The sequence below is a fragment of the Scomber scombrus genome, chromosome 11 (genome assembly GCF_963691925.1).
Source record: "Scomber scombrus chromosome 11, fScoSco1.1, whole genome shotgun sequence".
In the NCBI taxonomy this organism is placed as follows: domain Eukaryota; kingdom Metazoa; phylum Chordata; class Actinopteri; order Scombriformes; family Scombridae; genus Scomber; species Scomber scombrus.
In genome coordinates, this window is record NC_084980.1 from 9,220,843 (window position 1) to 9,278,913 (window position 58,071).

General features: G+C 40.9%; 6 protein-coding genes across 7 annotated transcripts; 3 read left to right on the forward strand and 3 right to left on the reverse strand.

Moving 5' to 3' along the window:
• Positions 1-3,241: 3,241 nt before the first annotated feature.
• Positions 3,242-13,297, forward strand: LOC133991000 (protein zyg-11 homolog). Of its 2 annotated transcripts, none has more exons than XM_062429446.1 (14): positions 3,242-3,413; positions 4,431-4,599; positions 4,957-5,756; positions 5,910-6,050; positions 7,163-7,339; positions 7,608-7,672; positions 7,958-8,057; positions 8,308-8,358; positions 8,812-8,973; positions 9,089-9,136; positions 9,514-9,714; positions 9,813-9,865; positions 10,269-10,366; positions 10,661-13,297. In XM_062429446.1, the coding sequence occupies exons 1-14, from the start codon at positions 3,411-3,413 to the stop codon at positions 10,819-10,821; spliced, it is 2,229 nt and encodes a 742-aa protein (XP_062285430.1). In that variant the 5' UTR covers positions 3,242-3,410; the 3' UTR covers positions 10,822-13,297. The 2 variants fall into 2 exon arrangements, with proteins under 2 accessions (XP_062285430.1, XP_062285431.1); XM_062429447.1 differs by having other exon boundaries at positions 8,815-8,973.
• Positions 13,298-13,434: 137 nt separating this feature from the next.
• On the reverse strand, positions 13,435-26,562 carry LOC133991001 (leucine-rich repeat-containing protein 52-like). Its single transcript, XM_062429448.1, has 2 exons — positions 24,871-26,562; positions 13,435-19,497 (listed from the first exon to the last, which is right to left on the reverse strand). The coding sequence occupies exons 1-2, from the start codon at positions 25,517-25,519 to the stop codon at positions 19,169-19,171; spliced, it is 978 nt and encodes a 325-aa protein (XP_062285432.1). The 5' UTR covers positions 25,520-26,562; the 3' UTR covers positions 13,435-19,168.
• Positions 26,563-29,460: 2,898 nt separating this feature from the next.
• mgst3a (microsomal glutathione S-transferase 3a) lies at positions 29,461-31,991 on the forward strand. The gene is made up of 6 exons (XM_062429450.1): positions 29,461-29,690; positions 30,086-30,212; positions 30,582-30,655; positions 30,789-30,846; positions 31,074-31,146; positions 31,242-31,991. The coding sequence occupies exons 2-6, from the start codon at positions 30,096-30,098 to the stop codon at positions 31,418-31,420; spliced, it is 501 nt and encodes a 166-aa protein (XP_062285434.1). The 5' UTR covers positions 29,461-29,690; positions 30,086-30,095; the 3' UTR covers positions 31,421-31,991.
• A 904-nt stretch (positions 31,992-32,895) lies between these two features.
• On the reverse strand, positions 32,896-36,272 carry LOC133990763 (mucin-2-like). The gene is made up of 4 exons (XM_062429168.1): positions 35,945-36,272; positions 34,094-34,396; positions 33,764-33,930; positions 32,896-33,583 (listed from the first exon to the last, which is right to left on the reverse strand). The coding sequence occupies exons 1-4, from the start codon at positions 36,270-36,272 to the stop codon at positions 33,539-33,541; spliced, it is 843 nt and encodes a 280-aa protein (XP_062285152.1). The 3' UTR covers positions 32,896-33,538.
• Positions 36,273-38,044: 1,772 nt separating this feature from the next.
• On the forward strand, positions 38,045-46,344 carry LOC133991003 (importin-13-like). Its single transcript, XM_062429451.1, has 21 exons — positions 38,045-38,113; positions 38,674-38,799; positions 38,941-39,581; positions 39,668-39,808; positions 39,914-40,055; positions 40,193-40,359; positions 40,509-40,629; positions 40,842-40,989; positions 41,315-41,496; positions 41,596-41,622; positions 41,736-41,870; positions 42,853-42,999; positions 43,400-43,480; positions 43,673-43,810; positions 43,929-44,025; positions 44,115-44,167; positions 44,256-44,322; positions 44,633-44,691; positions 44,804-44,893; positions 45,153-45,334; positions 46,244-46,344. The coding sequence occupies exons 1-21, from the start codon at positions 38,045-38,047 to the stop codon at positions 46,335-46,337; spliced, it is 2,907 nt and encodes a 968-aa protein (XP_062285435.1). The 3' UTR covers positions 46,338-46,344.
• A 5-nt stretch (positions 46,345-46,349) lies between these two features.
• On the reverse strand, positions 46,350-52,130 carry fzr1b (fizzy/cell division cycle 20 related 1b). Its single transcript, XM_062429452.1, has 14 exons — positions 51,947-52,130; positions 51,423-51,602; positions 51,064-51,165; positions 50,833-50,896; positions 50,576-50,703; positions 50,371-50,453; positions 50,079-50,262; positions 49,893-49,958; positions 49,677-49,779; positions 49,234-49,415; positions 48,855-49,088; positions 47,996-48,100; positions 47,722-47,814; positions 46,350-47,282 (listed from the first exon to the last, which is right to left on the reverse strand). The coding sequence occupies exons 2-14, from the start codon at positions 51,498-51,500 to the stop codon at positions 47,241-47,243; spliced, it is 1,464 nt and encodes a 487-aa protein (XP_062285436.1). The 5' UTR covers positions 51,501-51,602; positions 51,947-52,130; the 3' UTR covers positions 46,350-47,240.
• Between the last annotated feature and the right edge of the window lie 5,941 nt (positions 52,131-58,071).

Here is a 58,071-nt window from a genome sequence, read left to right on the forward strand (position 1 = left end):
TCTAAATGTGTGCTGCTAAGCTTCTCAAATAAAAGATTTTCTTTTACCTTCATGTGGGATGGAGAATACCGCAAAACATTCCCCTAATTAATTCCCCCAATTTCATTCCAACTTTATTTCAACATGCAGCATACATATATATTGCAAATAAGAAAATCCCATTTTCCAGCTTAACTTTGTTGTGGCTTTAACTCCAGGGCCAGGAGATTTTAAGACTGTGCCAATTAGCCCACAAGTTATTGTGATGGTGCCACTGATTAGATCTGTCTGCTGAGGGGATAACATGATGCATGAACTGTGTACATGGTGAATATGATCAGGGGGGCTTATGTCTGTTATGCATATGGATTTTTACAAACAATACAACTTAATATACTTTAAATAAAGTGTTTTGACAGTCATTCAGATATGTTTGAACAGGCATGAATGTCTAATGGACCTTCCCTAATCCAAAATCTCAATCTAACTTCATTGTTCTATATTTCCTTAACTTTTGTCAGAAAATACCAATTTTATCATTTACAGAGTTGATTGGGAACATTTAAGGAATTTTTTGCTTTTTGAATACATTTCCAGAGAGGATAAAACAACATACAAATGCCATATTGATTTTATAAATTAGCATAAATTAAAAAATGTAAATCTTACCTTTGTCAGTGAGTTTAGTCAGTGGTCCAGGAAGTGCAGGTAGCAGCCAGGTCTCAGTTGTCTTTCCTATGAAGTTTCATGCTCTCCATTCTCCTCACCTCAGTCTCCCTCTGTCTTTGCTCTCATTGAGAATGAAGGCCTGCATACAGCCAAGGCACAAGCAAACACTGTCCACTAGGAGAACAGTAGAGGGTGGTCCATATACGGAAAGAGGGAGGCTGATGGTGTGATTTTCTCTGTAGTTTGAGGAGAGGAAGGCTTGGCCCTGCCTTCCTCCTCTGATGTCACCTAAAGTTTAAGTAGAAAAGAAAGACTCCTCCTAATATAAAGTTTCGCCACAACTGAAAAAGTAAGTGATGAACCAGATTGGCTGGGAGTCAACAAGTGCTGCGGACTCTCGCAATCAAAATCAGTCTTGCTGTCATCATTTAATTCTCACAGGGTTGTGTTTACAAAGCTACTTTTTTCTCCCACACATGAAAATGTGTCTGTCAGGGTTGTGGAAATTTGACAAGCTCATAAACCCTCTTGTTCTTTCTCTGTCACGCACAAAGGAACACATGCACTCTTCTGTCCGCTTCATTCATATAACCACTATTTCTCATAGTCTATCTACTCCTCCGCACAAAGCTGTTTCCTATCAGCTCTAATCTAATGACTGAGTGATTCTGGCAATCCGGTAGCTTTAGGATTACAATGGGAGGTCTGTTTTGAATGTGAGGGTTCCTCTTTTGTTTTCTCTGTATATGGGATGTGTGCGCGTGCGTGTGCGTGTGTATGTGCGTGCGTGTATGTGTGCGTGTGTGTGTGTGTGTTTTATGGCAATTCAACAGCAATTGGCAGCTGTGTTTATATGGTTATAAGGACAATATGCAGAGGGCTTATGCAATATGCAGACAAAAGAACGCCCCTGAGCTAAATGTTTTGAAATGAGGAGGAAGCACAAGCTTTGATACATGGGGATTCTCTGCGTGGGGAAACATACTTCACCATGTGGGAGGACAGTTTTGCTTATGAGCGACTGAGACAGGACATTCATATTGTAGAAATGTGTATGCACATTGAAGTGGACACTTGTGTGTGACCTATACATGAATAAGAATATGTTTATCTTTGTGTGATTGAGTGTGTATGTCATTCAATTTAAATAAATTGTGTATAGAAGAACATATGTTTGTGGGAATAGAAAAACCTTTAAAAAACAACAACATTTTGTGGTAATTCAAGCCATGCATGGAAAAACATAGTCTATTCTGTGTCTGTTCTGCATAAAAAAGTCCCACTGTTGTGTCTTGTGTAGTTTAAATCAGTAGTTCCCAATTTTAGGTCAGATAAATTAATCAAGATGATGAAAGGGATAAAAAAGAAAACATACACTTCTATTACATATGCGCTTAATTTCCTTTATCTATTTTTTTCTTGTTTTAATTACTAATCTATGCAATACTTTCACTTACTCAACTATCTAGAAGGAAAAATAACTCTTTGGCTTAACTGCTCATAATTCATGTTCATACTAAGGCTGCAGCCTGCAATAAGAGTATATGTACAGGTGTAGTCGATAAATTCCCCAGACATTTTTGGTTCTGAGTGCTGATTTTAAAAAAAAAAACCTTGGTTGAAGCAAAACTCATCTGTGTCTTAATGGAACCTTTCCCTGCTCCATTTGTACCCTAGTCACACAAGACCCATCCCCCCACCCCCTCCCCCCCATGTGAGTATGTTCATGGAGGGGGCCGTTTTCACATTTTTGCCCCTGCACATAGAAAATCTTTGAATGCCACTGATAAAAATATTCTTTACGTTCATGCAAACCAGAGGGCTGAGTCTTTGTATTAAGAGATTTATTACCCAGTTTTGAAAATTCACTTTTCACTTAAACATCAGTCACACTTATTAAAATCCAGCTCTCTCTCTCTGTGAGCCCCTCCTTGTGGCTAAACCAGTTTACTACCCTCTCCACTTCACTGATGCAAATCCATTCCTGTAATTTTATTAGGCTACCTGTACGAGTAGTCATATGGTAGATAGATAGATAGATAGATAGATAGATAGATAGATAGATAGATAGATAGATAGATAGATAGATAGATAGAGAGAGAGAGAGAGATAGATAGATAGATAGATAGATAGATAGATAGATAGATAGATAGATAGATAGATAGATAGATAGATAACAATGCTGTAATATGAGTGTTTTTTAAAAAAATCTAATTTTTAGTAACTTTATTGACAACAAATTCAAAAAGCAGTATATAAACGAGTATGTAGAAGTGCCAGGGAATTCAATTATGACATAATTAAAAAATAGTAAGGGGATTAGGCAAGGAGCTTTTTACATTCAATAAAAAAAAAATAAAATAAAAATAAAATAAAAAAAATAAATAAAAATAAAAATAAAAATAAGCAATGTACAAAAAAAGATCAGTCATTCCAGTTCACAGTTTGTGAAATTGCAACAACATGGTTTACAGTCATGTGAAGGCATAATAGGGGTCAGGGGTCCCGCAAACTGCCCTCAAACCAGCTTTCGGTGACGTCACGCCAGCTGACCAATGGGAGCGGTCAGCCTGTGACAGTTGACTCTCGACAATCAGCGACAGCGGGTGAAACCAACACAGAGGAATAACTGTATTTTTCATAACTTTTCTCAGCTTTATAAGTCTCTTAGTCTAAAATTCTGCAGAATTTAAGTGATTTTGCAAGTCCACCTGCTAACAGTGTTTGTTTTTATTTCCCTGTCGACTGTTTACTTTTGAAACATGGTGAGTTTGACCCCCCTCCCTCCTGTTAAATGTTGCCAATGTTTTATTTACCGTTACGTGCACTTCGTGTAATGTCAGTCGCTTGTAAAGGTTAGGAGACGTTCCTGAAGGACCAAATGCTTTTGTCCACTTCGCCCTGCAGAGCACGGATGGATTATGTGATTTAAATGGGCTTTACTTGTGCTGTGCTTCATCTGCTGTGGATAAAATTAGCCTCCTGAAGCGTTAGAGATCCTGTGTCACTGTGGCTCTGTTGAGTCCTGAGGAAGAAGAGATAACAGACTGTGTGTTTACACACATGTCTTTCATGCATAAATAAACAACCTCTAAGTCACGTTACTGCACAGATGTATGATGTATACTGTGTAATGAGTATGCCCCATATACTATATTATTCTCTCATGTCCCAAGGTTAGGGTACTTTTAAAATGGTTGGTTTAGATATAATTTTCCAGTACTGTTTGAACACTACAAATAAAATATCATTCACCTCTGTTGTGTTGAGGTGGAGTCCAAATGTCAGTGGCAGCCTTTCAAAATCTGGACATTTTTAAAGATCCCCTCCAGACACGTTTTAAGACATACAAATTACATTGATTCCCTCTCGTACTGAAAAACCAGTGAACATTTTTAATTTCAAACGTTTCATTGCTGGACACTTTTTCTTCTTCACTCTAAAGTCAGATTTCAAGTTTCCACATCATACTTGTGTCAAGTTTCATGTTGAGATGATTGGATTCTTAACTAGTTTATCTTGTACAAAGCTAGGTGTCTTCAACTGAGATTTAAGATGAGCGCAGCACAGTGAAGCTCAAACATCCAAGTGAAGTAATAACAAACAAAACACATAATGGAGGGGGACTTCAAACAAAACGATGTGCCAGACAAGATATTAGAACCAAATGAGAAAATATGAAAAATATTGTGAATTAAGTTCACTGCTCTTGTGCTCATACCTCCACTATGATGTGTGAATATCCAGTAGTGTGACTATTGACCACAGGTGATGTGTTGCAGGATGCAGAGGAGGGCCCCCAGGCCCTGTGTGACCTCTGTTTGACTCAGGTGTGCCGCAGCCTGGACGCTCTGTGCAGCAAGCGAGCAGACGGCTCCCTTTGCCTCAGCTGGGCCCCACTCTTCCCACAGGAGATGGCTGACCAGCTACTGCAGAAGATGGCAACTAAAGGTCAGTCAGAAGCCCTGAAAAAGCTCCAAAAACATCATGGACAACTGAGGGCAAATGGGGCTATCAAGTAGTTGTAGTTCTGTGAAAAGTTGTAGAAATGGGACAAACAAACTGACTACATGAAAAAAATGACTTACCTCTGACCATGATCATTCCTCAGGCACACAACATCCTCTAGAAAACAAAATTAATCACAGTATATCGCCAGTATATTTACCCTATCATCATATGAGTTATTAGTTCACTGTGTACTATGCCAGGCTGAAAAAGTGGGAAAATTCTATTCCACAAATATATGTGTGGCTAAACTGATGCTATTTTTCCTACCACATTGCTCTGTTTGTTTCTCCCTACAAGGGATACTGAATGACATGACTGTTGGGATTTTCCGAAACTGCAAAGAGCTCCGCTTGCGCCGAGCCACCATCCGCCGCTGTCCAGTGTCTGCAGAAGCCTTCCGCCTGGCCCTCTGCCCTCATCGACTCCAGGAACTAGATGCTTCCTGGGTCTCTGGGGATCTCACTGGTGCTAATATGGTCTCAGGCCTTGCCTCCAACCTGGAGTGTAGATCCAGCCTGCAGAAGTTGTCCCTGAATGGGCTACATCTGGACTGTCAGTCTCTAAGTGAGGAGGAAGGGGTCCGAGTTGGCTTCAGCTCTTTGAGGGGCCTGAGGACGCTCAACCTTGCCAACACAGACCTGACTGATGCTGTTCTTGAAGATATCTGCACCCTCCCTCGGCTGGAAAGCCTGGATATCTCCTGCACCAGCGTCACAAAGCTCACAGCACTCGCCGAGTGCAAGAACACGCTGAGATCTTTGATCGCCCACAGGCTCAGGCTGCTGGATATGTCGTCTGCCAGGTTGCTCTTTGTCCTCAACCAACTTCACGCTCTCAGGCATATGGACTTTTCGGATGACCACTTTTCACTGGAAGATAGTGACGGGAGTGATGGAGATGAGACAGTGAGGCAGCTCCTGGAGGGGAGTCCTCAGGTCCTCCCTTCCCTTATATCTCTAGATGTGTCTGGTCGTAAGAAAATCACAGAAGCAGCCGTCAGGGCGTTTGTGGAGGCCAGGAGTGGACTGGTCTTCTTGGGCCTGGTAGCAACCGGGGTTAGCTCCTGTGATGTCCTTTCTTCACAGAAAGACCTGAAAGTAAGGATCCAGTGCTAGCATAGACACATGAGCTTGACTCTTGCATAAGTTTCTCATTTGTCTCTGACTTGAGGCTCTATACTGTTAACTTACCGAATATTCCCACTGCATTTCCTGTCTCTCTGACAGTGCTGATCTGCTGTGTATGTTCAGGTAACCGGAGAGGCTAATGAGAACCAGGTGTGTGAGGCCCTGAGGAGGTACAGAGACAGGGAGTGTTTCATACGAGAGGCCCTCGTCCATCTGTACAATCTAACCACTGATACTGACAAACCACGACCAGATACGCTAAAGGTGCTGTAGTCTGGTTCATTCTATTCTCTTCCCAATTAAGTTTGAACGTGGGGGTTTATTTGTGTATTACCGCAAATTCAAAACATTTGTGATTCACAATTTCTATCAATTATAACATAGTGCTTCCTGTGATTGATGAGATTGCTAAGAAGTCAACAGGGCAAAGAACTCAAGCTGTACAATGATTAGATGGACTGTAAACAAGCCAATAGTTTATCTAAGATACTTTAATTGAAGGAAAAACTTAAGGTGAAATGTTGCTAATAAATTTGTATTGCAAAGGAAAAAAATCTTCACAAAAAATTGATCCAGGAAATCAGTCTGTAAACTGCCCCTTCTTTTTATCATTGTCACACCAATCCCAGTTATTTGCTTGCTGAGTACAGTTTATTTTGTTACTGATAGAGAACTACAGAAAGACTTAAAATTGTTATAATATATATGCTATAGTTTGAATAATTTAGTTAGTTAATAGTTTATATAAACAGCATGTCTAATAAAGATGAACCTCTCTTTTTTAAGAGAGACCTGAGCACAATAAAACAAATAAATAAGTATAGACAACACACATATTTCATAATCATTCATTCGTATTATCGAGCTAAAATCAGTGAAGGAAACAATTTCTTGTGGCATGTTTTGTGTAAGGTTTTGTAAAGAGAATAGTATTTTAAAACGGCTTTTGCAAGCTCAGTTTGAACATATTGTACAGCTAAATTAAAATGTCCTGTGACCTGACATCCTAATTACTGTACTTAGATGTGATCGGAGAGAGGAGGTAATGAGACAGTTTCCTGCAGAGCCTTACAGTTAAGTAACAGTTCAACTCCACAGCTGGCTTGGTGTACAGTTTTAGGAGATGGTAGTGTTACACATTAATGCACACATACAGTATCAGGGAGATGCCCAGTCTCATCACTGTCTTATACTGCTAGAGTTTCAGTAAAGCAGCTAATTAGTAAGTAAAGACACCCAAATGGTTGTTGGAGAGGGAAAGAAGAGACTCCATGATACCCCTTTCCCTCAGATCCAGCCCTCTGTAGACAGTTCCCATTGTGACAATACAATTATTAGTGAGTCTGATTAGGACTTGGACTTCCTGTTTCCTGCAGCTGGTTCTGAGTGCGATGCAGAGCCACCCTGCCTCCCCGCACGTCCACCTGGTGGCCACAGCGTGCGTGTTCAACCTGACCACTCAGGACATGGCAGAGGCTATGCCTGTCAGCCTGCTCAGCTTCACTGTCACCCAGCTGCTGAATGCCATGAAGACTTTCCCTAAACATCAGCAGGTTTGAAGATATGTTCAGTCTTTCAGATTACACATCCATGTCAGTTTAATACAGTTACACAACAGCAAAATGTAACAAACTGTGGCACAGAATGGTTCTATTGCCACCAGCTGGCTTGTCATTCAAGCATGCTGCTCTAAATGTTGCATTTGGTTGCAGCTGCCATGTGGCCACTATTTGTATTTGCTGCATATTAAACCATTTGCACACATTCTGTATTTAAATATACCACACCTGTGTGAGTCTTCAACTCTTTCTATCTCTCCAGGTGCAGAAGAACTGCCTGCTGGCACTCTGCAGTGACTACATCCTTCAGGATGTCCCCTTTGACAAGTTAGTTTATTTTCACTCAGTTATAATATGACATATGTGACTGTGGTGATGCAGCAGCCAAGATAATCATTGCAGTCATAGAGTGGCACTGTAGTGTTTTTCCAACAAATTGTAATCCAGCTAAAATATATTTTGTCTTGAAATGTAATTGCCAAAAGAAATACTTCTCCCAGATGTATGAATGCAGGAAACTATGTCTCAGATTCTCCCAAGGCTTGTCTGTACGTTTTTGGTGTATTTTTGTAATACTGTGTTCCTTGTATCCATGCTGTGATCATGGTTCAGGTATTTAGCAGCCACGCTGGTGATTAACTGGCTGAGCAGCCACGAGGATCCTACCCTTCAGAGGATGGCTGTGGCTATCATCTCCTTTCTGGTGGCCAAGGTCAAGACACCGCTCACTTACTGTGCATTAGTCTGCTGCAGGAAAATAGTATGGCACCTGTTAGTCCCACTTGTTGAGAGAGCCTGTACCTCTGTGACACTGGTTTTAGCAGCCAGCTTTGTGCTTTAATTTAGTCCAGTTAAATGGTGCCATTTCCCTGTGGCTTATAAGAAATGTTTGCTCTAGTTTGACATTTAGGAAAATGGCTTGAACTCAAAGAAGCGCTGATCTCTCTGTTTTTTTTTTACAGTTGTCCACAGAGGAGACTGCAAAGCTCAGCAAGGATGCCTTTATTATGAAGGTACAAATACACTTTCAGGGTATTTAGTTTCAAACTTACACAATGTTCCCGACTTAGCACTAGATAAGCACAAGTGTATTTCTAGTTCTCTATCCCCCTCTGTCTGTCTCACATGCTATATTTTCCATTACCTACTGTATATACTCATTTACTCAATATCACTGTCACTCCATTGCCCACTGCATTCGTCCCTCTCAGTTTACTGTTAATCCATTATTCAGTCACCTCTCTGTTTCTCTCTCTGTGTATGCAATCAAGCTTTGCTTTCCGCTCCAGTTATTTTTATTTATTGTTTATCTGCTGCCATGCAAATATGTAATCATTTCATCCCACATATGCAAGTTGTATTCAATACTGCACACTCCACTGACTTCACTGAGGTTGTTTCCTGTATTTCTACCAATGTATTCCCTGCTTGTCTCATGTTTTCTCTTCTCCTTGGCTCTGTAACAGCAGCTGCTGGCTATCGTGCAGCAGAAGGCCATGGTTGGAGTGGTGGACACTACTTTGAAGTTTGCCTTGAGTGCTCTGTGGAACTTGACAGATGAGATGCCCACAGCAGCCCGAAACTTTATCGAGTGCCACGGCCTGGAGCTATACGAGGAGGTCCTGGAGGTAGAGGAGCCACCTAAAAAAAACACAGATGTGCATTCTAATACACAAATGAATCCTCACAAAGGGTCACATGGTACATTGTGCCTCTCATGCTGTCAACTTTTTTGCATTGCAGTCCTACTACAGTGAATCTTCGGTACAACAGAAAGTTCTTGGCCTCCTGGTGGGTTCAGTGTGTGTGTGTTGTGTTTATACCGAAGAATATTGAATATGATTTCATAGTTTTCATTATGTGCCACATCTGCCACAGTACTGAATGTTCTTGTTTTCATAGCTTGTTTAAACTGAAATCTACATCTTATTCTCATTTCCTTTGTGTAATCATTCCCACATGCCGTGACAATAGGCAGCATCTGAATTAAGGCTTCCTTTCAAATATTTTTCGTTTTATTCCCAAATAATTGAAATGAATTGACCAGTGGGGGAAAAAATCATTCTGTTGGCAATCTGGCAATAAAAAGTTCCTGGATCCCTTCTGTTCCGCCTGTCTGCCAAGTTACATCTATCATCACCACTATCATTCGTCACACTGTGTTACAGAACAACATAGCAGAGGTGGAGGAGTTGCAGGCAGACTTGATGGAGGAGGACTTATTGGAGCACATCCTCAGTCTGCTGCAGGACTCCCATATGGAGGTGGGGGTCCGCTACTTCGCCGGAGGGATCCTGGCACAGCTGACCTCTAGACCAGAGGCCTGGACCTTGGATAATGAGCTCCGCACAACCATACTGAACCAGCTGGTGTGTGTAAAAGGCAAAAGTTTAGGATGCTGGTTTTCATTTGATGGACAGTGAAAATGCCTATTTGCTCTTTTCAAAGTGTCGTTCTTACCTTGCAGCATGCTTCCATAGTAACATGGACCCAACTCGAGAGAGAAATGGTCTCTTACAGGTGAGATAAAGCAACACATCTGTTCACATCTGCACATCATTTCTATTTTGCTCATTGTTGCTGGTTTGATGTAAGTAATGTATGCATATTTTGTATCTATTTGTGCATTTAACACAATTGAATTAATTAATTTGGATATACACATAACATAACACTGAGTACCAGAGATAGCCGAGACACTCACAAGAAAGCAATTAAAAACCTTTCTTTCATTCTAAATGATGTTAAAATATGTGAATGGCACATCAGATTATATATTCATTGGGTTGCACCGATGCAGAAGACAAACATCTGGTGCTTACAGCACAAAACAAAGAAAAAAATGCTTAGGATAATTAAAATATGCGCTTCTTTTCTCACTTTTTTAATTTGCTTGTTCTGTCTCATCGTGTCCAAATTGTAGGTCATTCCGTCCATTTTGCCCTCTGCTTCAAACTTGTCAGCCCTCAGGAGTGCAGATGTGGGCAGTCTGGGCCATACATCTGGTTTGCAGTCAAAACAGTAAGACACACAAACAGACTACTGTGGGGATCTTGGGGGAAGTTTTACTGTAGGGAACACATGGGTGGATTTCTAGGGTTCAGCATATTTATGTATGTATATCAATTTACCGTGCAGTACTGTATGTGTATCAGTGTACATTTTTATTATTGATAGTTTCACATTTGTGCCAAGATACTACACCCTATGTGATGTTAAATACTGGTAGATTCATATGGACTTGTCTGGTGTATTAATATTCGAGTTATGTTTTATGTCCTTATCTCTTCCTCTCTCTCTCTCATCATCCTCTAGCTTCAAATTACAGCAGCATGCTGGAGCAGGAAGGTGTGACTGAACTTCTGAAGGCTTTAACTGCACATCCCGACACACACAGTGACGTTAAAGGACTATCAGACAGCATCTTGAGTATGGTAGAGTGCTGTCAGAATCAATTGGGGCCTCAAAGCTCTTGACAAAAGTGCTTAGATATTTATTTCATGTGATTTTATGTCAATGAGCTGTGCCTAAAATGTGCAGGCTGCAGATGTAGTATATAGTGGAGCTGAAATAAAGAAGGTTCATGTCAGTCTCTTTGGATGTAATATTTAATTAAAGGACTAGTGTGTAGGATTTAGTGGCATCTAGCGGTGAGGTTGCATATTGCAACTGAATATCTCTCTCCCTCCCCTTCCAAGTGTTTAGGGAAATCTACAGTGGCTGCAAAAGTCGTGACAAAACTAAAAAACTAGAGCCAGTGTTTGGTTTGTCTGTTCTGGGCTACCGTAGAAACATTGTGGGCTCCGGGAAGAGGAACCACTCACTCCCTATGTAGAGCTCATTCCAAGAAAACGAAAACACAACACTTCCTATTTTCAGGTGATTATACACAAATTAAACTTTCAATATTATATTCCATTTCTGCCAAATCTGTTCTGTTAGATGTCACTAAATTATACAGGCTGCACCTTTAAGTCCAATAGGATTGGTTTTAATTAAATATTCAAAAAACTTAATATTTAATAGAGAAGAGTAGATTATATATTTTGTGTAGTCATTTTGACTCCTGAGCTAAACTATTAATTTCATTGTAAATGCTTAGAAAACAAAACAAATGTGAATTTTTAATAATATTTGCACTGTTTTTATGTCAAACTAACATTAAGCTGGAAAAAGTCTGATCTTAAGGAAGAGTTCCAAATAAACAACAAAAAAAATCATGTATGAAGCTAAATCCCATCACTAGAGGGTGCTTTAGTACTGTAGCTTCAGGGATATTTTACTCTTAAGCTGTGTTTTTGTGTAAAGTACTCACTCATTAGATGTATAGATTCAGTATGATACATGATATGTGGTAAGATATCATCCTAAATCTGCTGTGTTTGTCTGTGTATCTGTACAGGGGGCCTTCATTATAAACCAGTCATGCTCAAAAATAAGTGTTCTCTCCTCTCCTCTAATGCTCCCTGTCTCTCCTGCCTGGTAGATGCTGAATTCATTATATTTTACGTAACACAGCTGGAAGACAGAACTGCTTGTAGGCATCTACAGAGCCTATTCTAAGTTAGCCTATTAATAATTCTTTTTGGAAAGTGGATTAACAAGCTCACATGAAAATTTGAGTTGTAGCACTGTGTTCAACTTTTAAGTGTCAAACTCCCCTTGATTCACATTTTATAAATCCCCACAAGGAATTCAAAGGGATCTGCTAAATAGAATATGGCTTTGTATGCTTGTGATTCAGCCTAATTAGTCATTTCCTTGACAGTGGTAGGGTAAGGCAGTATTTTAGAGAAGAGCTACTGTATGTAAAAAGATCCAGGGATAGCTTTAACAGCAGCTTCAACCCTTTAAACATTAAACTCACAGTCAGCCTTGTGGGATCAGAGGTCAAGTGTCCTACAGTGTGAATGGTGTGATGTTACCACAAGAAGTTCAAGTCATGAAAGTGTGGTAAAACAGTGCTACTTTCCAGCAGCTGTCAGTTATTCTATGCTGTGCATGGTGACTTTGCTCTGGTGTCTATTGTGCACGTGGAAAACCTAGCATGTGAGGAGGTAATGTAAAAGGAGGAGCCAAAGAGTAATAGTGGCGTGCTTTACATAAACAGATCTTAAATTACTGTGTTTCAAAGAACCTATCAATAATCAAGTGACACATGAGACAGAGAAGGCCACGGGACATTGTTTCCCCTAGGATTTTTTTCAGCAGTGGAGCTGTTGTGTGTGCAACACCAGGATTTACAACAACACCTGTATTTACACTGGTAGTGGACTAACTTAAAAGAACAGTCACAGATGTATTAAAGCTAGGGCACTGTCGCTCCCTCTTGCAGCCAATTTTTCCAAGTGGTCACATAATTACCATGCGGCCCAAAAAGCATAGACATCTGTAAAGCTGTTTACAGGACACCTTCAACTGCAAACAAGGCCAATTATGATTCTTTCTATTATCATTTTTTTACCCATGGAGGATTTCTATTTGCAAAGAGAGATTTAAAAAAGAAAATAATAATGTCATCACAATGTAAAGTCTGAGCAGGAGAAACACTACTATGTATATTCAGTGGGCCACATACCCCGTGACCTAGAAATGTTTTGTGTATGCGCCAGGCAATTAATTCTAACTGGACTGAGCAGGTGCCTTTTTTTGGTAACCTGCCAAGTCTGTTCTGCTAGATGCCACTAAATTCTATAAATATTTAATATGTATAATATCGACACATCATTTTGGACCATTATCATTACATTATTATGTAAAACAACACAGATTATAGTTTTTCATAGTTCACTCAGACATTATTTGCTAGACTGGAGACTTCAGGAGGTCACTGCACCCAGCCAAGGAATGGTCCATCACTTAACTCCCAATAAACACATATGTGTTTATAATGTAATTTTTACACCTTGTTTTGTGTATAGATTAAACACACAAAATATAACATGTTAAACAGTGAGTTTAAGAGGTACTGGTAGTGAGATTTTTTCAGGTTCAGATCATATAGACCCCTGCTATCTGTTCCTCCTGTTCCCCCTGCTTTCAACTAAGTGGCTGCTGGCAGCAGCTTCATATTTACCACACAGACTAGAGTGGTATCAATCTTAACATCTAACTGTCGACAGGGAAGTACATAATCCTATTTCCCAAAATGTTGAAGTATTCCTTTAAGAGGAGAGTAGAAAGTAAGGCGAATAGCAAAAAGGCAGAAACAGAGATGCCTATAGGGAAACAGGTACAAGAATAGGACTTATGCCCAAAAATATCCCTAGAAAAGATAAACAAAGCAAGGGAGGGATAAAGAGAGACATGCTGGAGATAAGAGGAATAAAATGAGTCAAAGGAAATTAAAAGACCGTTTCATGCTCTGTGATTGTTAGTGCAAAAATACCACCGACCAATTTGCAGATTCCCTGTCTCAGTTTGAAATAGCATTGTGCTGCTTTTGAGTTGCAGCTTAGTGTAACAAAGCGTTTCGTTATCTCACTTGTGCAGACAGCTCAGTTGGATTAACATAACTGTGAATCGGTCTGGGCACTGAGCACATACTGATGTACAATACGACACATCTGTATCGCTATTACTTTGTATGCATATGTTTGCCAGTCCTTGTGTGTATGTGTTTGCAGGTATGTCTGTGAGCTAACATGGCCCCAGTGAAGACCAAAAGGTCGAACACAGGTTTTGACGTTGATGCTCATTAAACACAGGCTAACCTAAATACCCAGAGAGCAAAATAGCAGAAAAAATACATTCAAAGAACAGGAAGAGAGGTCGAACAACAAGACAAAGCAAAAAAACAACTCTCCAGGCAGAACTATGACACACAAAAGGACACACCATCTCCTCTCAAATGACCTTTTATTGCTGGGGAAGGATACAGAGTTGGCAGGCCCCTGAGCCTGTGTGCAGATATGTAACAGCAGTAGGACCATCCTCCTCTTTGCCAAGCGGAGGCAGGGGCTCACTTTCCTCGAGAGGGGCTTAGCAGAGCTTGTCAATATCAAGTCCAATAGAAAACATACAGTATGCAACATAAAATCAAACACATTAATTTCATTAATTTGAAATAAATCCCAACTGACAAATTGTGATTTATGATGTTCTGTGATAGTTATAGAGAAAGTTGGGGAAACAAAACTAGAGAAAACTATGGAAAGTCATTTTTGGCTTGTATCGAGAGTCAGGCGTTGTGCTTCTTGGGCCTCAGTGTGGTCAAAATATCAAGCTGAGTGACGAATCATTAAAGCAAAAGAAAGTGCAAAATAGGAGCACTCATTAATACGCTTTTTGACTGTTTACAATTGAAAAAAATATTGCATAAGAAATATTTTTAACTTAATATAAGTTGCAGCAGTTCCTTTATGTTGCAGCTCCAGAGTACGTTAAGATCCAGCTTAGCACAGCAGTATGGGTGCTTGGATTCGGCTGGTGGTAATTTGGGGCTGTCATCCATACGTGGCAGTGATTAATGAAGACATTTTCTTGAAATGACTGAAACAGAGGAACCCAATTTCCAAGCACGACTCCAAGCACTGGAAGTATTTCCCTAATTTCTAAATTTAGTGGAAGTCACTCCAATGCTCCGCAACTAAAGGATTTTCTTACTGCTTTGTGTGTATGTGTTTGTGTGTGTGTGTGTGAGAGAGAGTCTGTTTGTATGTAGATGTGTCAGAGGGCTATTACGGTCGATTAGAGCCACTCTTACTTGATGTCATATCTACCATCTGTGGGCGTTTCACAGTGCCCAGTTTGCCCTCAGCTCAGTAGATGCACATAAAAGTCCAAAAACATGAGTTACAACCACAGGCAGGAAACAGGACCACAGGAGCTTCTGCCTCTGATAGCTTTCAGTGCACTGCCTCACGGTCACAGCTGTGCTACTGATGTGACCGTAGCCAGCTGAGTGCATCTCTGTCCTGAAGCTCTATCCTGACCACTACTTCTGTCTGGCTGGTGAATTATGGTAAACAGAAATGCAAACAAATATCCATTCTCAAGTTTTAAAATAACATTTCAAGTGTTTTCTTTCTCCAAAATGTTGAACTATTCCTTTAAATTTCATATTTATAACATTTATTGATGGTTCTTATTAGTGTCAGCGATGTCATGTGCTTCTAAAAATTTACAGTGTTTTATACCCAGAGGTGATTTGTGTTGGAGTCTGTTATGGAGGCAGAACTGACACATTTGCCTGTGTGCTCATACAGTGCATTGCCTAAAAATGGTATGAGTACAGTGTGCATGGGGGGCGTAAAATGTGCACAATGTTGAAGTTCAGCTCAGTCTTTTAGTACTGAAATTCAGCATATTGAGCAGCTTCGCTGTACTTCCAGGTGCCCATGTAGAGCAAAAACTGTTAATGCTGACAGAGTGTTCACAGCCAGTTGTTCGCCTTGTATGAGAACATCAGTGTGCTTATTAAGAAAGGGAGACGTAGGTATTCCTTGTCATTCCATCTGTGTCACTGTGCTGACATGAATTAGGGCACCCGGCTATCCTATTTCCAGGCCACACCCTCACGCTAGCCTATGGCATCACATGGTCGTATCTGTGTGCTTAGCAGAATGTAATACGCCCTCACTGTCGAGACTATCTGGTATATGCATGAATCATATATATATATATATAGATGAGAGTGTAGTACATAGATCTCAAAAGACATGCGTATTATGCAATGCATTTTGTATATACTGAAAGGCCCCATGCAAATATTACACCCAAAGCCATGAGAGCAACCAGTGGTTGAAAAGTTCGTAGGAATCTCAGCATACTGCTTTAGTAGGCAACTTACAGGTACAGTACATGGGTCACTATCTTGGATGGACTCTTTTGGCATCCAGTTACGTATGCCATGCCAGTGAGTACGTTTAGGCTGGTACATGCATAGTTATGCATACTGCTATGAGTCAAGTCACTCATTTATATGAAGAGAGAGAGCAAGCAAATGCACACGCACACATTCGCACACAGTATGCATTCCTGAGTGTCTTCTATTAGTGGTGTAATGGAGAAAATATTATACTTGTACCAAATAATTACTTCCCTTTACACTAAAAGCAACAGTAAAAACTTAACAATAGACATTTCAAGTCATAGCTGGAAAAGTGCAGGTGTAATTAACAGCATTAATGATGACTCCATTCCATTAAGTGTCTGGGTAAGCCATGTGACTGAGCCACTATGCATGATATAACGGTGCTGAAACTAGAGTACCAAAATAGTATAAAGACACCATGTATGTGAACTATCCCTGTGTATCTCCTGCCATCATGTTTGCCTTGAAAAAGGTCTATAATGGTCAAGCAAATAAGGAGAACACACTACTACTCCACCATCTATGAACTTCATATTTATGCTGTATACTATACTATTATTATACTTTTGCTTCATTATATACCCCAATAACTTCAGTTTGGACAAACTTCAACAACAAGCACATGTGAGTGTGTGTTTCAGATCATTTTACCACATTTTCCAATCATTTTAACAGGATGTTCTCCTTCTCAGGTTCTTTAAAAGTTACATTTTGTTCTTAAATCAAGTAAATAATTCAACTGATTTAACAGATACACACGAATAACAGCATAGTAGAGCAGCCAGTTTTAGCCTATTGATTTTCCTCATCCAACAAGGACTTTGTTCCTTGCTGCTCCTTCCTAAGTTTGTAACAGTCAGTGTCAGGGTCAGTGGAGCAGTGCAGCTTTCTAACCAGAAGCAAAAATATGGAGGTGGTGAATTTGTGATCTTGGACGTTGCACAATAAGGAATTTCAAACATCAAATAAAACAGAAGTTGATATTTAACATTTCCAGCTGAAATGATTCTCTTCCCTGTTTTTTTCCTGATAGTATTAACTGTCTTATTGCTGTTAAATGGTTACAACTGTATATCCATTGAACATACCCACCAGGGTTGAAGTGAATTCCTCGTAAATTCACTCGAATCAAAGAGTCAAATACAATGTGCCATTCACTTACTAAGAAATAGAGCATAGAATTTTTTTGAGTCTCAAATTATTACATGTATGATCCTTCGTATGTTGCAGTAAATTCTGTTTCCTTCTTTATTTATCAGTTTTCCCTCAAAACATATACACACCTCATAAGGCTTCTTGATGCATCAACAGTGCATGCAGAAACAGAGAGGACACTGCACTCAAACCAGTTACCCGACAAATATGGGATAGAGTAGAAATCAATTATCACATTTGCCTGTTTACTTGCCATCCAGCAGGGCCCACTGCCAAAACAGACCTCAGCAGTTGGCACATGTTGGCTCACCACCTCACAAATACTGTGGATCTTCAACACAAATATCTTGACAGCAGTTTGTTTCTGGGCTGGTAGATGAGGGCACGTAAACTAGCAAAAACACATCGGTGCACAGATAGAAAAACTCACATCATACACACCAATTTACACCGACGCTTTGTTTGAATGCATTTTATCCTTTACTTTCATACTGATGATGAATAGACTTTCACTTTCATGTAGAGGCTGTGAAACTTTGTCATAATTCTCCTACAGTGCTTGTTGCCAACATGGAGGTCCATTAGAGAATTGTATGTGTGCAAACAATGCTAAGCAGGGTCTCCAATGTGATTGTCAAATCCAATTAGTAGCATGTGTAGATCCCGTTCATATCATCATGAAAGCAGCCACATTTTATACAGCACTAGCAACTTTGAATCAGAATTTGGCTTTAAAAAAAGTTTCTAATAGTGGATCTCTTACAGAGTTAGTAATAATCCTGAAATTATATACGCCATAAAGCAAATTATGTCAATCTGATTTTTTTTGGTTGTACAATGTCTTCTGAAAAGAAACATCCTACACCATTGGGTAAAGCTGGCTGATGTTCCCAGCTGGACTTTGATTAGCACTTCTGCTCCTTTATATGCTGTCGCTTGCACAGAAGTAGTTTGATGCTGGTTAAAGGAATAGTTCAGCATTTTGGGTAATTTACTTGCAGGAAGTTTGACCACTCTCATATTTTTCCATTCAATGTGAAGCAGGAGTGAGGAGATGCTTAGCTTAGCTTAGCATAAGGACTGAAAACAGAGTGAAAACAGCTATCCTGGCTCTGTCCAAAGGTAACCAAATTTACACATCTAAAACTCGCTAATTGACAAATTATCTTGTTTGTTTAATCTGTAAAACTGAGGGGTAAAAACAAGCTGCTGGGCTGTTTCTTGACATAGACTCGTGACTTTCGGGAGTCTTTTGTCACCGTGAGGTTGCCAGATAATCAATAAAGACTCCAGGACATCCCTGCTCTGAGGCAATGTAATTCAACACATAACTTCCATAAACCCCTTCTTTATGCTATGCTAAGCTAATATGACAGTGGCATCAATATTCTTTTTTGACAAAAAAAATGTTGAAACTATTCCTTTAAATGTGTCCTTGATAAATGATACATGTCCTTGGAATAGGCCTATCTATTATTATTGATTACCAGCCAAAACTGTCTCTTATGGTCAGATAATCAGCTGGTTGATGCAGCCTTTTTTTTCACCCTGGATGACCACTTCCCAGTCAAATATTACAAATAAATAAACCAGAAAGCAAAGTAATACAGGGGTCAAGGGTCAAGGGCACAGGACCTTCACTATGGTAGCCAGAGTGTGTCACATCATCTTAAAGCCCGCTAATAGAGAATGACATTCCTCTTCTCTGATGAATCCGCTCTGTTAGTCTTTCAGAGCTGAGCCTGTTAAACAGACTCCATTTCACTGGAGTTACATTAGACTTCACAGACAGTCCTGGAAGTGGACAGGAGGCACTGTGGGAATCCATGGAGGGCAAGGTGGGGGGTAATATTTTAAACAGTATGTGAGTTTTTTAAATTCCCGTTGCCATGGTTACTCCTGGCCCGCGAGGGACGTCCTGTCTCTGTGTTCTCCTCCTCATCCTCAGGCTCCTGCTGCTCGTCTTTCTTCTTGATATAACGCTCGTAGAGCACCATGATGACACCCATGACCCAGGCTGACACGGTGCCGGCAGCAAAGATAACAAAGCCGATGATGATAAAGAAAAGGTAGTCCCAGGAGCCCAAAGTCTGGTGGCATAACGTCCGTAGCTGGATCCCCACCTCACCGAGACGACGGCCCTGCATGTCAGCTGGTGAGCCACACACCGTCTGACCCTCATCTGTCACACAGACACAGACACACACACATACACACATAACAATGTATGATGAATAATGGTGGAAGAATTAGTCAGATCTTTTACTTAGGTAAAAGTACCAATACAGCAATGTAAAAACACTAAATTACAAGTAAAAGTCCTTCATGAAAAATCCCACCTATGTAAAAGTAGTCTAAATATTTATTAGCAGCTTGATGTAGTTAAAGTATAAAAATATAAGTATTGGCAAATATATTATTATATATGATATCACTAGATTATTAATACTGAAACATCAGTGTGTCAGCAGGATGTCACCGTTGTAGCTGCTGGATGTGCAGCTAGTTTCAACTACTTTATATACAATTAGCTAGTTTAGTCCAGTGACTCCAACATAGGGGTCGGGCCCCTCCACTGGGTCAGCAGACAAATCTGAGGGGTCATGAGATGATTAATGGTTCTGATACACAATTTTGTTTTCAGTTTTTGCACCTTTTCTATGATACAGATTTTTAGTGATATACTGGACAATTTGAACACTTATTGAAATCAAAACCATGTGAGAAGTTTAGAGGAAAAAAGACTCAAGTGCAGTTTTTTCCTGTCTTATGTCAAACCTCCAGGCTGGTGGTGTTATAACCTATGACGTACATTTAACAGGTCAGCTGACCTGGAGTGGCATCATTCAGACTATTGAGTCATCTTGCTCCAGACTGAAGGTGCAGGGTTTGCATTTGTTCGTGACATCAACTCAAGACAGTGATAGACATAATTGTCTACAATATATTGCTTTTGCATCAATAACCAGATGCATACATAGTTAATTTTATAGCTATTTAAAGGTTGTTTTTAAATATATCTAAACATCTTTCTCATTAATGTTAATGTCTAAATAAGCAACATTCGATCAACAAACTTTAACTCGACAAACTTTAACAAGTTAAAGTTTGGAAAGTTACACTTGAATGACACTGCAGGCAATCCAAGCACACAACTGTCATCACAGTTTAATTCAAATATTTCTGAACTCTGATTAGTGAAAGTAAGTAGCTATGGGACATCTTTTTTTCTAAGTTAGTCACGCAAACCTCAAAGCAGTAAAAAAAGCCAGGACAAAAACACAAACAGAAATACACACAACTGTTTTCTTATAAGACCCCAAACTGAAACTGGACCTTTAAAATGTATTGAGTTCCAATTACAGCTTCACATATACAGTAATAAGCATATGATTTAAAGTTTCCTTTGATGTTGTGAGGGCTGTCACAAAATGTAAAAGTTACTTAGCAAGGGAAATATTATACATATGTAATTCAACTCAGCAGCCTTTTAAATAATTCAAACATTTTACTCTGTGTCGTTTTGCATAAGATTTGTAAATGCTACAGCAGACTGAGCTGAAGATATCCATAACATATTCAGCTTCACACAGCTAGAAGACCAAAATGCAGAAATCTGCACTGGCATAACAATGTTGCCTTCTTTATCAGAAGACTAACATGGCATGAGCTTCCTGTGTACTAGAGTCTTGAGTTGATGCAGCATTAAATTACAAAAAAAATTGTCGATGAATTATTCAAACTCCTTTCTGCCCTACAGGATTAGAGAAAGACTTGGGCCTTTGTGCCTGCCTGAAACCACAGATAATAAGGTTTCTCATCATCAGGCACTGGGTATGACTATGACTAAGACCTTGCTGAAATCCACCAAATCCAAATAGAAATGTTGAGTTCCTTCTTTTTCAGAAAACTACAGTAGATACTGTATATATTTCAAAGGCACATCAGTCAGTATTAAAAACGCCACATGATGGATATTGAGCTCCCCAGCAGGCGACGAAAAAAGCATTTTTCAGAAAATAATCCTGAGGCTTGGCTTCAAGTCTTTTCTTACAGTGAGCAGAAACTGTGTGCAACACAACAGAGCCAGTATGGCCACAGTTTTTTAATTGGTTACTGTTTTTTTCCAAAGCTTTTGTGCTTGGGGGAAATCCCACTGGGAAAGATCAAAAGACTTGGAAGTTTCTGCGGAGGGAACGGTTTCCCGTAACCCTATTTCTACAGCAGCTGCCATAAACCTCTTGTTTTTGCTCTGAGTAAAGTGGCACACGTGTAGGTGAACGTTAAATCTGCACGTGCTGCTTCGACAGATGTCTTGGGAAAATGAGGAATGTCACAAAATAACAGTCACCGAGCGCTCAAGTGTGTCTTAATAATTCATCAATATTCTACTGCTGTTATGGATGTGTCAGTGTTTGATGTAAAATTGAAGGTGTTTTGGTGTAGAGTTGTATTCAATGACTGCAGAGGCACACACAAACACACACTTTTTGTAATTTATCACGCCTCTACCCGACCCATCTCTGAAGTTTAATAAGCCCTCGCTGATCTGTCATCACTTTTGACAGGGGGAGAGGTATCTTACTGTAGATTCAATCAAATTGCTTGATGACTTCATTTCATAGGATGATTGAAATATTTTATACATTCTGCCTGCATAAATCTCCATTCTTATCCTCACAGAAGCTCTTCTGTGCCTCACGCAGCTGAGGAACATGAGGACAGTCTGCTTCTCTAAGCTCTATCTACCACAGAGAATTCAAAGCCTACTCTGATCCTTTCAACGGCTGCCTCTGTGCACCGTTCAGACAATTTGCTGTCAGACTATATCACACACACACACACACACACACACACACACACACACACACACACACACACACACACACACACACACACACACAAACACACACACACACACACACACACACACACACACACACACACACACACACACACCCACACACATGCTTTTAACATACATGCAGTCAAACCCACTCCACGAGGCTTAACTTTCACATCTTCTATCTCTGTCCTTGCAGAGCCTGCCAGTGTGTGTCTGCACGTGTCTCTGTATGTGTGTGTGTGTGTGTGTGTGTGTCTGAAAGCTAGAAGGAAACCCTTCTGGCTTCACCCACCCTAGCCCACCCCCTACCCTAAAGGGATGGCATCAAAGGGGAGGGCTTTCCCTCTCTCCTTCCCCCATCCACACTCTGCTCTATTTCTAGGCGCTCTCCTTATATAACCGTTGAGAGAGTGCTAATCTAGCCAGCAAGGCAAGACGGAGGAGAATCTGTTGGTTCCTTCCTGAAGCTTTATTTTCTCATTCTGTCTCTCTCTCTCTGGCTGGCTATTGATGCGTTCCCTAAACTGAGGAGACAAGCGAGCCATGTTGCATGAAAGGTGAAACCCAGGTGAAACCCAGACGAGAGATAACAAGGCTTCAGGAGACAGAGCTCGGAAACCAAAAAATAAACATCTCCAAAGTGTTACACCCACAACCCACAAGCACCAAAAGTGTCTTTATAAAGTGTGTGCGATTGCCAGTATGTATGCATGTGTGCACGCGTGACCATTTATTTGTGTCTGTGCCACATGTCTGAGGAGACGAGTGCTCAGCGGTCTGCTTGAAAGAGCCGTATAACAGCGGTGGAGAATGTGTGTGTGAATCCCATGTGTCCACATTCTCACTTGCTGGCAGCTGTCACTGGAAGAGGCTCCATTCCAAATTAAGTTAGACAAAAGGCAATAAGCAGCAGGAAAATAGGACAGCTCTTGAAGGACTCGTTTTGGACTAAGCTGCATGGGGACTGTGTGTGTATGTGTGTGTGTGTGTGGGAGAGAGAAGCAGGGGATGCCTTTTCAGTAAGCGTGGCGTTTGTGTTTTACAGCCGTGGTGTTAGAATTTTGACTGGCTTCTTCCTCACTATAAATAGCAGCTGCCCTTTTGCATATTGGCACATCCACACCAAAGCACAGGCATAATAATTCAGAGTAAGAAAGATTGTGTAACATGAGACGCAATCTATCAGCTCCACCGCAATAATACAAAGAAGGGGATCAATATTAATATCTGATGCTGCGGCTATGATCCATTAAAGATAGAAGAGATAAAATACTCTCTTATTTTCCTCCCAAATTCCAGAAAGCTTGCAGGGCTGAGTAAATGAACACAGTTGCCAGAAGAGAAATCAAATGGCTCCCTGCCTCCGATCTTCTTTCACCCTCTTTGTTATTTGATAGTCTGAATGCTGTCACGCTCTGCTGCCGTCACCTGCGTCTCATCCCATTGAAAGCTGAGAAACAGGTGAACTTTGCACACTTCACTATGGTACAGTTGTTGTTTGTGTAAACTCTACATTGTACACATTAAGCAATATGTTTTTCATGATGTGTGGAACGGCGAAGAAGCTGTGGGTGACGATGGCATCATATTATCTGTTGTGTGTGCAGCTGCAGACGTGATGGGGAGGTTTTTTGTGATGTGTCATGGTGTGAGGGAATTCCAGAGTCTTTCCTTCCTTACAAAAGGGGTCGGGGGTGGGGGGGGGCTTTTACTGATTTACTTTTGTTACAAAACACTCATTTTTAAAATTCTTCTCTTCTTGATTGCATATGAGCGTGCGTGTCATTTTTCATCTGCTGTTTAAATTCTTTATGAGCAGATGGATGGTGCTGCTTTCTAATGAGACACCCTTTATAAAGAATTCAGTAGTTGTAGCTAATAGCTTTGTTAATAAATATGCAGACATAAATATTTTTCCTAATGCAATATAAATCAATTAGAAGCCCTTAATTAGAACCACCTTTGGGTTGTCCGGTTGTGGCTGGTGTTATCCTCCTCCAGTATGCTCCAGCTTTGACTTTTTAGCTCTTAATCTCAGCGGGAAAACTGTCCAATGAACAGTTTGACCTTTGACCTTCTGCAAACGTTTACTACAAACTTTGATTACAGGAAAAAAATCATTGAATAATGATTTATACATTATTTTTCAACATTAATAAAAACATAACTTACTTCTTTATTAATTATTTATGACTATTAACGACTCAACAAACTGTCTACTCAAAATGTGTAGCAACTTATTAATGGCTTGTAACTAATTTATAAAGCAGTAGTAAATGATTTACTATTCATTAATAAAGCCATTACTTACTGCTTATAAACTTTATAGAGGATGCTTTAATAGGAAGTGGTACAGAATTATTGTTTAGTTTTTTAAAACTATGAGATAAACAAATGTTAGGCCTAGTAATGCAATCTTGAATATTTAGCAGTGGCCAGTTACTGTTTGCTCTACGGCATCAGACATGACAGTGTTCCCAGCTTCCCATCATATAGGCTACAGGCCGTTTATTTGCCTTTCATGAAGACAGCCACCAACAAAACGCCAACAGTTTACATAACCATGCATAATCTAATCATTCATACATACATAGAGCACACAGTTCTTATCTGAATGGCCCACTTGATGTATAGCAACAGTGATTGGTCACGTTGCGGTTGTCACCGTGTATGACATTTGAATAAAGTAGTATAGAAGACTGATTAAACCTTGAAATTTGAAGCCCTCCAGGTGCACCCATAGGCAGAGGTCCTCGTTGTCGCACTCGCAGCTCCAGGGGTTCCCGCTGAGCCCGACGGAGCGCAGGGTGGGAAGCGCAATCAGGGAGGTGATATTGAGGACTGTCAAGTTGTTGCGGCTCACATCCAACACTTGAAGGGCCGCGTTTTCTGCAAAGGCGTCCGGGTGAATCTCCGAGAGCCTCGGGTTGTCTGTCATCCTCAGCATCACCAAGCTCGCCAAGGGGCCAAACGTCCGGTCCTCGATCCGGGCCAAGGTGTTGAAGGAGAGGTCCAGGTAGGCCAGCTTCCTTAGATTCCCAAACGTGGACTCGGATATCTCCGTCAGTGAATTGTTGCTGCAATCCAGATACACCAGATCTGAAAGGTAGTTGAGCGCGAGCGGCGGCAGCTCCACGATACGGTTGTTGGAGATGATGAGCTGCCGCGTGGCCAGTGGCAAGTTGACCGGGAAGGTGGTCAGGTGCTGCCCAGCGCATTGAACCACCAGCTGGTCATCACACACGCACCTGTCCGGGCAGCCCGAGGAGAGCACCGGGGATGTGGTCACCCCCGTGGTGAGGATGAGCAGAACTATCAGCCGCAAGGGTTGCGCACTTGGCTGCGGAGCAAGACGCATGACACCGCCGAGGGCTTCATCAACCCCGTTTGGAGACAGTCATACGCAGTCACATTCTTCATTGATATATGCTCAGCGAGTTGTTTGTCCCAGAATGATTATTATTATTTCCCACAAAGGTCAAAAACTGACGCTTGCCCGCGGCTACCTCTTGCGCGTAATGTCTCAGTTCATCCTGTCTGCTGGATCCGGCGCGCAGCCACTGTGCATAACTTGACAGCCAGAAACCTTCGTGTTGTTTCAGATTTCACTGAATCATCTGGATCCTTCTATCACAACACAGCTATTCACACATTGTAAAACCTCACAATGCGTCCTCGTGTTGTGCTGCTCCCGGTGATCACGGTCAGCTGTTCCACTACATGCTTGCCATCCTCTTGCTTTCCGTAACTGAATTCAAATGAGGAGGGGGGCACTTAACTGCGCGGCGTGGGTGGGGGTGGGGGGGAGCGCGTTGTGGAGTGATCTCATGCTTTGGAGTGAGCTGGAGCGAGAGTGGAAGCTATGGACAGCAACGGTAATGGAAGAAAAACATGAAATATTGAGTGAAGCAAAGTGTAAACCATGCATAGTTGTAAAACCTATAATAACTGTGACCTCTTGCCACAGCTTTGGGCCATTCACACATGCCTCAGGTGTGTGTGTATGTGTGTGTGTGTGTCTGTGTGTGTCTGTGCACGTGTGCGTGCATGCGTGTGTGAAAGCTGCTCCTATATAAGATAAAATATTAAAAATGAATGTTTCTAGGTATGTATGCGTGCGTGTGCGGAGGTGGAACAAGCAGCAGGTGCAGTTTAACCCCATGGAGCATATGGCTTTTTAGGGCGATGGGGGGTGGAGGAGGGGGTGTCAATGATAATGATTGACATTTCAGTCAGCTACTCCCCAAAATTCAGATTCTACCCAGCACACTGGCAGCAGATGATGGCATGAGATGAGATGGGACAGGGTGGTCTCAGGCAGCAGTTGTTTTTCCTCCTCTCTCCAGTCTCAGTATGAGTCCTGAATCTATTCTTGGTTGTCTGTGTAGGTGTTGAAGTGCTGAATCAGACTCAGCATGATGGAGGAGGAGGAGGACAGATGTGCAGCTGACAGTCCGCGAAAGAAACTACCCCTAGCTGACAGTCAACAACACACCACACACTGACCACGCTCGCTGTTTTTCCCGCTCACTCACACATCGACAGAAAAAGTTAATCCTTTTTCATGTATCCCCCCCCCCAATGTCAAACAAAATTAGAACAGGAGGCCTTTAGGCATGTATAATCCAATGCTTTTTCATACTTGCCATCCTGTGGACTGAACTAATCCACACAGCTGTTTTGTGTCAAGAATATTCACTGACGCTACATTATTCACTATTTTACCTTATTTTTATTTTCTATTCTCGTAGCTCTTAAATAACTCCTTCTAATTGTATTTGAATGTCGGCTTCTTTTACATTTTTTCTTTGTGCCTTTTATGTTTTATGTAAAGCACTTTGAATTGCCTTGCTGTTGAAGTGTGCTATATAATTAAACTTGCCTTGCCTTGCCTATGAGGACATCTAGTGATGAATACTTGGTAATGTTTCATGAAGTGAGCAGCTACTGCAAGCATGCAACACTCACTGCTCGGAGTTTGGTAACACACAGGCACTGTATTGATCTATGCAAACTCATTATTTTTGATGCAATTTTATCATTTAATGAATGTACAAAGCCTGAAAAACCTCAGCCAGTATTCTTTAAAATAAAGTAACTAAGTAACCAAATCAGATCTTTTCAAATCTCGTCTTCTTCTGCTTACATTTCTTTCCTGGAATTTCCCACCTGAATAATTGTGCAGTTGTAACAGGTATAGTTATAGTTTAATTCATCTCAAACATGTTTTGCGCCATTACTACATCACCTGTGTATTGTGAAATGTAAAATAAAGAGCTTACAGTATACTCTCTAACAAGAATGTAAATGTTTGTTTATGTAACTCTATGGTGCGTTAGTCGAGCATGTCAGGCATGACAGGTGCAACTTGCAAGGACTTGCCTCCATTTATGTCTGTGGTTAATCTGCATTCACGAAACCTTCGTCAAAACAATGTGGGTTTATGTTTATCCAGTGAGCAGTGATACGTTTTGGTGTGTCATAGGTCATACAAAGCAAATAAAAACGACATCACTAGAACAGGTGATGTTCTATTGACATGGCAAAATGATGTCCATTAATCACAGTTAATGCCATTTTTATGAAATTACATTGGCTTCCAGCTATGATTAGACTAATGAGATGTCTAAAATGATTAGCCTGTGTCTGAATTCAGTCTCGTCTCAGTGGTTCATGCAGTGATGAGCCCGCAGAACAAATGACAACAGCAACAGTGTCTTGCACACCTCAAACTGACCTGATATGTGCTACAAGTATAATTCAGGTTAGTCACCCCAACAGAGGGCAGATTTTTGGCTCCCTTTCCTTTAGGTTCATTGACTTTGAGTCCCTGCAGTATTGTGGATGTTGGTTCACTGCAACAGCTTACACTTGAGTAACTGAATGTAGCTGTAAGGGAAAAGACAATAGACAGTGTAGTTAAAAAAATACAATATTTATTGAGTAGCTTCTAAATAAATGAATAAAAGGGCAGAAACAAAGCCAAACACTAAAACACTCAGATTCTTATACTTGTGCAGGGAAACACTCCAAAACTACATCAAATACAACCATTAAAGTCTGTACCTGCACACGAAAGGAGACAAGTGAATGACTGATTCTAGTGTGTGTGTTACTGGGTAAGTAACTGCAGACTAGAAGTCACACCCAAGCACACCTGTATACCATCAGGCCATAAGCATGCACACATGAGAAAACCACTCCCAAAGGGCACACATTAGGTACACTAAGCAATAACAGTGATGATCACTGCACTCGATATCAGGCTGATACAGGTCTAGCCTGTTACATAGCCGTCATTCATTTCATTAGTTGCACTTGTGCTTAATCTAAAGAAGTCTGCTAACTTTACTGTAATCACAACACTGTCAGATAAGGCTGGTCACATATAGTATAAAACAAATCAAGTGTTTCTGATAAGAGTGTTTGACTCATCAGTTACAATATGCAATATCTGATAATAATTTGGTGAGAAAACTCCTTTTTAGCATCAATTCAAGCAGTTTTAAATGTACCTCAGGCTCTAGAGGAAACCAGAGAAGTTGAGGAGGTGACCATTGTTGAAGAAAATCACTCGTCCTTGTTCACAGTTTGCTGTAATTGTGGTGGTTTTATTAGTAATGTGGAATAGGATGAGGTAACTGACACAGATCGAATCTGAAACAGCAGATTGACCCAGAGCAGAGGGCAGAGGGACAGTTACACAGTGGGGTGAGAGGCAGTGATCAGACTGCATGCAAATCCAGTTAGGATTATTGTGTAAAGGCATTGTGATCAGATCAAAGGGAAGAAGGGAGGTATGTGCATTCAGATGTTGGAGTGTCACACAGATAAGATCAAAGTAGCAGACTCCGAGATTGAATGAATTAGGGGAGTGAGGGTATTGTAAGGAGCAAAATGTAGGGAGGGAGGTGGGGGTTCTCAAGGGGAAATCTCTGCTTCTCTTTGGCAGAGAAACTGTAGCTACTTCAGATAATTGGTCTGGTTCTCAACATTTTTGGCTTATGATCCCTGAAAAATCACAAATCTGTGAGTTGAGTTTTGCCTCTAAACATCTCAGAATGTATCATTAGAATAAGCACTCAAAACCTAAAGAAGTAAAGAAATAAAAAAAACAGAAAAGAAATGGTAACCCCCCCCCCCCCGAAAAAAACCCCCTTCATATTCATTCTCATTGGTAACGTCTCACTGGTATAATTAGCAGTTTAGCTTGCCTGCAGTCTACTGCGCATGTCAGATGATGAAGATGATTATTTGAGGAAATACAGCTGTGGAGAACTGCGCTACATTACGTACATTCAAGTGCACCCCTGGATGTTAACTTCATACTTGCACTTTAGCTATTTAAACACTATGGAGTGAATCAGCTTCTAATGACAGACCGTCAGTAGGAGGAAACAATCTGCCACCATACCCCCGCTTTCTTACGCAACATTACGCACACAGATACTTAAGCAGGAAACTTCAGTGTACTCGGGTTAGTCGCTGAGTGTTATAACCGTCGACGTCGTTCATCCCATCTCTGTAAGGTAAGATGTGTTATTGAATGCTGAGAGTTTCACCTGTTCGCTGTTACACTTGTAGGTCATTATCATGGCGCCGCTGGTATCCTTATTTGACCTTTCGTTTTGATCGCGTCCTTGCTCTGCGCCGTTCATTTTCCAGCCTCAAATGGCTCCTCTTTGATATATTTATAAAGCATGAGTTTGATAGAGTTCAGATGCAGACAAGCACCAGGCTATTGTATATTTATATGCAGTAAAACAGCAACTTTTTGTATCTTTATGTGCCTGGAAATGAACTATTCCCTTTTCCTACCTTTCACAGTTAGTCAAAAGCTATAATGATAAAAACAGTATAATAACTGTGCTTTCTATTAGGAATAACCTAAACTAACTGGATTGTGATATGTTTCCTCTTTCAGGGTACTCAAGATGGTTGTGCTTTCAAAAGAGTATGGATTGGTGGCCTTAACCGGTGTTGCCAGCATTGTGATGATTGGACACCTGGCCATCAAAGTAGGCAAGGCCCGCAAGAAGTACAACGTGCCGGTGAGTTGGATTGTTAGCTGATTATAGTCCACTCTCTCTCAGTCATTCTGTTAATTATCTGCACAAACCCATTAGTTGACATGGTTTTATGCCTGGTGATCAATCAATCCAACTTTATATTGTACCTTTCATACAGGTTAATGTAGTTCAAAGTGCTTCACAGTTGATTGACAAGCTGATAATAAGACCAAGGACAACAAAAAGAAAGGGAGTGAAAAACGATGAAGAAAAATTAACAACAATTTGAGACCAATGCACACAAGAGAAATTTAAGACAGATAAAAATGTGGTTTATGTAAAACACCTTTGAATGGCCTTGTTGTTGGAAAGTAGCCAGCCTATTCAAATGAACTTTTCTTTGGTTTCCAGTTACCTCAGATGTACAGTGATGACACAGAAAATGGAAACATTTTCAACTGTATCCAGCGTGCACACCAAAACACGTAAGTATGAGCTGAAATGCAACTTGGACCACCCTGTTCTTACTGATGGATTGCATGAAGCTCTGATGATTCACAGTACTGGCAAAATGGAAAAGGAGGTTAAAGTTAACATGCCGTTATCATCTCTCACTAGGCTGGAGATCTACCCCGCCTTTCTTTTCTGTCTGGCTGTTGGTGGTTTACATCATCCTGTAAGTTTATTTTTGCATTGTCATGCTCTACTCTACTGTTGTGCCAACATGACACGTTCCAAATCAGGCTGTTAAATACATTATTCTAATGCAATTATTGCACAAAATGAAAGTAATAGACAGTTAGTAAACAATGTAACCTTCATGTAGAGAAATTCTTGAGAGAAATGTGTAGTTTGTTCAATCCTGTGTTGCCTTTGCTTATATTTTGTGTCTGGCTGTTTCAGCGTCTCGTCAGTGGACTGGGATTTGTATGGATTGTAAGCAGAGAAGTGTACGCACATGGGTACTCAACAGGAGGTAAGATCACGTTGAACGCCTCCTTTTCCCCCCTGCTTTTTCAATGTAAACTGATTTTAGCATTTTAAGGTGTTATTATCATGATTCCCAATTAGATCCTAAGAAAAGAATGAGGGGAGCGTTTGGGAACGTCGCTTTGCTCGGGATGATGCTGTCCACCGCCTGCTGCGGATGTCACATGTTGGGCTGGGCAGGACCACGGATGAGGCCCTTCGGTCGCCTGTCGCGTGGCCTGCCACAGAGCCTGCCGCAGAGCCTGCCACAAAGCCTGTGAGGAGGACTTGATCATTGTATCATGATTGTTATCGTGGCCACATCACATGCACCATGTACCATGCAGAATGTGTGTTAACCTTTTGACTAGTTTAACATTTGAAAGCAGGTAAAATTCATGTTGTCAAGTGACCTGACTGGTTCTTCAGGAATGGAAATGCTTCATTTGGAGTAGGTAACAGATGTGGTGTAATCACCTGTTGGCACCTGTCAGTATGACTAGAGTTAATTTTCATCTGCACCCTGGCTTTGAAGTCATTGAATGAATTGACCACGTGACTTCTCATATCATATGTAATTTTATGCCAAGGAAGACTGTGGAGAAAAGAGACATTTTAGAGGGAAATTAGCTTTTGATGTTTGATGGCCTTTACTTTTTGATAGAATATTACTTCACTTTTTGCATTTCCTAAGCTGTAAAAGTCAGATTTTGTACCACCATGAATAACTGGGAATGTTTAGTATTGCTGTTATAGGGCAAAGTCTTATATTAGAAATCCATTCCAAATCATAAAACAATGTAGATTGCTCTTACTGACAATAAAGGTTGACTGATCATACTACTTATTAAATGTTGGTCATAAATGATCCTCTGCTTTATTTTCATTGGGAGTTGAATGATTGATTATACAGTCATAACTTTGGTGAGTGTAAAGGGAGCGGCTTTCTTTTTCTTTAAAAAAAAAAGTGGAGTAGTTGTTCAAAGTCCACATTACTTGTCTGGGCAGGTACATTTATAACTCTGTTGGATTTAATACCAACGACAAGAACTATTAACAAAAGAGAGTGCCCTTCATACAGCATAATGACACAATGAGCATAATGCTTAAAACTCAATAATGAAACATCATGCCCTGCCAGCAATATAGTGGTTTCTATTTTATTATCAAACAGGAAAAACTTTTTTATCAATAAGTTCTTATAATCCACTATTCAATGGCATATAATCATACATCACGGTTGGCACTTAACAGTAAGGTAACTCAGAAATGACAACCAGGTGAAAACTGATACAACAGCTCCGCTCAAGCACATTTTCATGATGCTCCGGCCAGCACAGATACACAGAGTAATGACAACTGGAAAACTTCCCCGATGCTGCGTCTCATTACCTCAACCTAAAGCATTAGAAGGACAACCTGTGCTGAAACATATACATCCTTTTATAAATATGAATTTTACAACACATTTAACAATACGAGTGCATTTTACCTTTTACAATTTACTCAGGTTAAAGTGTTTGTTTCGTGTCACTTTTCATTGTGCACTGCGGAATTAAACATTCATCATCAACAACAGGGTAACCAAATTCAAGTAACATCTATAAGTACACATTAAAGGCTGAAACATGATATAGTTCTCATGTATCTTTTTAAGAAAACTTTAACTTATACAATTGAATGAGTGGTCTCTGAGAGAACTGGCATGTCTATTCTTTTCCAAAAATATGGCTTCTGACTTTTTAAAAGCTTTTGATTTTTGTGTTTTGTGACCCAAGATGTCATTTTTAAGACAACCTGTGCAACCTGGCAATTTGGTTTCAAAGTGCACTTCTCTAATATTTGGTCAGCTAAGGGATCATAAATGATAGTACGTCATGGTTTCGGGTAACTTTCCAATGTGTCCTGAAGCACTTAATTTCCTCTCTCTGTTTCTCACTATGGTATTCCTCAGGTTGTCTCTTAGTTACAGTGGAGGACTTCATGCAACCTTGATCCACATTACCTCAGATGTCCCCTAGAGGGCATTGTGACTTCATGCCACATTAAAGTGCTGTGCATACTTAAGGAGTCAGTCAGGGATTGTGAGGTACTACTGTATTTACTCGCCCCAGGACAGGAAGAAAACAAAAAGGTTCCCATCACACTGAACATCTCTGGAAGTTTAAAGGGAATGTGGAAAAAAGTTATGCTGAAATCTCCCATTTATGAACCCTTCTCATGGAACCGCAGATACATTTTTTTTTAATCACTGACCCAAAACTCAGTGAAAGGGGAAAACTCATCTGCAGAGATGCAGCTGCATCCAAGCAGAGGCTTTGCTCAGATCCATGCTGGTCTTCCTTTGGTGTCTGTTTTGCTTCTGTTCTCTGAGTAGTGGAAGTGACAGAGCGACTCCATCAATAGGTGTATCTGGAGAGTGGCGTGTCCTCCATCAAATCATCCTGGAGAAGATGGAGACAATAAGATGAGTCTGCCTATAGAGTAGTGATAATAACTTAAGAGCTTCTCTTTATGAGGTCAAATAGCTACAAGTGCTTATATTAAATTAAATATAATGTACAGTAGCTAACTTTAAAAAAGTAAAATAACCAAGCTCAAGTAAACATATCAGTCAATCTTACCATGGGTAGGTCCTGCAGTCGGTGGAACTCTGGGTGGTTGGTCCGCTGGCGGAACTTGAGGAAGAGGATGACGAAGACGATAGCAGTGGTGACAATAAAGACTGAAAGCAGACCAGCTAGCAGGGGGTCTAGAGGAGAGTTTGAATGGTAGCGGGACCCTTTGAAGTCTACATGACATAGAAACGAACACAAAAAATAAAAGATTTTTGCATGTTTTTAAGATAAAATGAGGGAAAGAAGCTTTTATATTTTTGAACACAAACCAACATAATTTAATCTAATAGTGACTACAGTTTAAAACCACACTCACACACCTGCCCATCCCCTTACCTTCATCTCCAACATTAAGTTCAGATGGGACCTCCTGGTGTGTTGGCCCAATAGGGCCCTGGCCTGGAGCCGAGGTCAGAGGGCGTCCTGTGGTTGCTGTTGACTGTGTGGTGACTGTTGCGAGTGATTCAGACTGTGGCTGTGTGGAGGTGTGGGCTGTGGAGTTTGTATCCTGTGTTGGCTGAGATGAAAAGGTGGTGAGGGGGTCTCTGGTCGGGGAGGCTGTGCCTTCACTGGTTGAAATGTGCTGTGGAGGGGTGGTGCTCTGTACAGTCGGTGTGGATGAAGGGCTATCTGGTACAACTGAAAATGGGGATGTGAGAGCAGTGCTGTGTCAATTCAAAACAATGCAGAGGGTTCTTCAAAGGAAGTGAACCATACACACAGCAGCCAGAGGTAACTGTACACCACCCTGCTCATGAAAATGGATCACTCACACAGACTTTAAAGCTGCTATCCAAAAGGTGTTTGTCCTCAGTTATGCAGTGGCAGCTTCAGACTTCCACACAAACTATGCTGACCACCATCTTGAACATCATTTTGGTTTTGGCAACAACAATGTGCTGAACTGTCAGCTTAAATCTGAGGACTGACTTGCTGTCAGAATGACCTCACTAGGCAGACTGGTATGGCTGCCACTTGGGTGGTGTTTTATTATAATGCATTTTACAGTTTGTGGTTCTGATGTTTTGTCCACTTCATTAACATATATAAAGAAGATCAAAAACACATGAAAATATAATGCAGTCCAAATCAATAGCATAAATTACAGTCTCAAAAACGCCACATAGAGTTGAACTAACACTCCTCTGACATACTAGACCTGCAACAAGTAGTCTATTAATGAGCAGCTTTGCAAATGTAACTCATTGATGATAGTTTGGGCTCTAGGAAGTTGAGATGGCTATTTTTCACAATTTTCTGACATTTTACAGAGCAAACAATTCAAATCAACAGTTAAATCAATAATGAAAATAATAGTTATTTGTATCGGTGGTTTAAGTTTTTATTTTCTCTGTAATACTATTTAATATGCAGCACCAGTCAAAAGTTTGGATGCTTTTTTTTATTAAAGAGAACAGGAAGATGTGTCCAAGCACTTTCACAGTAGCACTTTCACTACCGTTTTTCCATTTCAACATTGGTACAGTCTCACCTTACTTTAAGCATTTGTGGCTGTTTACATCAAGTTTGACAGCTCATGCTCATGCTCATGACAGCTTAGGAGGGGGGTTGGGTTAACATGGTATACAGTTTAAGTACCAGTCAGGCTACCTCTCTGCAGTTCATGTGCAGGACAGAATGAGTGGTGGAGTCAGTGGTGCTCCTGAGGGCAAAATGGAAGAAAGAAAATGGCAAAGTACTGTCTGTAAGCTGACAGACTGTTAAGCAACAACATCCTTATTTCCCAGTGATGACAGCAGCTTGAGAGGGTGCAAGAGAGTGCAATCTGGATTGTGTTTGTTATTTTCTGAGCAGCTCAAAGGAGCAACACAGCATCAGCTGAGGGGTTATATTTATCTGATCTATAAAAGGGAATCTCTTAAAACAGGTTACGACATACATTCTCCATCCCAGCCCAATCACGTGGGGGTCTGGGGGAACTATGTTCCTGGAGCACTGCTGGCACTGGAGCAGAGTCTGAGGATAACGTCTGTGTTTGCAAACAGGCAGCTCTCAGTGTGTGGAATGTTTTATTTTAAGACTCTGGACAAAGAAAACAGACTGGTCTGGAAAATTATAGATGCACAATTATAGTAATATAGACTAAATGTTGGCTATAATTTATTTTTAGTTGTTCATGGGTCACAAAAACATGCATAACAGGTCATGCCTGTTTGTCTTGATTACCTGGTGGAGAGGTGGTACCAGGCTGAGCAGTCATGGCAACAGATACATTCACGTGTTGAGATGGAGCCGCTGGAGAGCTGGTGGGCAACGTATGCGTTGTGTTCCATGCATTTGTCACAGATTCTGAATAGACTGTCGCTTCGATCTTGGTAATGGTTGTGGTTTCAGCTGAGGTTTCATTCCTGCCTGCGGGATTATGTATCCGCTGTGGGACCTCGATCCCAGGATCCTCTGTCAGGTCAGGAGATGCTGAGAAGTCAGCATGACTTGGGAAGGCAGCCAGGGTGAAGACAGGAGGCAAAGCACTGCTCTGACCTGTAAAATACATTTCTTTAATCATTGAATAAAGCGTAATTTCTTCAGGATGAGTGCAAGGCTGCAGCAAATATTTATTTTTCATTTATCTGCTGATTATTTTCTAAATGAATCCATAAAGCATCGTCTCCATAAAATGTCAGAAATTAATGCTCACAATATCCCAGAGCAGCATTGAAATTGCTTACTTTGTCTGACCAAAGTCCAACACCCAAATTTGCTATCATAAGGGACAAATAATATCAGAAAACTGTCACACTGGACAATCTGAAACCAAATAACTGGTGGCATTTCTACATAAAACAATGAGTCATTTTCAACAATTAATTTTTCTATCAATTGTCAGATTTATTGAAGATTAAAATAATAATTACCAGACACATTGAATTGCAATTCTAAACTATGAAGACTGATTGCACTTTTGAAGGTTATGAGTTTTGCATTAAATGTCTTGCATTGTAAATTTCCCCTACTATCTTATTTTAAATGATCATGTAAATGAGCTACTGAGGAGACTAAACATAGCAGGCATGTGGCTTAATAAGTTATAATAAATAAATAGGAGGCTGGTGGACACAAATATAATATAACATGAGTAAAGGAATAACCACACAGAGAAAGGAGTGCTCACCTTCTCTATCAACACCTTGAAAATATCAACTGTACGCGCACATCCTGCAGATATGTTGAGTGGACAGAATTAAGTTGCAAATAAGGAATTAAACGTAATTTAATAATAATATAAAATGAAGCCAATACACTGCATGAACTTTCTATATTATCAATAGACCTCTGAGAGCATCATGTGAACTGAATCAATAACTAACCCGACTCACGTCAGCAGGATGTGAAGTCTGTCCACATCAATCTCAACCACACCCCCCCACCACACATACATCCTACCTCTTGTCTGCGATGAGCCGGTAAGGACCACCAACACGCAAAACGCCAAATTAATTTCAAATTTCATCTCATTCGCGGCTCTCCCTTGGATATCACAAAAAGACTGGACCGAGAGGGCTCTCCACAGCAGCTCTGTTCTCTCGCTCTGAGGTTGTTTCCGTTACGTGATTTGACAGGGCACATCATCAGCGCTAAAAATATCCTGAGGGAGTCGGGCAGAAGAGAAGTAGGGGTGGGGCTGTGTGTCTGGCTGCATGCAGGCGGCGGTGGGAGCAACACAGACACACACGTCTTTACCCTGAAGCATAAAGAAATGTCACAGATCCCATTGCACATTCATCTTTCACCTCCAGCTTTGCGGTTTTCTTCCTTCACTGTCACTCATCTTTGCATCTGTTCCTGAGAAAAGCATCAGTTGGCACTCACTATTGCTCAGCTGTGGAGGGCGCACTCCAATCAGCTGTCAGTGCGTCAGAGACGCAGTTGCCTGCGTCAGGAGCGCCTGTTGTAGAGCGTTGTGGCACACACACTATCAAGCTGTGGCCACTTTGACTGTGTTCTGTATGAATGTAGGCTTGGCGCACAGATTGGTGTATAGACATTAAACAGTGACAGTTTGTAGGTGACAGTGTTTGCTGGGGGTAATGTGAGGCAACAACTTTTCAGTCCCCACAGAGGTCAGTGTGTCGTCATGCCTGAGCGCACTGCCCACATGTGTACTGTATGGACAGCTGAATGGCCCGCTGCGTCCTCTGTCAGCCTGCTTTGACACACTTTAGAGGACAGTGCACGCTCGTTTTAAGCAATTAGCTTTTACCTACCGGCCTTTCATTTCTAAAGGATACCCAGAAGCAACAGGAAGAAACCTTCACGTTGAGCCAGATGGAGCCTCCAGCCAATCCGGGAGAGAGCCCGGTGGAGTTGGAGTTAACGGTGGAGAATGTGGAGTCGGTGAGTTACTTGTCAATATGCAACCACTTCACTGAATGACTGTTTATAGAATTAGACCTACAGATGCAGCTTCTGTTACAACACTCAACAATACAGCCGCTAATGTGTGTACCACAAAGAGTTCATCTCATATTTTATACAATAACTAACAGTAAAACAATGGCAGCGTATAAAGGCAAACTGCATTTGTTAATTGTAGTCTAGGCAGATTAAGTTCACAGGACCTTTTGTAACATGATACCAGCTATAAGCATATGCTGTCCTAATAATAACTAACACCATGTGCTTTGGATTAGTTGCTATGACAACACATTTTTTTACTCCATTCAAACAACTGGTCATCTAGCATGTATATTAATGCAGCTCTGCAATTCATTTAAAATGAGTTTTATGCACCTGGTACATGAGATAAAACACATGTTTATGGTTAATACCATATATCCATCAAAATAAAGAGATATCATTGATTATTGGTTCATTATTGAACTTGATAATGACTTTGATTCACTTCCCTACCTTTTAAGTGTTTCCTCTGCTTTGGTTCTTCTCTCCTCCTGCAGGCGCTCTACCAGCTGTACTTTGACCCGGACATGGAGCGTAAGAATCTGGCCCAGAAGTGGCTGACCCAGGCCCAGGCCTCTGCACAGGCCTGGCAGTTCTGCTGGGTCCTGCTCAGCCCTGACAAGGTCTGTCTGTGTGCTTTTGCTTTAAACATCTCTATTATTGTGTACTCATCTGCTACTACTGCTGTGTGCTGAATTTAAAACAGGTGTTTCAGCTTCTGTTACAGTATCTTAATGCTGCTGTTTGCATCTCCCTATTTAAAGCTCCCAGAGGTTCAGTTTTTTGGCGCCAGCACCCTCCACACCAAGATCTCCCGTCACTGGAGCGAACTGCCCGCAGACCAGCATGAGAGCCTGAGGATGCAGCTCCTCTCCCACATCTTGCACTTCTCCTCAGGGCCCAAGATGGTGCTGACTCGGCTGTGTGTAGCCCTGGCCTCTATGGCTCTTAACTTAATTCCACAGGCTTGGTCCCAGCCAGTTGCAGACATGGTGAGAGCCTTCCAGCCACAGAAACCTGAACCTGAAGGCAGCTCTGGTGCAGAGGCCACGCAGGACCCTCAGGCGCACTGCTTCGCACTGCTGGAGCTCCTCACCGTACTTCCAGAGGAGTTCCAGAGCAGCCGGCTGGCTCAGGCTCGACGAACCCAGCTGAGGGATGCCCTGGTTGGGGAGTGGACGGTGGTTTGTCCCATGCTGCGTCAGCTACTCCAAAGCCAGGACTCGTCGAACCAGGTGAAGGAGAAGGTGCTCCGCTGTCTGTCCAGCTGGGTGGGGCTGGATGTGCCGTTAGGGGAGAGCCAGGAGCTGATCCAGGACTGTTTCACCGCACTGTCCAACCCAGAGCTGTTTGACACAGCTGTTGAGACGATTGTTAACGCCATCTCACAGCCTGACTGCCAGAGGTGAGATACGTGCTGGGTTTTACGGTCACAGTCAATTTTCATATGTGAATCAACTTGTAAGGTGGTACAATGATGTGCGTGTGCAGGTACATCGATGCTCTGGTGAACTTGATGCCTCTGGTGTTGGGTCTTCATGACCAGCTGAAGACGGCAGCTCAGGACGGAGACATGGAAACCTCACACGGTATCTGTCGTATCGCCGTCGCCATGGGAGAAACTCACTCCAGGTAAACATAGATACACACACACAACTCTGTCTATCACTTATATCAATCGCCGTCAGTTTTTGGCTTTTATTTCTTAATTTGGGTCGTTGTGTTTGCGTATGACAGGGTTTTGTTGGAACAGGTGGAGCACTGGCAAGAGTATCTGGCCTTGGTCAACATGATTCTGTTCTGTACTGGTATACCTGGGCACTACCCAGTCAGTGAGACCACCAGCTCGCTTACACTCACCTTCTGGTACACTCTGCAGGTATGAATTATGCAAGGATGATTTTATTAGTAAGAAAGAAGTTATTATTTATCTAACTCTCTGTAAGAAGGGATTTAGATGCACTCACTGGTTTGTCAAATTTCCTCTCTCATTATTTGTTTGTCCCGCCTGTTCAGGATGACATCTTATCATTTGAGGAGGAGAAGCAGGCCGTGTACCTGCAGGTCTACAGGCCAGTTTACTTCCAACTGGTGGACGTGCTGCTACATAAATCCCACTATCCCTCCCAGGAGGAGTACACATCCTGGTCCTCCGATGACAAGGAGCAGTTCAGAATCTACAGGTAAGACAGGAAAGTAAAGGAGGTTTTTAAGAAGGTAGATTTGTATCCACTCACAATACAAACAAAAGTAAATCACAGTTTCTTTATTACACCATTAACTCCCACTCTAACTTTTAAAAAAATGTTATTTATGTGTATGTGCATTTCAGAGTGGACATCTCTGACACTCTGATGTATGTCTATGAAATGTTGGGGGCAGAGCTGCTCAGTAACCTCTATGACAGGTTGGGCGGGCAGCTGATGGACCCCCAACAGTCAGCAGTATGGCAGGTATGTTATCCCGTGAAAACACTCACTGTGAAAATGAAATGCATGTTCAGACAGCATTTCATGGAAGATTTTTCACACCGCAAACCTATTTTTCCTCATTGTAATTTTTCCATTCCTTTCTTCATGTGTGCACTTGCGCATACTTTACACTTTTCTATTGTGTTCACTCCTCTTCTTCTCATGGTCTAACAAAATGCTTTCTCCTTTTCAAGGACACAGAAGCCTTATTATTTGGCTTCCAGTCCATCGCCGAGACCATAGATGTAAACTATTCTGATGTTATCCCCGGTCTTATTGGCCTCATCCCCAGAATCAACATCAGCAATGTCATGCTGGCCGACACTGTCATGTACACAATAGGTAACATTTCACATAAATAATGTATTCTTATATATATTGTATGTGCTGGCTCATATTTCATTCCTACTACTTTAACTTAAAAGTATAATAGTAGAGAAAGGTAGGAGCCAGTTAGTTTGAAACACCAAACTGTCAATTAGCCTACATGTAAAATTCAAAGTCACATCAATTTTAACATGTAGCAGAATTTTGGAAAATTGACACAAGATCTATTGCATTTATGGCAATAGATATTCATTTTTGTGTGTTTTTTTTGGCTACACATTAACTACAAGAAATGTATTTTAATTCACGTTTCCTTGTCCCCTTTTCCCATTTTGCCCAGGATCTCTGGCTGAGTGGCTGGCCGACCACCCAGTGATGCTCGGTGGCATTTTACCCATGGTGCTCCAGGGTCTCGTGAAGGCCGAGCTGTCTGTATCCAGCATATCAACTCTGAAGAGGATCTGCAGGGAGTGTCGGCACGACCTCAGCCCGTATGCTCAGGACATCCTGACGGTGTCACAGGTCAAACACACAGCTTTATCTGTAAAAGTTCTACATGCATTTTAAAAAAGTGGTGTGGTAACTATTTTGTAAACTTACTGACACTTTTTTTCCCTGTAGGATGTGCTGGTTAAAGAAATCCACAAGGTGAGTAAACAGCCTTCAGCATTTAACAGTTCTGTTTCATCCTGGAAACATGAATGCACCAACCGTCCAGCGTTTATGATGTGTACTGTATGTTCATGTGTGTCTGTGTGCAGAGCAGCCAGTGCATGTGGCTCATGCAGGGTCTGGGTTTCCTGCTGTCCGCCCTGCCGGTAGACGAGATTCTGGGCAGACTTCACTCGCTCATCACCCCTCACATCCAGCAGCTGGATACACTGGCCCAGCAGGAGGTACAACAAAAGAACTTGATACAATTCAGACAACAAACCCAGTGAACAGTAAAATGATCACTGTAGTAGAGGTGGCGGTGCGCATGTACAAACTATATATTATACTTGTATGATTCCTCTTGTAGTATTTAACTGTGGTTATAAAGTAATTGTGCATAAAGGTTTCAATTATAAGTGTATTCCTCAAGAAAAAGCATGTTGTTTATGCTTTGATAAGCATAAATAAAGGTGCAATTGTTTATAATGCAAGGTGCTGATGTTGTTTGCAGTCTGTTTTCAGTGTATTATTACAGTAGTGGTTTTCAAGCATACTTACTGTACTGTAAAAACGTGCATTAGATTTAAAAACATTTAAAAATATAAAAAAACATAATTTCATCCTAATAATTTTAAATTAAAAGTCGTTATTATTGCATTACAAATCAATCCAATATAGTATACAGTAAGAAGACCTGGTAAAAATGTACACTGATTAGTGGAAATACAAGTATACTGCAAGTAAGAAATAATGATGATAATAATAATAATAATAATAATAATAATAATAATAATAATAATAATAATAATAATAATAATAACTACCTTTCAAAGCAACTATTGTCACAATTTTAAGATTTATGTAATACTGTGCATAACCTTTTTATTTTTAAAAGTATACTTAATAGAAATAATACTACTTCAATTGTAAATACTGTGTCACATTGTGTGCAGAGATTTAGATGAAGATAATGCACAGTTATGAGAGTATATACATTCTAATCAGCTCCATGTTTCGACTGTCTCTGATGCAGACACAAGTGACTTTCTTTCATTGCAGCATTTTTGCATCTGCAAACACTGACTCAACTTTTACAATAACAGCAGTGAAATTACTCCTCACTCACAGTTTCTTTCACATTTAATCTTTGTCTTCTGTGGTTGCTGTCACCAAAGGCTTTAACTGCTTTAATGTCACACCCGTCCACGTTTTCTCTCTCTGCAGCCTGATCCCACTAACAAACAGTCCATCATCCACATCCTGGGGATGCTTTCCAGTCTCTTTACCACTCTGGATATCAACAGACAGGCAGACGGTGTAGATGGATCAGTCAACCCCAGACCCCCACCATCCCAGACCTCACGCAACCCAGTAGGTTCAGGTTCACATACAAAACTGTCTACTCATGAACACAAGTTTCACAAATCCTTTCTCATGTACTGTAGTATTTATCCTCGGTACAGGGACAGGAAATAAGCATCATACTACATGAACTGTTTCTTAAGTCAGCATGCAACATTTTTAAATGTTTTGCAATGACCTAAAATAACTTCATAGATAATAAGTAACATACTTTTTTTGTATTCTTAAGAAATGTATTTAAATTAATTAAACGTAGTTTAATTAATTTAACAGAACTGTTAAGTACAGAACTGTTAAGTACATTTACCATTTAAAATATTCTACACATAAAATATTCCAGTGATTTCTACCTGACTGTATTTTATGTATTGTTCTACAACTGACACCAAATTGTATGTCATTTTTTTAGGTTGTGGTTGTGCTGCAGCAAGTGTTCACATTGATCCAGACCATCCTCAGCAAATGGCTTGATGACTCAGAGGTAGTCGAGGTAGGAGGGTTTTTACCGCTTGCAAAAATATGTATGTTTATGGTGTTGTGGGTGTCTGTGCATGTATGATTTGTCTGTCTGTGTGTGTGTGTGTGTGTGTGTGTGTGTGTGTGTGTGTGTGTGTGTGTGTGTGTGTGTGTGTGTGTGTACTGACTCACACTTGCTCACAGTGCTCCCTTTCCCCCCCTCCAGGCGGTGTGTGGGGTATTTGATAAGTCAGTTCGAACCCTCCTACATGATTTCGGGCCCATGGTGGCTCAGCTGAGTGAGATGCTGGGCCAGATCTATAGTGCCTTCCCACAAGCCTCAGCTCTGGACCTGACACGTCAGGTACGCCTCCACAGATCACAGCCTGGATAAAAGCATTATCCCTCCAAATGTAATGAAGAGTCCAGCATGCTTTTTTGGCTTAGATGTCATTCTCTTTTTTTTTTCATTCTCTTTTTAGATGGTTCACATATTTGCTGGAGAGGAACAACACACGTCTTCCATTAAAAGCCTTATTGTAGTTTTGACTAATGCCACACTCACCATATTTCAACAAGGTTATATTTAATACACCTGCAAATAAATTTAATTTATTTTTATACATTCTGTAGCTTTGTCTTGATTTTATTTTATATTTATTTTACAGGTCCAAGGGATCATCCTGATATTGCTGAATCATTTATGCACCTTCATGCTCAGGTTGGTTGAATACACCTGTCCATCTTTATGCACTACTGCCTCTCACATAATGATATGGCGTAACATTTAGTGTGTTCATTCCTGTTAGATTCTTAAAAGGAAACCTGATTTGTATCTGTCTGATGAACTGGATGTGAAAGCGCTGTTTTACTGTGGTGAGTATAAATATATTCTTGTACTGTATACAAGTCATTAGCACAGGTATCATATAGCTCAGATATTTATTACATATTTAAGGAAAGGTGTCTGTCTTTTGAGGATTAGTAAATTCCCCCCAAAAAGTGTGTCATATTTATAATGATGAATGTTATGTTGTGATTTTTATTGCTTCTACATGTTTGTGCTTGGTTTCATAAATCTTTCCCAGACAAATATTGTGTTCCCCCCCCCCCATTATCTTAAATATTTATAACAAACAGCCAATTAGCAGTAAGCTTAAATAATAATCAATTTTGTTTTGTCCAGGAATTCTATCACTTAAATTTCCAGAAACACCTACAGTGAAAGCTACAAGTCATTTCTTTGTAAGTTGAGACAGAAGCACGCAAGATTTAATTTTACACTTTTCATCCTTTGTGTCTAATTTCAACTCATCAGCTTATGAAGTCTTGTGATTTCTGAATTTTTCTCTGGCAGACAGAGCTGCTGCCTCGCTGTAAGGACATGCCATCTCTGGGTGAAGTGCTGCAGAGGGATGGGAAGCTCCTCACAGAGACCATACTCCAGGTGAACCAGACTTTAGACAAGACACAAAGTGAAAAGTAGACTTTAAAAAAAAAAATCATTAGTCCCATGTGTGAAGAAATGATGAACCATCATTGAAATCATAATTTATGGAGAATACCCACCCACACTTCGTAAACAAAATATTAGCATGCAGTTCAAATCCAGTGCATGCAATTTATCCCTGATATTTAGTGTAATATAAACCTGTCATCACACTGTTAACTGATGGTATGACACTGTGTTTTTATTTCTGTCTCAGGCAGTTGGAGGCGGGTCTCCTCGCAGTCTGACAGAGCATTTTTCTGAGGTGCTGCTGAGTTTAAACAGACACTGCCCTGCCCTGCTGTCCCAGTGGCTCAAAGAAACACTGCAGGCGCCAGGGTTCCCCTCTGCCCAGGTCTCCACAGAGCAGAAACACACCTTCAGTCAGCAGCTTCTAAGGTAATAAAAGCCCAATAATGACAATACGTGACACAAACAACAAAACTGTGTTTCCATTTGCAAATGCAATCTCTAAAAGGCAAACCTCTGCATGGGTCTAGAACGAAAACACAGCACAGAAAAACTCCTCACTCAAAAGATGAAAATTACAAGCAGCCTTCTTTTTTTTTTTTTGCAGTGGTGTCAACACAGAGTACATCTTAAACATGACATTATGAATAGTTTGTAATATTTTTGAATGACTTTCATTTAGTAATAGAGACCACATTGTTATTGTTGGGTGGGTTTGAAACACTGCAATGTGGCCTGACACAACTTCATGTTGTCCAAAGTACATTAATATTATACTGTAAAGATGGACAACCCCAACACCATCATATCAGCTGCTTTTCCTTCTCTTTTTGCTTTTTCCTCTATTTTAGCAATAGGTCACCTGGTATCTACTTGTCTGTCTTTACAGATAGTACATAGTCAAAAATGTTGTACCTCAAATATTCTCACACAGTGAATGAGCTGAGACGTTTTCTGTGATTGCTGTGAAAAGAACCAGAAAGTTACTGCATTTGAATATTGTTATGAATATTGCATTTGCTGTCTTCAAACACAGCAGGTAAAAGTGCATCAAATCAATGGAGAAAACTGTAATATAACAATAACAAAGAACATGCATGTCATAATTACTAATATGGTAATAATGTTGATATTGCACAGCTTTAAACACCCTTAATATTTCCATTCTTAATGGCTATAATGTTTCCTGTATTATTGGATGGTGTTCTCACTTTGAGCAAAGGAACTCAAATACATCATCCATCATCATAAATCACTGACTTGGATGACAGATTTGTGCCAAAAATAAAAGTGTTAATAGTGTAAATAAATAGTGACACATTGTTTCTTTCCTCCCAGGGAGCAAACCAACAAGCACCGCGTTAAGGAGATTGTGAAGGAGTTCTCGCTGCTCTGCAGAGGCCTTCAGGGGTCTGGATACACAGATTACTAGCCTGAGATGCCACTGTTGCATCTCAGCTTTCATTTTTTTGGGAAAAGTGACCCAAAAAGCCAATCTGAATGTGTTTCAGAGGCAGAAGAAGCAAAAATAAATAGGACCGCTCACTTGTGGGGAGGTGACACTGGACTCAAAATCCATGATACTTGGACTGAACCAAAGCAGAACCACAGACTAAGAGAACTGTGGAAATGGCTGGTATTAGCATGCGTGGGCTTTGTGCAACATGTTTTTAATAAAATACCATTGTCAGTTTGAAAGCAGAAGAAATCCCCAGATGTGACATTCATGGATTCAAAAGAGAAACTTAAAAAAACAAAAACAAAAATAAAAAATTTGTTGCAGCTGCATGAGCAACTGTGTGTGTGTTCACTCATTTATTGTCTCTCTTCTGCCGCATACTGTTTGTAGATCATATTCACACATTATCAAAATATAGAAACCCCCCCTTCCCACACCTCCGTCCCACCCCAGCCAGGCTTCTTCTTCTCTCTGTTACAAAGGAGAGCCTTTTTAAAAATGTGACGTCATTACATTATATAGCTTAGAACTCTTGTACACATATACTTCTGCTAATATATCATAAAACAATTTCATCACTTCCACAACAGAAAAGAAAACAAGACTAGTGTTTTTTTTTTAAAGCAGACAACATGTCCTGACAGTAGACTGCTTGTTCGTTTTTTTTAATCAGTGTGACATCACTGTGAGGGGTGGCAGTTGAAGTTGAGAGTTTGGACTGCATCCTTTGTAGAAAAAAAAGAGGATTTGAGAAGTGCTGTTGTAGTGGTGGTCGGTGCACTTGAGAGTAGGAGCTAGTCTTGTGAGTGTCATTGGTGACTCTGTGCAGTTCAACCACAGCTTATTAACTGAACCAGTCCTGACCCGAGCCGTCCACTATCGTATTCTGGTGAAGAGGTTCAGCACTGACTTTGATTCCTGAGGAAAACAAAGAAATTAAAAATGTAATAAAAAGATATGAAAGTATGTCAAACTGTCCTATAATGCACGTTTGTCTTCACATGTACAGTACCAGTCAAGTTTGGACACACTTTCTCATTGATGTGAATGGGAAAGTGTGTCCAAACTTTTAACTGGTACTGTATATCAGTGGGAAATTAACATCAAAGAGTTTTAGATGTCTTCTTGTTTGGTGAAATTCAAAAACTCAAAATTAGACATCATGTAGACCTTATCATAGCAGCTTTGAAGCAATAGTTTTGCTCGATCAACACAAAGAGCCCTCAGTGTTTTCAGAGAGGTGAGATTAAGAAAAACGTTGAGATTCCTTCAAGATATTCATTTATTGGCTATGGAAGAGGTGACATACAGGTTTATATAATAGATAATGTGGTTTTGTAATTAAAATAATTAATACCTTGGTGCAACGTGTCTTACTGAAGACGTTCCAAAACCGTAGTGTTTCATCTCCAGCGCCTGTAACAATGGCTTCTCCATCTGGTGACACGGCCTGAGAGGGGAGGACAGAGCCATGAAAGGATGATAATGAGAACAGTTATATAGCTAGTTGGATATTAGGTCTGATAAATATATGAAAACAGGTTATTTCTGCTATTTTAGAAACTGAAAGCGGGATAGAGCTAGCAGTTGCATTGCAGATATATGGCCGTTCATTTGACCTGTAGTCTTACCAGGTACAGCACTCTGTAGGAGTGTCCTGTCAACTTGGCCACTTGTGTTAGTGACGGATATTTCCACACCAAGATCTGGTTCTGAGAGTAGCCGTGAGTGCTTACCTTAAAAGGATAACAAGAAAAGCAACTCAGAAAGTGTGAAAAAATACATTTCTACATATCCTGGAATTATTTTTGCATTAGAATGCATTATGCAAAAAACATGTATCTAATATTCAGTCTGTCTCTATTTGGGTCAGTGACAAATAAGGATTGGCAAGATGAGCAATTCAAAAAATATCTTAAAAATTGCTTTAAAAGCAGCATCAGGTTTGTTAAAATCTATATTTATGTTGGTTTTATATATTATTTGAAATGAAATTTGCACCATTTTTTTAACCAAAAGTAAGACTGTATGCTCCTAAAAATGTCAAATGGTGTAACCAAAAAAGAATGATAAATATTAAATATTTTATCCACCTACAGTGTATTTAAGTGCACTCATACAAATAATTACTTCATTTAAAAACATCAAATCAAAAGAACATTTTTTGGAGTATTTCTACATTTAAATTTTAAAGCATTTTGTCAATATTGAGCAGGACATATCCTAAAAACAACAATTGTTTGACAAATGATGTTTGAAACCATTAGGAGGATGGAATATAACACCACAACTGACTACAACCTCAAAAATCAAAGTTTAATCAAGAGCTCTGACTGTGTCAACACAAACTGCACACTTACCATTTAAATGTGTTATAAAATCCACGGCAGCACTAGACCTAGGCACACAGATTTAGTTCCCCTCTAAGACAACAAATATGTTAACTAGGTGTGTGTAAGTGTGCGTGTGTGTGTGTGTATGCATCCTCACCAGTTCATTGGCATGTTTGGACCAGGCCAGGTTGCAGACCTGGGAGCCGGTGTCTGTGCTCTGCAGCGCCTGGCCTGTTAGTGTATTCCAGAAGCGCAGGCAGCGGTCAGCGGTGCCGCCGCCTGACGCCAGCAGCCCGTGTTGGTGGGGGGACCAGGCAATGGCTTTCACTGCTGCCAGATGGTCACTGTACTGCTGCACGGGGAGAAGGCTGGAGCTGTTCCACACCAGTAACTGACAGGAAAGATTTAGTGTAAGATGAATGAACAGTTGGATAAATTGGCTTTCTGTATTTTATTCCTTTAAAGCTAGTGTTAACATATTTTATTTTATCCACTGACCAAAATAAATGGACAAAAAGAAATTCTTCATCTCACACCTTGTTGTCGTTGCCTCCGGACGCAAGGTGCTGGTGGTCAGGGGACCATTTAAGACCACACACTTCTTGCCGGTGACCTTGCAGCCTCCTCTCAGCAGAAGGGGGGGTTCTGACATCCCGCTGTAGGATCACTCTGTCACGACTTCCCGACGACAGCTGCTCCCCGTTCCACGCCAGGGCACCTTGGGCACAAAGGGGAAGAGGGTAAGGTCTCATATTTCACTGAGGCTATCAAAAACCCCATTTGGTGTTTCTTGATATCTGATAATGACACGTTCATTAAAAAAAACAAAAAAAAAACAACAGCTGAATTTTCTAAAATAAAACCTCTGCAAGAACATTCTCATTTTTTCCATTTAGTCTGCATGTCTGTTTCTTTTCCTAAAGGCAAACAGACTTTAACCAGCTGTGTGTGATTCCACTTCTCTGTGGCTATGACTGACCTACACGAGCTGAGTGACCCTCCAGACTGGTCAGCTTCCTCCCTCCTGCTGCGTCCCAGATCTGAACGTACCCCTTGTGGGTTCCGACAGCGACCAGACTTCCCTGATGGGACCAGAACCAAAGTCAGATCAAATTCAGGGACGATCGAACTGTGATTCTTTCCTATAAACGAGTATTGCTTCTCATTAAAAATAGATTCAATGCTGGCAGCTCACCCTCTCATTCCAACACACTGAAGTAACAGAGTCCCCGTCCACCGAGAGGTCACATAACCTTGTCACCTGTTATATAACACACAAAATACATTTACAGTTAAGCACTTTGCAACACTAAAGACTAAAAACACTTTTCAGACAACTGCGGAGGAATTACACTCTAAAATTCAAACATCTGGCCCTGACCTGGCTGGTGCAGGCACTCCACAGGTAGACGCAGGCTCCCAGGCCGACACTGAGCAGGTTACCCGCTGACCAGTCTACCAGGTTGAGGTAGAAGTCATCCTGCAACTCCGGAGCATCAAGCACTTTGAAGGGGATCTTGGAGATCTTCCGTGCTGGCTTACGAGGAGAGCGGAGCAGTTTGTGACTACGGAAATATCAAAAAAGAAATGGGAAAAGTTAACCAACCAGTTATCTGAAAGTATAGCTAAAGTGCAAAATCTGTTCAGTGTGCAGCAAGAGAGATATTTCATACCTCTTGTTACTAAGCGGAGAAAGGGAGTACGGTGAGACTTCATTATCGCTATCAAAAGGCACTCTCTTCGTGTGGACAGTGTACTACAGAGAATGAACACACACGGCACAATCTTAGCAAAAAAAAAATTCTACTGTTGATTCACTCTAGCAATTGAATGCACTACACGGACTATGGGAACTTTTCATTTTTTCATGACTCATACCCTAAACAGGCTGTGAGAGTCTTGAGAGAGGACTGCTTGACGCCGGTCGTCCGTGTGAGGGTCTGGCACAGTCTCTATCCCTGCCCCCAGCAACTCATTCCTCAACAGGGCAGCATACGCCACAGCATCTGGAGGTGGGGGAAAAGAAAGAGGTGATGTTAGGGAGATATGGTTAAAGATAAAATACAAATAAAAATAAAAAACACAAGCTCACAGTTCAAGTTCACATAAACTATCGTCCACAGCATATTTCTGACCTTTGCTTGAATCCGAACTGGCATCTTTCGCTTTGTGGTTCTGGTTGGGAGAGCGACAGTTCTCCTGTAGAGAAAGGGAACAGTCCATCAACTATAGCTACAGCTTTTGATTACTGGGCCAGTGGTTCTCAAAGTGGGGTCCCCAGCATAGACTGTCCCCGGCTATAAATTCATCTATAATCAATGGATTCATAAGTAATGACAGTAAACTTGTAAAAATGAATTGCTCACATTGGCATAGTGGAAGTTGATGCTCCAGTTGCTTCCAGCGCGGGTGGGAATGAAGCGGTCCCCTGACTTAACGCTGACAGGACTGCAGGTAGCACTTACACACTGGGATGGTCAGAGAGAAAGACAGTAAAGCCATAAAAAATAAAGGAAGGGTATTAATATCGTAAAAAATAGGGGGGCCATGGTTATATTACTCAGGGGTCATATAATTCCTAGATTGGCCCCTGCTCATACCATACTGTGTGGATAAGCAGAACTTCATTATTAATTCCAATCAGGCAGTCAGTCTATGTTATAATAAAGATAGTGGTGCATGCACCAGTAGTCATTTGAACAGTTTGTCCCTCTCTGTATCTCACCTTGGTCAGGCGGGCCTCTGTTGGCAGGTTCTGGTGGTTGATTTGCCTCAGCAGACGTCTCTCATACTCTTGGTCCATCTCTGCAGGGCTGACGAGCAGCAAGGCCCCTCTGCTGCCCTCCCCGCCCCCTTTAAACCCCCGCTCCCTCCCGGTGAGGAAATCCACACTGGACTCCCATCTCTGTGTAAGATAAAATAGGTTATAGCTGAATTCAGAGCAGAAACTCGAGTGTTTAGAGACATAGTGGCACCTCTGGCTCGGATAACACAACGGCCTGATGAGCCTGGCTTACTCATGGCAGCTCGTTTTTGTTTATGTGCTGTTATCGTAACATGGTTTTTAAACACCGAGACTGCGTCTGTCGTTCATCGCTCACAAAAAAAACAGACACACAGCGTTGTTAAATAGCCCCAGAGAGCGCCAATGACAGCCGCACCGTTGTCATGGCATCCTGCTCGCTCACACAACAACCCGTTTACAAGCAATGTTAACATCAGCTGACGACCCAGCTGCTGCTCGCTCACCCGGCTGACACGGCGGCTCAGCGGACAAAATCAACTGTCATCGTCGGTTGGAAAGCTCGGAACTCCGGCGGGATGACTGGTTGTCGTTTCCTTTCCACACAGCAGCGATACAATGTTAATGCCAACGTTAAAGCGCCGCTGTTGTTTATGTTCGCTACAAAAGATGGCGACCGAATCAGCTGTAGCAGAAATAGTTTGGTTGACTTCTGCTGTCTGTGCGGCGCAGCGGCTCTACAGCGACGCCCGCCGGAAGTCTGTGCTTATTGCAGGTGAAAGCATCCTAAAATTGTCCCATATGTGGCCACACAGTGTCGCTGCTGCACTGCAAAAATATATATATTTTGAGCATTTCTGATCTAATCAGGTTTTCTTTTTCTTCGTTTTAAAATTTAATTAATCTCCTGTCTCACAAAAGCACAGAAACTTAACAAAACAACAAACAGATGATTTAAAGTCAGGTGTCTACCCTATCTGCTACTTAAATAAACAAAACCCAACCCCCAACCTGGGTGTGTATTATCATATTCATTCATTCATTCATTCATTCATTCATTCATTCATTCATTCATTCGTTCATTCATTCATTCGTTCATTCATATTCATACATAGATTTTTTTATTTAAATGATGGCTAACCCAACTAACTAACTAACTAATTAAACACAACAACCGTTCCCTACTCAACCTCAAGCCTAGACTATTCTTCCTAAATGAGATAAATACATTAATTACCTGGTTAATAATATTAGCAGTATTACAATGTCTAGCATAATACTACGTAATGTCTTGTTTGTCAGCATAATAAAGTAAGTTACTATCAACTTAACCCCACTCTGCATTAAACACATCTAGCTCACCATTGATACTATGCTCATATGTATGTACAATATATACAGTATTTGTTCATGCACAGTACATATAGCGTATAAAATCATATGTATTACTGCCTTTAGTAGTATAAAAACAATACTTAATTTTCCATGTTTTCCCCACCTCTCCAGTACTCTTGAACATATGGGGTTTTAATAAGGTCAGTAAAAAAGAAATAAGTAAATCAAATAACGAGAAATTAAAGATTATCACAAAAAAAAACAAAAGTTAAACAATCTCCTCATACTACATCAATGCCTGGATCATCAAAGGACCAAACAGCCTATAAATACATTTTTAATTAAGTGTTAAAACCTTGCCTCTCGTGTTGTACCATCTGTGCTATCATCAGTGATTGTGTGTCCAGCAGAGGGTGACAGTATTGATGGCACATGCTTGCCTAAAGGGCCCCAGTGTGAACGTGACTTCAAAGTAAATAAAAATCTTACATTTGCCCTCACTGACACTACATTTTCGAAACCCCCTGCTAACAGCACTGGAGAGAGCCCACTTTTCAAATGGCACAGGCAGACAAAGGTTCAGTCTGTCAACTCCCCTTTCATGTTGCGGTTTCTGTTCTGAGACACAAAAACACAAAAAAATAAAGACAGATAAGACAAATAAAGCTGCCCTGCTGCTGTTAGGCTTGCGATGAGGCTGGCTGACATGGTACAGTGAAGACGAGGCATGGCATCTTTGGTGGCACTGCAAGCTGCACGTAGGCCCTCTGCTGCGCTGCTCTTTGACACATTTACATGCTGGTAAACTGGTGTAATTTACACAGACACTGTTTGTAGATAAGCTCTCATACACTTCCTGTGTCTTCAGTGGTGTCTCACAAAGCACATATGCACATACACTATCAGTGCTGGAATGTAATTAAGTACATTTATTCAAGTAGCTAATGTACTTAAATGCAATTTTTTAGGTTTATTTTACACAATACTTTTATTTATCTGACTAGTTACTTTTCTTAATAGGATTTTGCATTATTTAAAAAACAAACAAACTACAAAACATCATATCTACAGATTGTTAAAAATTAAACTACTGGTTCTCACCATTTTTGGCCTGTGAACTCTACCAAAACAGTGTCACGTTGGGGCCCTTTGTCATGTTTCAACCGTTGTGAAAGATGTACTCTGATCATTTACTTAAGTAAAAATGCCTGGTCAACAATGTAAAAATACAAATGAAAAGCCTGCATTCAACATCCTACTTAAGTAAAGAAAATATAATTAGCAAAATACTTCAAGTATCAAAATACAAAGTATTAGTTAAGCAGCAAAATGCAGTGTTAGATTGTCAAAACTTGTGCACCCATTTGGAAGAAGCATGCCACTCTTATAGCTGCTGGAGGTGGAGCTAGTTTAACCTACTTTACATACAGTTCCCAACCTAGGGGTCGGGCTCCTCCAAAGGGTCACCAGATAAATCTAAGTGGTCATGAGATGATTAATGGGAGCCTGGTGAAAAAGAAAAAGCAAAGTTCTGCTGCACAAATCTGTTTTAATGTTTTGTTTTGTTGTGAAATGTTGGTCTCTTTAGTGGAATGGTTAACAAGTCACAGACGATGGGCCCCAACCAGACACTGTAAAGTAAAAAGTACAATATTTACCTCTGAAATGTAGTAGAGTAGAGTAGAAGTATACAGTAGCATCAAATGTAAATACTTGAGTAAAGTACCTCAAAATTGCACTTACTGTAGCATTTAAGGGATTTTGAATGCAAAATGTATCCTTGGATTGTCTTGGATTATGGATTATTATTGGATTGTTGTATTGGTGCTATTACTTAAGTTAATGATCAGTACTTTTCTCCACTATACATTGTAGTCTGTAAGCATGTTTACACCCCTTCACATGTGCACATGCAGGCCCACAGCAACACAAACACCAGACTGATTTACAGGAGGCTATCTGACCATCGTCACATTTTGCCTCCAGACAGCACAGTCACAACAGCCCGTCTTATCTGCATCCTCCATCGGCTCCATGCAAGGCAACGTGCAGCCGGGCCCACATTTGAGGAGCCTGATGCTGACAAGCAGGAGCAGCGTCTGGGGAGGTGTAGTAGAGCAGCTGTCTGACCCCGGTCAGGGTGGAGGGGGAAATGCTGATGCCTTATCACTCCTGTAATACAGTGCAGTTCAGTGGGCACAGAGGAAGCTGGGTAAGCGCTTGCAGACTGTGACGCTCCCTGATCCTTACTGGAATTAACAACAAAAACAATACACTGGCTGTGACTCATCTCATCTCCTATATTATGGTGATAAATAATTAGTTTCAAGATGATTAAAAATGGAAAAAATGTAACACTGTAGGTGTTTTATATTTCCTGGTAAACATGTACAGCTATTTTGTTCCTCTGTACTTGTTATGGAACAAAGCTCATGTATGATAAACTGCGGACTGGAAAACACGACAGACTTACTGTAATATAACAATCTTTACATCTTATCAGGGCCACAGTCACACCCCTATTATTTGCTAATGTTTTTTGTCCATGAAGCATTATACAAGCTGCAGCTGTTGATATTGAAGTATTTCAGTGATTTTCACATAGGAAACTGTGTTTTGGTGCAAAAAAAGTGGGACAACATACAACAATAATGAAAGCACTTAGATCAGATTCATAAGCCTGAGGCGCAGCTCTAAACAACATTTGATGGCATCTCAGAAATTTATGTTGTGCTGCAGAAACGTTTTGTTTATCTCACCCCTATAGATGTTGCTGACGTGATATTTTCATATCGTGTAAGCCTTCCCCTCTCTTTTTCTCTTTCTCTCCCTCTGTTTCTTTTCTCCCTCCACCACAGACTGTGCCTATGCAGCACATGTTGAACATCTCCTCCCACGCGCTTGCTCACTTTGACACAGCAGAGAGTCAAGAGCTGCGCTCCCTTTCTTTCTTTCTTTCTTTCTCTCTCTCTCTCTCTCTCTCTCTCTCTCTCTCTCTCTCTCTCTCTCTCTCTCTCTCTCTCTCTCTCTCTCTGTCTTTGTGTCAAATGAGGACTATTATTGATTTGGGCAAAATCATGAGATGGTCATGCATGGTCATGCGTGGCCAAAATGCTGATCATTTGCTGAGAAAGCCAACATTTTTGTATAGCTGCACTGCAGTTTTAATATGAGCAACTAAAAGGTCATAGTGGTGAAAAGCTGACACCCACATTGATTTTTGTTACATGCATAATTAATACTCACTTTTATGTCTTCCCCCTTCAAGAATAGTTGGTTGCCTCTGTCCTCAAGGGTAATATTTGTTCATGTGCACTGTTCATGTGCAGTTTTTAATGTGTGTGTGTGTGTGTGTGTGTGTGTGTGTGTGTGTGTGTGTGTGTGTGTGTGTGTGTGTGTGTGTGTGTGTGTGTGTGCAAGCATGCATGTGCCTTAACGTGTTGTCTTTGAGTATGCATGTATGATCCCAGAGGTGATTTTTAAATATATATATTTTTTGACCAACAAGACAGTGTGTGCTGCTCTGTCGCTACAGGGATGTTCCCTTCCATGTCCAAACAATTCCTGGGCTGGCTGCATGCTGGGTAAAAAGCCCTGAAGAATCAGTGCAAATGTCAGGCTGGTGGCATGTCCTTAAACGCGTCCGTGTCCTTAAGTGTATCCATGTCCTTAAATGTATCCATGTACTTAAATGTGTCCATGACCTTAGATGTACCCATGTCCTTAAATGTAACAGTGTACCTAAGTGTGATGAATGTGATTGGACGCAGCCAAGTGATTTACACACTGACTTAGGATTCTCTCTTTTTTTGATCGCACACATTCTATGGTTGCATAACGTAAATCACGCATGATCTCCATAATATTTTTTCACTGGTATTCAGTTTTTGCCATGAAAGCAAAGACCATATTACTCAATGTTGGTATCACAGAAAGGTCAGAAGAAACTACCCTATATTGTGGGTATTTATATATATTTATTTATTTATTTATATATTTGGGTATTTTCACATTTCTTATACATTTACTCATTCTGCAGATTATACAACTGCTGCCACACACATTCTGTGTATTTCTAGATATTTCAGACAATTGCATGCGAGGCAAAACCAAACTCAGAGGGACAATGGCATATCTATGACTGCCACCGTGTTTGATAACTAGATGATTTGTGACATTTTCTGGGAAGGACGCATCCTGTTATTGTCCTAATCCTGCATTTTAGAGTCCATGAAATGCAAGACACACAAACACACACACATACAAGAGGCCTTAGAGGAAGCTAACTGCCTCATCTGATCTTTTCCAGATTCATCATTTTCTTCAGAGCGAGGCAGAACTGTCTTTTTCAGCTCACTTCCTCACCCATCTGTCTCAGCCACTCTGAGTTGATCTCTGCCATCTACACACATGCCCGGACTGCTATTGAATTATCCTGGAATGCCCCATATTACTCTGTATTCCTTCCAATGGCTGCCCAGTTGACTTCAGTCCTTACTGTCAATCCAACTAAAAACAAACAGCAGTGGGCAATTAGAAACACCAGGAAGACATTTGTTTTTATAAAGTGGATATGGAGAGAGCAGGTTTGTTTTGCTGGAAGTGGTTCTCTTCCTCTCTGCCTTGGCCCTAGGCCGTGGGCCCTTTCAGGGCCTGGCTGTTTGAGTGGAGAGAGGAGGTTGACTGGCTGTCAGCTGGAACTATTGGCTGTAGCCTCCGGTCCAGCCTGAAACCAGGCGGCTCAGACACTGCTGGCGGGGCTGGGGAAGTCTGCTTTCACCCTGCTGACGTCAGTCACCAACAAACCACAAGACTTGTGTTAGAGTTTCAAACAAACTCTCTGCCCATTGCCATGGCAGTAGGGACCACCACCATGGAAAACACTACTCCCTGTCTGCGCCAGTGTTTACTGTAAACACTTGCCTCAGTTTTGCTGAATCTAAAAGGAAGAGGATGGATGGTTCAGGTTTCCTGCTGTCATCTATACTTCAAACTCCAAAATAAACATAACCTAGTCACACAAATCTTTTTTTCAAGATGTGACTTGTGATTAATTGTATATTTCAAACACACAGTGCATTTTAGCTCAGTACATTTTAAGTTGTGTCAAGGATAATCTTCCTCAGCACTGGTCTTTGAGTATTGCCAATGTTCTGTCCTAAATGGTTAAATGAGTGCTTTTTAAACCAATGTGACTATTTGAATGTAATTAAAAAACCAACATCTTAAAAAAAACACTCTACAGCACAATACCAGGAACAGAGCTTTAAATACAGCATAAGACTGTATGATCAAT

Excerpts from the sequence above, each read along its gene's own strand:
- LOC133991000 (XM_062429446.1), top strand. Across the intron at positions 8,058-8,307 it reads TCTCCTTTCTGGTGGCCAAG|TTGTCCACAGAGGAGACTGC; the intron begins GTCAAGACACCG and ends TTTTTTTTACAG. Across the intron at positions 10,367-10,660 it reads TCTGGTTTGCAGTCAAAACA|CTTCAAATTACAGCAGCATG; the intron begins GTAAGACACACA and ends ATCATCCTCTAG.
- LOC133991001 (XM_062429448.1), bottom strand. The coding sequence starts at position 25,519 with ATGCGTCTTGCTCCGCAGCCAAGTGCGCAACCCTTGCGGCTGATAGTT. Across the intron at positions 19,498-24,870 it reads GGAGGGCTTCAAATTTCAAG|ATGAGGGTCAGACGGTGTGT; the intron begins GTTTAATCAGTC and ends TCTGTGTGACAG.
- mgst3a (XM_062429450.1), top strand. The coding sequence starts at position 30,096 with ATGGTTGTGCTTTCAAAAGAGTATGGATTGGTGGCCTTAACCGGTGTT. Across the intron at positions 30,213-30,581 it reads GCAAGAAGTACAACGTGCCG|TTACCTCAGATGTACAGTGA; the intron begins GTGAGTTGGATT and ends TTTGGTTTCCAG. Across the intron at positions 30,656-30,788 it reads CAGCGTGCACACCAAAACAC|GCTGGAGATCTACCCCGCCT; the intron begins GTAAGTATGAGC and ends ATCTCTCACTAG.
- LOC133990763 (XM_062429168.1), bottom strand. The coding sequence starts at position 36,272 with ATGTATTTTACAGGTCAGAGCAGTGCTTTGCCTCCTGTCTTCACCCTG. Across the intron at positions 34,397-35,944 it reads TGGTACCACCTCTCCACCAG|TTGTACCAGATAGCCCTTCA; the intron begins GTAATCAAGACA and ends CCCCATTTTCAG. Across the intron at positions 33,931-34,093 it reads ACTTAATGTTGGAGATGAAG|ACTTCAAAGGGTCCCGCTAC; the intron begins GTAAGGGGATGG and ends TATGTCATGTAG.
- LOC133991003 (XM_062429451.1), top strand. The coding sequence starts at position 38,045 with ATGGAGCCTCCAGCCAATCCGGGAGAGAGCCCGGTGGAGTTGGAGTTA. Across the intron at positions 40,360-40,508 it reads GAGCAGTTCAGAATCTACAG|AGTGGACATCTCTGACACTC; the intron begins GTAAGACAGGAA and ends TGTGCATTTCAG. Across the intron at positions 44,323-44,632 it reads GAAAGCGCTGTTTTACTGTG|GAATTCTATCACTTAAATTT; the intron begins GTGAGTATAAAT and ends TGTTTTGTCCAG.
- fzr1b (XM_062429452.1), bottom strand. The coding sequence starts at position 51,500 with ATGGACCAAGAGTATGAGAGACGTCTGCTGAGGCAAATCAACCACCAG. Across the intron at positions 50,263-50,370 it reads TCTCCGCTTAGTAACAAGAG|TCACAAACTGCTCCGCTCTC; the intron begins GTATGAAATATC and ends ATATTTCCGTAG. Across the intron at positions 49,959-50,078 it reads GGAGTGCCTGCACCAGCCAG|GTGACAAGGTTATGTGACCT; the intron begins GTCAGGGCCAGA and ends GTTATATAACAG.